Source organism: Larimichthys crocea, chromosome XII (genome assembly GCF_000972845.2).
Source record: "Larimichthys crocea isolate SSNF chromosome XII, L_crocea_2.0, whole genome shotgun sequence".
Lineage (NCBI taxonomy): Eukaryota > Metazoa > Chordata > Actinopteri > Sciaenidae > Larimichthys > Larimichthys crocea.
Window position 1 is genome coordinate 8,399,181 of NC_040022.1, and position 70,390 is coordinate 8,469,570.

The 70,390-nt window shown below is 39.1% G+C and overlaps 4 protein-coding genes across 5 annotated transcripts in view; 3 read left to right on the forward strand and 1 right to left on the reverse strand.

Annotated features, from left to right (window-relative positions):
• Positions 1-19,420: 19,420 nt before the first annotated feature.
• psmg3 (proteasome (prosome, macropain) assembly chaperone 3) lies at positions 19,421-22,240 on the forward strand. The gene is made up of 3 exons (XM_010730565.3): positions 19,421-19,589; positions 20,360-20,588; positions 21,651-22,240. Exons 2-3 carry the CDS (start codon positions 20,370-20,372, stop codon positions 21,801-21,803), a joined length of 372 nt encoding a protein of 123 aa, XP_010728867.1. The 5' UTR covers positions 19,421-19,589; positions 20,360-20,369; the 3' UTR covers positions 21,804-22,240.
• An 850-nt stretch (positions 22,241-23,090) lies between these two features.
• tmem184a (transmembrane protein 184a) lies at positions 23,091-40,396 on the forward strand. Its single transcript, XM_010730564.3, has 9 exons — positions 23,091-23,489; positions 23,645-23,857; positions 28,284-28,449; positions 29,321-29,411; positions 31,680-31,755; positions 35,105-35,196; positions 36,559-36,728; positions 36,819-37,016; positions 38,810-40,396. The coding sequence occupies exons 2-9, from the start codon at positions 23,645-23,647 to the stop codon at positions 39,037-39,039; spliced, it is 1,236 nt and encodes a 411-aa protein (XP_010728866.2). The 5' UTR covers positions 23,091-23,489; the 3' UTR covers positions 39,040-40,396.
• mafk (v-maf avian musculoaponeurotic fibrosarcoma oncogene homolog K) lies at positions 40,388-52,444 on the reverse strand. Its single transcript, XM_010730563.3, has 3 exons — positions 52,001-52,444; positions 45,576-45,654; positions 40,388-45,488 (listed from the first exon to the last, which is right to left on the reverse strand). Exons 2-3 carry the CDS (start codon positions 45,618-45,620, stop codon positions 45,051-45,053), a joined length of 483 nt encoding a protein of 160 aa, XP_010728865.1. The 5' UTR covers positions 45,621-45,654; positions 52,001-52,444; the 3' UTR covers positions 40,388-45,050.
• A 4,172-nt stretch (positions 52,445-56,616) lies between these two features.
• The window catches only part of ints1 (integrator complex subunit 1), a 16,617-nt gene continuing 2,843 nt past the window's right edge, over positions 56,617-70,390 (forward strand). Inside the window, exons 1-41 of one of the 2 annotated variants that reach the window (XM_019261935.2) lie at positions 56,617-56,768; positions 57,926-58,055; positions 58,139-58,429; positions 58,509-58,705; positions 58,910-59,047; positions 59,129-59,288; positions 59,395-59,500; positions 59,668-59,854; positions 59,986-60,131; positions 60,228-60,369; positions 60,481-60,657; positions 60,747-60,855; positions 60,936-61,056; positions 61,159-61,236; positions 61,320-61,477; positions 61,764-61,860; positions 61,946-62,037; positions 62,136-62,196; positions 62,284-62,481; positions 62,675-62,804; positions 63,064-63,243; positions 63,421-63,570; positions 63,663-63,842; positions 63,946-64,059; positions 64,162-64,329; positions 64,489-64,600; positions 64,685-64,843; positions 64,933-65,079; positions 65,163-65,261; positions 65,448-65,572; positions 65,664-65,918; positions 66,004-66,163; positions 66,257-66,388; positions 66,659-66,827; positions 67,323-67,446; positions 67,553-67,668; positions 67,762-67,849; positions 67,998-68,248; positions 69,582-69,711; positions 70,150-70,283; positions 70,374-70,390. The exon at positions 70,374-70,390 is cut by the window's right edge and continues 176 nt beyond it. In XM_019261935.2, coding sequence (XP_019117480.1) covers positions 58,001-58,055; positions 58,139-58,429; positions 58,509-58,705; positions 58,910-59,047; positions 59,129-59,288; positions 59,395-59,500; positions 59,668-59,854; positions 59,986-60,131; positions 60,228-60,369; positions 60,481-60,657; positions 60,747-60,855; positions 60,936-61,056; positions 61,159-61,236; positions 61,320-61,477; positions 61,764-61,860; positions 61,946-62,037; positions 62,136-62,196; positions 62,284-62,481; positions 62,675-62,804; positions 63,064-63,243; positions 63,421-63,570; positions 63,663-63,842; positions 63,946-64,059; positions 64,162-64,329; positions 64,489-64,600; positions 64,685-64,843; positions 64,933-65,079; positions 65,163-65,261; positions 65,448-65,572; positions 65,664-65,918; positions 66,004-66,163; positions 66,257-66,388; positions 66,659-66,827; positions 67,323-67,446; positions 67,553-67,668; positions 67,762-67,849; positions 67,998-68,248; positions 69,582-69,711; positions 70,150-70,283; positions 70,374-70,390 — 5,653 coding nt within the window. In that variant the 5' untranslated portion in view covers positions 56,617-56,768; positions 57,926-58,000. The remainder of the gene's footprint in view (positions 56,769-57,925; positions 58,056-58,138; positions 58,430-58,508; positions 58,706-58,909; positions 59,048-59,128; positions 59,289-59,394; positions 59,501-59,667; positions 59,855-59,985; positions 60,132-60,227; positions 60,370-60,480; positions 60,658-60,746; positions 60,856-60,935; positions 61,057-61,158; positions 61,237-61,319; positions 61,478-61,763; positions 61,861-61,945; positions 62,038-62,135; positions 62,197-62,283; positions 62,482-62,674; positions 62,805-63,063; positions 63,244-63,420; positions 63,571-63,662; positions 63,843-63,945; positions 64,060-64,161; positions 64,330-64,488; positions 64,601-64,684; positions 64,844-64,932; positions 65,080-65,162; positions 65,262-65,447; positions 65,573-65,663; positions 65,919-66,003; positions 66,164-66,256; positions 66,389-66,658; positions 66,828-67,322; positions 67,447-67,552; positions 67,669-67,761; positions 67,850-67,997; positions 68,249-69,581; positions 69,712-70,149; positions 70,284-70,373) is intronic. The other variant, XM_010730562.3, reaches the window with a different exon arrangement.

Consider the following 70,390-nt stretch of genomic DNA (forward strand, 5'->3'; position numbering starts at 1 on the left):
ATCTTCTTTTTAGTTGTTTTTTATTAGTTTTTTGTTCCACAGTGGGAAAGACTGGAGACTGCAAACACAGACAAGTCTCTGTCTGTGTTTACATGAAAGTCACTGCTGTGTTTTCTGCTACTGTGAAACAATGCTGATAATAAGCCCAAAATAAAACTCTGCACTTGCTATTCTCTAACTGTCATACTATGATCAAACTCGGGATCTTGTATTGATTCAGTCAACCAATTCTTTGACAATCACATTGTCCATAAAAAGTGGTTTTGACGTCCTGTAACACGCGTTACTAAATGTGTAGAAATAACTAAGAAGAACCAATACAGAGCTAGAATAGGAGATAAAGCATACAGCATGAAATGAGCCATAAACATTTAAACCTCTTTATGTCATACCAATAAAGATGTACTGTATAATATGTATTGTGAGCACCAGTGTTGTGGTACTCGAGATGGTGAGACCGGTCTCAGGACCATTTTTTGAACGTCAGTCTCATCTTTGAATCGACTGCATTTTTACTCGGTCTTATCTCGGTCTCCAGAGGACTGGATTTCCACCACAACTGTGGGGATATCACCAGTGTTATACAATATATTTTTCACTTAATAATGTCTAGTTTGTCTCACCACAGTTTCATAATTAACTAAAAATACTTTAACACACACATAAAGTTGTTCCACAGTCTGTAAAACTAAAGAGGACATGAGAGTTCAGGTTGAGGTTTTACCACAAAACCACAAGCCAACATCTGCAAAGTTTTTCCAATAAAAATTATACTTGGTATTCTATGAAGCAGGTCATTAAAAAAGAAATTGCACAAATAACTTGACTCTTGACATGCACTGCTAGACAGTGACTGCCAGCCAAACCTCCTTTAACTGAATTTGACTTCCTAAACATCAAAGTGGATCTCTCCAAAAGAGTCCAAAGGAAAACAGAGAGCAGTCTGTAAATGCTTGACTTGTCTAAACTCTGTCTCTGGTCTTGGTCTTGGTACCTGCCTTGGTCTTGGTCTTGACTTGGTCTCAACCCCTCAAAGTCTTGGTCTTGATACACTATTGGTCTTGATTTGGCCTCGGTTTAGCTGGTCTTGACAACAACATTGGTGAGCACATTTTGTAAACATGTAAATGTCTAACAAATATTACTGAATATTAATTATTTTGTACCAAATGAACACAGTAACCAACAGAACACTGGAGTGAGAGGCATTTTTATTAGCCTTTCCATGTGATATTATACCATAAATGTCACTGCAGTAACCCAAATGACAAACACATTCTTTTCACCTCTTTCAAACAGAAATAATTGTGCAATTTATAAATGTACTAAATGTAATTTTTGTACATCAGCCCACAGTGTACAATTCACTGTTCAGAAACACAACAGAAACACGCAGTACGTAGTCTATCTTAGAAGAATGTTTAGACTGTGACAGTAATTTAGCTGCCCTGTTTTAGCTGAAGAGAGTTAATTTAGTATATGCACGCCACAAATTAACAAAGCCCACATGTGTGGGATGCATTTCTCTACAGTAGCACAATGTTTCTTTAGACTTTCATTGATCGAATGGATATCTTGACAACTTAATGTGCCTCCAGTAATTCTCTTAAATTGTCTTTTTGGAATATAGCCCAAAACTGAAGCCCAGTAATGTCTGAACTACATTAAAACTGGGCTTTAACCCTTTGGCGCTGTTTCAGGTTATGCAATAGCTAATCATTCTGAGTGCTTAAGAGTTTATTAGGATGCTTCCATGGTTAAAAATAACATGACAGGGCCACATTGATGTGCACAGCTGATGCACTGTACCAGCAATTCTTGCCTTTTTATATGGTTATTAATCTTTGGGCCCATCATGGATGTGAGCTCTTAATACGAAATCTGGTTAATAACACACTCATCATGTTAGGACATCATACAGCAGCTAAATAGTACTTCCTCTAGATTAAATCCTTTTTATACAGGAGGTAATATAATAAAGCTTGCATTCATTGAAAGCTATATTCAGAGATAAGTCAGACAATGTAGCAAAGTTTGAGAGAAAATTTCAAAGCGACAGCACTTTGGTCAATTGACATTTTCTACTGGAAAACTGTATGAGTTAAGGAAAGACAGGTGAAAATCATTTTAATTTAGACCAAGTCAAGATCCTATCAGACTTTGAGGAACAGCAGCACTGTGCAGAAAGAGACAGTATGAGGAACAGGTTCTATTACTTCTGTATATTGTAGACAGCAAATCAATTACAGTGAGAAGGAAACTGCAGTATTGTGCTGCAGTGTAGCTACCTTTTACGTAATGCGCCTTTGTAATTGCATACATATATATACACACACTTGGCTTTCACATATTTTTCATGACCAACAGTGATGCACTGTTTTTTTTTTCCTCTGTTCCAGCAGGGCAGAGTGTGCCCCATAGTACATAATTTATACTCTATATAATCTAAGAATATACTCCACTCACCTCACATACACAGGAATCACATAGACAAAGCACAGTGAGTGAAATAAATGTTCAAATGTACATTTTTTTTTTTTGTAGAGCAATGAGATTAAGCAATTCATCCATTCAACCATTTTCATCACTTTATAGCAGACCTCTGCACTTTAAACATTTTCCTTAATCATATTTACAACGTGCATTTTTTTTCTTTCTGGTTCTTTGCATCAACCAAATTGTTGAATCCAGTCAGAAAAGTCGACTGCTTCCACATATCTGGTGGGAACATTCTCAGGTAAAAAATATTATTTATAAACACACAGTGTTTCAAGGCAGAGAGGGCAAACAATTTGTGAACTGAGTTGGTTCACATTTTGCTTTGAAAGTTGTTTGGAAGGGACTTTTTTGTACACACACTGTATATCAGCCAGTATATTCAACCCACCAGGTTGCCTTTCTGAAGAAAACAAGGAAAGCCAGCTGAACTGTTAGTGTGGTGTATTCATGCTGTTTGTGTATGTGTGCGTCTTTCTGTTTTAGCCTTTGTTTTTGCTTGCCACAACTAAACTATGGTGCTTGTATTGCTCAGTGCAAGTGTCTGAAGGAGTCGGAAAGTAATATGATAACATAATTTCATAAATCATAACTATTATATGCTTCCTGAATTTATAAATAACACCAAAATGTCATATTATTTTGTTGCCATTTCTGTATTCCCCTACTCTTTAAAATCAAATGTCAGTTTATGCTCAGATAGAAACAAACATTTCTGCAAGAAATTCATTCTGTGGCAAAGGTTTGATCTTCTCCTCATTTGTTTACTTTCATGATGCTGAATTACATAAATGATGTTTAGAAATATTTACAATGAACTAAACTGGAATTGATCCTACTGTGTTTCTGATCAACAGTGCAACTAATTAAAGTTTAATAAGACTTATTAGCTCTTACCATGAATCTGAGACGGCTGAAACACTGAGCAATGAGCAAACATGCACATTTTCACTGCAATTTGAGGTTAGTTTGTGTTCATTGACCTCAAATGGGTAAAGGTTAAAGTGAATGACATAGTTATTATATGAAACTTAATAAAAGGCAATTCAAGTTTCCATTAGAAGGTCATTTTGCTTTTTTAGTTTTTTGTGTTTTCTGGTAGTGAAGCACTCAAACCTCCGTTCTTTGTGTTACAGTTTGTATCATTAGTAAAAAAAATGAAGACTATTTGTTACTGTACCTCTTTAAGAAACATTGATTTATATCCATTTTACTGCTCTGTTACTGCAAACACTGCTCTGATTCCTCTTGAGACATTATATTTAAGATCAAATACTGCACAGAGATATGTGACTTCAGCTTGGAGGTCGGATGGATGACAACTACACAGACTTTGCCCACGCTAGTCTGATATCTTGAAACATAAAGAGTACTTTCAAGTCCAACACCATAGCAACACTTCTGCTTCTGCTTACCTGTTCTACCCACACATGACTCAGACCCTCTAATCCACAACAGTAATCCTTCCTGTGATGTTAATATGAAAACACTTCATGATGCTATGAAACTGTCGAAATAGCTTGTAATGTGGAAAACAAAATGGATACAAACGAGAAAGATGCAATTCGTGGTAGTGATTTTTCTATTTAATGTTCAACTTAACTGAAATTGACTTAACATGCTAGAACCAATAAGCTCTCTTGTGATAGTAAATCAACCTGCAGATCTGAAAGTAGCTGAAAACAGACCAAATGATTGTGGATACATTTAGACGTAATATGCTGTTTAATACAAACTGAAGAATCATTCACCTTTCAGGAGACAAGAGATGAAAATGGAGAAAACATCATACATCACTGATTGATAATGACAAGAAACTGTTAGCTAACTGTTTATTTATGCATGGTTTGAGCCTTGAAATCATCCCAATGCAAACAGATTTCATCAGGTGGTAGATAGCAAAGGTTAATATGCATTGCAAAATAAACAACTGAAATAAGAATGATAATAATTACAATAAGCCTGCTTGTTGATCTCCCTCAAGGCCATGCTAACTCCTGTGGTTTGAGACATGGATTATTCATAACTATGGTTCCAACATTAGAAATCTCTAATTAATTGTTGAAGAGCTCTGGGGCTTGAACTCACTTTGAGCTGGAGCAAAGTTAACATTTCTCTACAGCTTCCTGGGGATGAAGTGATGTAAAAACGAGTTACAGAAATTGTTGGCATTTGCCTTTGGTGACTCTCAAGCCATTTTGTTGAAGGTATTCAGAAGAGACTTTTAATAGGTAATGTTCTCTGTATACAGCTGTTATGGTAATGTTGAACACTGGCTTTATTGCAATGGGAACTGTCAGCCCTTTCGAGACATAGAAAATTGATTATCTTGATTTATATTTATTAATTATTGCCTCAGTAGCTGCACATGGCATATGACGCTCAAGCAAAAGTTTAATCACGACAGTCAAGACTGTTCTCTTGCATGCTTAGACCTATAGATTGTATTTATAGTAGATTATAGTATATCTCTATTTCATCCTGTCATCCAGTCCTGTCACGCTAATTTCCTCGCTGTAATCATCTGAGGATTGTCAATGCGGATATCAGCTGATCTAATCAGCTGGTCTCATCTATCCAATAGCTTAGCCACATACCTTCATCATTAGCCTCAATCAAATTGCTGCTTCATTTTAAAAAATGATTCTCTCTGTTTGCACTTAGTATGATTTTATAATTTCATTAGCTTCATCAGCCCATCAGTCTCAGCAGTCAACAGCCTCCACCACCACCAGTGTCTGGACTCCATGGGGGGATTTATCTCACAGCTGCTCAGGGCAGACGCCCCTCAATCACAAATCTCCCTGTAGAGTCTAAGAGCCAAAGACTTTCTGTCAAGACTTATCAGATATCATCCATCATAGAATAAACATTCTTTACTTCATTTACTTGTCTCTCCTGATTGAAAAACAGTTCAGTTAGGGTGTGGTTAAGGCACGCAACCAGAAATCTGTTGAGCCAGTGATAAGATTGTTGTGACAGGTTAAAGAGGCCAACATTAATTGTTAGTCTGTATGTAACAAACACAAAACTTGGTCTCCAGACTCAGAAATAAAGCTCCTAGGAAACTGGGGTGAGGAATTTTACTTTTTTACAATTCAGATCCGGTAACTTCATCTGCATTGTTCATCAGTCTAACCAGCTAAAACACAGCACAGATGTTTCAAAGACCTGTCAAAATATCAGCTTTGTTGTAGCTCTTTTATGTTTCTGGCTCACTCCACAAGCTAACTTCACAGATATAACATATGACAGCAACAGGTAACTGTTCAAAAAACGTGAAATACATACAATATCATCTGCCATGTCATTTAAAAAAAAAAAAGGATAAAAATTCACTCAGGTTTACTCACAAATGTAAGATAAAGTTGATGGTCCAAGTGAACAAAAAGACGAAATCATGTGTCCCTTAATGTAGACTAGAAAGGCGCTATATAAGTACAGTCCATTTACCATTTACCATTTAATGTGGTACTTGAGTGTTATGTTTTAATATCAAATATTGACCACATGTGAAAGATTTTCAAAGTTCGAAATTACATTTGTGCCAGTTACAATGTGCAACGTACATTTCTGGTGGATTACTTTCCAGGGTTGTGTAATCCTGTGTCAGGAGTATCATAAATTGTTTTCACAAACTTGACTTCCTCTGGTCGTATTCCTTGTCTCAGCAGTAGCACTTTAAGACAACTCCCTTTGCGTTGAAAGCAGGACTGCTTTCGGTCTCGACTGCACAGTTGGTAAACTGGTTAACTGTGTTTTGTAAAATCAAACTGAGTTGGCGTTTTGGTTTGCTTGCAGATTTGTGTTTGAGGCTTAACCATCCAATAACTGCTCATCTCACTGAAGGTCTTATCTGGATCCAATACAATAATCAAATACTGTGTAATTTACACAAGCTTTATCTCAGTTTCCGGCTGAGGTACGTGCTCTTCATGAAGAGTCTGAAGTTTTTATTCATCAGTTCCTGTTATGTGGAAAAAAATTTACATGATAACATTATGGGTCTGATTGCTTTTTTTTTTTTTTTTGACTCCTTCATGGTTTGAGGACTGTTGGTTGAAATTATTTTAAACCACTATTGCCTAAGGTGGAATCTTAACCCATTCTCTTTAAGTTTATTTTATATACTGTGGCAGCCTTCATTTGAATAATTTAATAACAAAAATGCCTTTCAGAGGAAAGTAAATTAGAATGTGAGAAAGATACTACCAAGGGGCAGATAAGAACAGCCAAAGTCAAACACAATGTTCCTGTTCAGTGAGCATATTAAACTGGCAGATTTTTGCTCTGTGTGCCTCACGAGCTTTGGACACTGTACGCTCAAAGAAACACATCTGTGACATTTGAAGGTTTGCTGGGAGTCCTTTCCAAACAAATCACAAACTAAAGCAAACACCACAGTGACCCCGCAGAAGAACACACCTCCCTAACCTCATCAACCACATACCCTCTCCCTCTGTGCAACTGCAAAGCTACACACACACACACACACACACACGCACACACACACACACACACACACACACACACACACACACACACACACAGTGTTCCATTGATGCACTGATGCCTTTGTGACTGATGACAGGCAGTGTACTCCCACTCTGAATTGCTCCAGCTCATGTTGTTAATTTAGCGGAGCACTAAAGGAGAATTAAAAATCAGACTGGTCGGAAGCTTGGTTTGCTGAGTAACACAAAATCACAGTATCCTTTAAGATATCTTGAATGTAGGTTAGTGCTTATTCATGAAGTCAGAAATGTGCCAAGGCCTTGGCTGTTGTAAAATGTAACTGTATGTTGTTAACTGTTGCACATGAAATCTTGAGCATTTTAGATGAAAATTAAAAGAGGCATTTGGTAATTGTTGATCTTGGAGTGTTAAAGAAGAGTGTGGACTATCTCTGAGTTCCAGATGGCAGGGATACGAGGCGGAACACCAGAAAATTGTTTTATCTTGTGAAAAAATGACTTGAAACCTGCAGTGCATAGTTACCAAAACAAAAATCAGTATTGGTATTATACATTTTCATCAAGCCATGTCAGTTTATGTATACGGGCCAGAGACAGGTTTTCCCTAACCAAAGTGCCTTTTTTTGCTACACCTCGGGATGTGAACTCTGGAGTCCAGTGTGATTGATATGTGTTCATCTGTTAAATAAAACTTTGTTTTTAGCTACCTTTACTGAACTCCCCTTTGCCCCAGACCATCATGGGTTAAATGTCACCACTGCAGCAGACAGAATCCATGGGCAAGCCCAGAGTTTATAGCTGACATGTCTGTAATAATAGCAGGACAGCGAGGGCTGAAGGTGTAGATGTGTTTAGACAGCAGCGATCACAACTGAAACTAGAAGAGTTCACTCAGCAGAGTGTAGATCTCCGACAGGTAACAGATGGTGAAGCACTGCGATGACACCACAAGATACAACCAGTGAAGATTTGCAGTTTTGAATAAAGCTTTTTATTATAGTGTGAGTATTCTCGTGTGTAATGTTTTAATAAAGTTTTTTGTATGCATAAAGTTTTTTGTCCTGCACGACGTCCACTACATATATTATTACTGTCATTATTACTACCATATCTGTTACTGTAATCATTTTTATCATTCATTGTGATTCACTGTCATTTTGTCAGTTATTGTAATTGTACAATATGTTTGTGTTGATTTGTCCTGTACACGTGACATCTATTGCACGTCTGTCCGTCCTGGGAGAGGGATCCCTCCTCTGTGGCTCTTCCTGAGGTTTCTTCCACATTTTTTCCCTGTTAAAGGTTTTTTGTGGGCAAGTTTTTCCTCACTCGAACCGAGGGTCTAAGGACAGAGGGTGTCACTCCCTGTACAGATTGTAAAGCCCTCTGAGGCAAATGTACTTTGTGACTTTGGGCTATACAAATAAAATTGATTTGAAAATTGATTTGATATAGTATAGCATCTTATTTTTAAGACGCATAGAATAGTGTAATGGCGTTGTAAGTAAAGAGTATAAACATGAAAAGCAAACAAATGTCCAAACCCTCTTATATTTAACATTGTTATTTATCTATAACATTTTAGAACATTTGTCTCAAATATAAGGAACAACCAGTCAGCTTTATGACAATATGATGGCTAGGGTAATCTTTTTAGAAACTCACAAAAGCTGAAATTGTGGCTATTCAGAAGATTAATATTTGGGCATAGAGCTGAGTGTCATATTCAGTTTCTCACTTTTATAACAAACCAAACTTCTTTCCTCTTTCTTTTCTATCAGCCATTGATCACTTGTTGCTCCTGATCATTTAAGAGGAGTGAGGATTCAGCAGTCGGTATAAAGCAGGGCAGGCAATAAAAAAGCTTCAAAACTTTAGGATCACTGCTACAATGAGAAGTCCTTGAGCATACAGTCATTTAGTAATATGCAAGACAGAATCACATGCAAACACACACTTGACCTGACATGACCTGTCAGAGATACTTTTATCATTACAGTATGTACACAACAATTGCAAAGAAGCAGTTGCTGGCAATGTCAGGACAGTATGATGTCAGGATTGTCTATACAGAAACATAATAGCAAAATTAAGTATATACCACCTTGTTCTCCATTGGATATTCATTCCAATAGCCATATATTTTGCATTATACAAGCTGCATCTTTAATCTGCACCAGGTCTTCAGTTGATTAAATATGACAATATGAATGTTAAAATATGTAATCAAATCATTTGCAACACTGCGGCCTTCAGTGAACTCTGTAAAACGAGTGTGCCAGAAAGAGATGTAGTCCTCATTCACAAGCCTCGGGAATGAATGAGAAGAGATATTCATCTTTGCAACTGAATGTGAATCATTTATAACACCTCTCCCCATCAAGGACTTATTCCAATTTATTATTCTAAAGCAAAAACAATCAACTCCAGACACAACTATTTATCTGTCAAGCACAAAAACAGCTTTAAGGTTTCTTCACTCATATTCATAAATGTCACATTATAAACTTGCAATCACCAGTGAAGTTGAACCTTGATATTATAATCACAAAATAATTTCATCACCCTCCTATTTTTCCCTGAGGAGGTAAAACAAATAATTCATTTACAACTGGAAAACACCCAGACTAGATTAATGTAACACCATCAAAGTTCTCGTCTTGTCAGAGCCCTTCATCAGCCCTCCGGTGTGGCAGACACAAAACATATTGTTGTAAAAAAGGCCGGTAATGGGATGGAAAGACCATTTGCTACTGTTTTCCATTTTTCTCTGTGACCTTTTCTCAGGTGTGTGCAATGCATCTGGGTGCCTCCTGCTGTTCTAAATAATGCCAAGGCAGAATCTCAGACCTGCCACCATACCTGCACTCAGTCTTCACAAAATGCCACCCACTCATCAAACACGGGGACCCAGATTGATGAATGAATTTAAGGCGGTCCGCCTACAAAAGACATTGCCGTGTCACTGTAAAATATTGTGCTCATTATGTCTCATGAAGAACAATGCCCATATGGACTCATGTATTTAACTGAACAACAAACTGAGTACCAGTCAAATGTGAGATTAATTTTGCGACTGAAATTTACAATGGTGCGCAAAATATAAAAGACTTAATAAAGGCTGGTATTTCAAAATGGGAATCTTCATTTCACATTAGCATAAATGTCATATCTTGAAGAAGTAAGCCCATTTCAGTTCATTTTTCTTTTTGCATGTTTTCACACAAGTCCTGACACTATTCTCAGTGTGTGTGAGCAGCCACCACACTGGTGATAAATCATGCAAAATGACACACAGCAGCGCTGAAACACCAACTACAACCACGAAAAATGGAAACCAGCTCTGTGCTAAAATGAAGAATGCTTGTTGAGTTTGCTTGTTGATTACGTATTTATAATTTCCCTCACTCAGCTAAAGATTGATTCATCATGTTTTTCATCTTTAAGAATATTAGATGAAGACCTGCAGCGACCCAAACTTTATGAACCTGCTGCTACGAATCTTTTTTTTTTGAGATCTGTGATTAAAAGGTTCCTTTGTCTGCTGACAAAACTTCCCTCAGTTGCTCTCCCATCGTACACAAAGACAGGCAACAGACAACAGAGCTCGCTGTGACAAGCCTCCTCGCAGGCAGCAATCCTGATAGACGACTGAAAAACTGTGCAGTGCCATGCAAAGGCTGATCTGTACAGGAAAATTAAAATCACCCATTCTCGCAGAAGCAACGTGTGTTGTTTTATTCATTGATGTGAATCGCCTCTCAAGAGCAACGCATGGGTGAGAACTCTCAGCTCTCTAAAATATGCATATATGTATGTATTTTGATCCAACATGAAATACCACCCTTCCCCCGCCTGCATGTGTGAGATCTTACAAGCTGCAGAATTATGTACTTCATTAACCTGCATAATTCTGATTTTCATTGTGTTGTTGTTGTTGCTGTTTGTGGGATGTTAAGTGAATGAATTACAGCCAAATATACTTAGCATCAGAACAGAAAGTTTCACAATAGTCCTCATTTCCTGTCTCTTTAGGGATTTGTCTCAGCATTTAACACCTTTGTGCTGCTGCGTACTGACCTGCTTTGTATCCACCCGGTGTTTCAGTATTGAAATCAAAGCGCACACTTCTTTAATTGTTCAGATCAAGTATTTTTTACCAAAGCAATTACAAGTAAGTTAACCTTTTGGTATGTCTGTCTTTGCTTAAATGCAGACCGATTAGGACAATGAAACAGTCACAGCCAAATCAACAGCAACAACAAAAATAGAAGAGTTTGTTTTTTAATACCTATACCTAAGAGGAGTTTAAGAAAGCAGCATGAATATGAGACTATTCTGAATAAAAAGATAAAAAGTTGTTTTTCGACTGTCCCTGCTTCAGGCATTTAAACAGAAAAAAATAGTGATAAAGGTACAGCATGTTCTGAAATGTGCAAATCACCTCCATCGAAGGTGACAAAATCACCAAAACTTTCTAGCAAGTTTTCTTTTCTCCAATGTGTGTCCACAGATTGTTAAAGAGGTATTATGCGTAGCAACATACAGAGCATACATCCATATATTAAAGTTATTTATTTGGCATTAACGCTGAATAAATAGTGTTCCAGTCTGGCCCTCCTTCTTGAAAGTTTGCTGCTGGTACTGAATCTCCCTTTACTGCCAATATAGGGTCCAAATGCCCAGATGAGAAATTAGAGGTCATAAAAGAATCACCATAAAATCACCTCAAAACGCTTTAAAAGCTTTCAGCAGTGTACACAGATCAATGTCAAAGTCCCACTGAAATATCTCTAGCACAAAACGTCGGTAGTAACGATCACATTTTGATCCGTTTTGGCATCAAAGAGAATAGTAAGTCATACGGAGTCCATTGTAAAAGCCAAAGAGATATCTTTAGTCTTAGCTTGCAGCGAGACAAAATTTTTAATCAACCGCCACATACGACAGACTTGCTTTAGTCTTTGTGTCCTTCTCCTACGGGCTGCTGGAAATCATCCTGGAAAATTAAGAAAATGTAGTCACTTTAGTTGAGTGGATAAAAAAGTAAAGCAGTTAAACAGAAAATTATTTCCTGCTAATCTACAACTAAAGACTGATCATATCTAATGATGAAAACGTATTAGTGGGTGTAATTTCCTTTAACACGAACAACTCCAGTTAGAATATTAATGGACATCTAATGAGTGAAATAACCTTTTATTTCTAAGTATTTAAAATCAACCTCTTACTGTTTTTCTACTACTGACTTTTGGTCCGCCCTGATGCAAGTTGTGGACAATTTTTATACACATTCTCACAAGCTGAGTTTGTTTTTTAAACCATAGACGCAATATGGAATATGTACTTTATTGTGTGCCTGCTGCTTTCCAGGAGCCCTCAAGTGTCCTACTGTCAATGGTGTTTGAAGGTGTGGGGTGAATTCTCCATGGGGCTACTCAGTGAGTAGTAGAAAACTAATGGATGTGATTTGAGTCCAGATCCTGAGGCATCAAGAAAAAAACCTACTCCTCATTTGTGAAAATACATGGGATGTACTTTTTATAGTTTCTCCTCTGCAATTATTCTGTTGTCCTCCAGAATGAGTAAAGTATACTTCATTATTTCAGCTGTGATGACTGAAGTGCATTTTTGACATACAATTATACCTTGAATTTCACTTCATGGCACAATTTTCATTCAAGAACAGTCCTGAAATGTAAAATATGTTTTCATGTGCATTTAATAATTAAATTAGGAATTATATTGCTGCACATCATGCTGCTGAATATCAATATTAATTGTCTGGAATATTTAATTTCTCAACTCGACTGCTATGAATGCCTTCTGGCCATTCTGATCTAATGAGGTGCTGCATCACAGACCAGGCAGATAATCAGTGGCACAAATTAACAAAGTTATTTGAATTAATCAGGTGTGACGTTCGTGAGAAAATTTAAACAACACTAAAGGGTACGCTCCTTATGTTTCATTTCATTTATGTCCATGTCAATAGGCAGTAGAAACTGATTACCGTTAAACTCAACCAAATATGCACAACTATTTAGACTGTGTCTGTGAAACCCATCAATATGTCCTGACTTCGATGACATTAATTCCAGCTTCTATTAACTATTATATTCTGCGCAGCAGACATGCATGGACATAAGTTAAGACCTAATGAAGGTCATTAGTAATGATTAATGGTCAGAAATACAAGATTGAGGATCAAATACTGCTGCTTAATGTGTAAAAATGTGAAGCTTTTACTATCTTAAGTACCCCTGAGATGAGAGCAATTTGTTTAAAGCAAGTCCTCTGTGCTGCTAATTATTCAAATACTCTTGCTCAAAAAGTGGCAATTGGGTCTTTCCACTCTAAATATAAAAACATCAGCAAAATCTCGCAGAGGAGACTAACAAGGGAGTGTAACACACAAACGAGGACAAGCAAGTATAAAACCAGTGCTGACCTGAATACTGAGGAATCTGAAGGTGCTGAAGGGTTACCAGTTATATAACACCTCGCAACTTGCAACAAGGTTTCATTTTCAGCATGATGAAAATATTAATAGTGCACAGTTCCCACCTCCACCCATGTCTATGGATATGTTCTACCCTTCCTTTGACTATGAATATTTCACAAGTTGATAAACACAAACAGTTCTCACTCATATGTTAACTGCAGTGATGTGTAGACCTTCATTTAAATAAAGAATGTTTACACTGATATGATATGATGTAGTAACAATAAATGTAGCAGCGGCCTCATTTTTTATTTTAAACCGTCAACATTTTTAGTGCATTATTTAATGACATTTGTAATATACTCGTAGGAAACTACACACTATTTCAACCATATTGTAACATTTCATTTAGCAGGTCTAATTGTTTCCGACAGTAATAATCTATGTAACTGTTCATTCATATGATGTACTTTGGTACTGATTATACATCAAGACTCTCTTAGGCAGTAGACACGTAAAAATAAAACACATTTTGAACACAAGTTTTTGGTTTTTGGCTTTTGGCTTTGGTTTTAAATAGATTTTTGTTAAATTGCTTATAAATTCTTTACATTTTCTGATTCTTTCTTAAATATCCAGTTGGTTTATGTGTAGGTTTTATATGTATTGCATGCAATGGGGCCATTATGGGGCCAGTAAGAGGTCTATTTATGCAGAATAAAAATCTGATCCTGATAAAAATGTATATTAGTCACAAACTCTCCAGCATGTTTGATAACACATATTGCTGTGAGTTAGAAACTTTCAGCTGAAAGTTATGTTATCTGACAGACAACTTATTGAGATCATAGTTGGAATATAAGATTACCTCAGTACCTTTTTTTTTCTTCCAACGTATTAACTTTATTACACCTTGAAGTATTAATGACTGCCTCAGCTTTGGGGGAAGCTTTTACAAGCTGGCTACTGCCCACTACCACTTATAAAAGTAGAGTAGAGAGGATGTTAATGTCATCTATAATAAAGGTATGAAACGAACTACGAACTAGCATTTGCCTCAAAATGTTTGACTCTAACATTCTCAAATTCAAAGTTGTATACTACAGAGGGATTTGAAGCCATTTTCCATTGGTTTCTTAGGTCACCTCTACTTTTGTGTTACATGATTTGAGAAGCATGGATTAATTTAACAAAGCATTCAAACATTAGGCCAAAAACTGATGATGAAGACTGAAGATGTTCAAGTCACAATGTAATGTGTGCATTTCTGGTACACTGTGAAGAGCTGAGATGAGACAAGGTGGGAGGTGTCTTTGCCATCTCTTTGATTTCTGTTTTTCTCTCCAAAATACTTGGATCTGCCTCCTGTCAGTCACAACCCATTCAAGCCAACAGACAAACTACAGAAACATGCTGCCTCTTTCTTCTTTGAAACCTCTTTCATGACACATTACACTGGAATAAAAAAGCTTTGTCACATGCTTTTAGAGCTTGAGAATCTGAATGAAACATCTTGCATTGCTCAGTACTTGCTTGTTTTAATGTCCCCAAAGGTTGAGAGTATGGAAATAAATGGAAAGTAGATGAGAGAATGGTTGGGCAGATTATTTTGTTGCATATTTAGAAAGTTAAGTAATTGTTGTCAATTATTAATTCCAATCCCCCTGAATCATTGTTTAAACATTAAATCAAACTAAAGCCAGAATCATAGTAATTGGTAATTGAGATGATAAATCACAGTCTGTTAAGGTTTTCTAAGAAATTCCCTGAACATGTTGGTTTTTCCCTTTTGGTTTGTCTTTGCCTGTATTTTAGAAACACTTAATGGAAACTAGCCCTAGTGGTTAATCCTATGTGGCATGAGTGCTACTTTCAAATGTCATGGTAAAGTCTCTTTTGAGCTCGATCTGTAATACAGCACAGCACTCTAGTGGCCACAAGGGTAATAATTGTCTATGTGTGTGTGTATGTGTGTGAGTGCGAGAATTTGTGACTAATGGAATATACTGAGGCATGAAGGTGCCTTTTTGCCCCCCACCCACCTCTACGAGCCTCTCTGATTTTACAAAGCAGATGTGAGGAAAATGCTTCCACTTTGACTGATATATTGAAATAACTGATAAACTAATACTGAGATAGTTATTATTCAAAAAGCGTAAGGAGAGAAAATGAGCCTGCATCATATGTATTCAGTCTATACCAAAGAGATTTGATGAGACAAACACAGCAATGCAGCAGCTTTGAATGTGAAGATGAAATGCAGGGTGGTGATGGGCAGGAACTGCCTCATCCAGCAAGTAAGATATTTTCATCTGGAATAACATTTTGACACAGTGAGACAGACAGAGAGAGACAGAGAAATGCTTGGGTAGTCATACAGATAGTGATGTGAGCTGTGTTTGTAAAATTGAGAACCCTTAAACACCATCAACTTTTTTGGAATTGTGTCAGTCAAACGTATTTTTCTCTGTGTGACGCCTCAACTTTGGGAATACAACTACTGTTTCTATCATTTTTATTGCCAAAGATCATGAAACAACTACTCTCAAGGATATTTTCTAAGACAGTTTAGAAGTAGATAGAAATCTGACATGTCAAAGTGTCATCCAAAGTGCTGAGTAGAAGCTATTTACACAAAACAACTCAAATCAAACGCCCTCCTAGAGATTTGGATATCAAGGCACTCTGATGTATGTGCATGTGCTATAGCTGCAAGGCTTTATTATTAACATGTGAATTGATTTAGAAAAGGTTTGAATAGCAAATAGGAATGGAAATAAGGAAGAGTCCAAATTAAGCCTCTGATCTGAAAAACATCCATATAATTATTCTTATACATTACGGTGTTCACATGAATCACATTATAATGAATTAAACTACTCCTCATTTTTCCTGGAAACAGCTCAAGGACCCTTGAACCCCGAAACAGACTGTAACCATTAGTGTGAGTCTACTGTAATTCATTATGCAAAGCAGGCCACGGTAATTCCGAAAGAAATATTACATTGAATGAGTAATATGAAAGAATAACTCATTACAATGTTTCTGTGGTGATTTCTATTATAACAACTATCCATGTCCCACTGGATAAACCAGGTATGCACTATTTTCTTAGATCCTGTAGAGCACATAGAGACATTCATGAATTTGACAATGTTCAACCAAATGCAATGATATGGGAGATTTTAGCAACGAAACAGTATACAACATGTTATAAACAATTTGTAGTCTGCGTGTTCATGGCAAAGCTGATATTAATTGAATTAAAAAGGGCCATGAGGACATTTGATTTGGACTGATATGAACTACAACTTATTGCCTTGCTGTCGCCTTATTTCAAAAACTGCGAGTTGACAGGAACATTTTCAAAAATCTGAAAATTCACCTTTGAAACACAACCAGTTAGGGTGTGACCTTTAATTAAAGAGAAGAGTGTGAAAAGATTTATCCAACGGAGCATTCCAACAGAGGTGTCATCTTACTGTGTAAAGAATGGCAGGCCTAAACAAAAACAAGTTTTTGTGAATGTGAAAATAAATCCCCTGTTAGCCATGAACCTGACCAGAAATATTCTCAAGATATCTGAAAGATGACAGATGGTGATGAAATTATCTGAGGCTGCTTTTTATAATCAGTCTCAGCTTTCATATCCTCAATATTGATTTTTATATTAAACTGGGAAATAGTTTTGAATGAAGTTTTGTTCTGTGTTTTCAAAGACTTCCCCATCACTCCTGTAGCTGACTGATGACTCTACCTTGTAGAGTTATACCATCACAGACTCTGTGATGTACACTGCCTTATAAGCAGTGCTGAAATATTGTGTATTGATATTTGCATTACGGGTTTGCTTAGATCAAAATGATCAGTCAAGGACACAGATGGTCAGCCAGGAAGTATAGGGTGCGGTCCAACCAATTTCATACCTACTGCTGCCTACTCAGAGTGCATAACAATTCCGCTGAGCCGGCTCTATTTGACATTGTGGATGTGTCATGTTCATAGGGATGGCTCCTTTTGGATCCGCCTGATGCAGCACTCACAGACTTCAGTAGAGCCTCACATCCACCTGAAAAAAAAAAAAATGTCATGCAAGCACTTTTGCTAACAGTGAAAATTCCTCAACTGCTTGCCTCTCCTAGCTGTAAAAGCAGATGTGACTGCTGCAGTTGGCCAATGTGTTGCCAAACTGGAAAAGTCCTACTATATTGTCCATAGCCTACATATAGCATATGAATGCAGCTCCAATATCAGGTCAATACCATTGCCGGGCCCTGAAAACAGTTTTTGAATTGGTTTTAATCTAATATTTAAACTTCATTTCATTTGCCAATAATAAAAGTCTTTGCACTGCCAGATACAAGCAGTCAAGAAAAATGTATCCTGTCAGCTCTATCTGCTGGTTTTCCCTCATAGTGCCATGCACATTTTACATTCCTCCCAGGATTTATATTATACAAGATAGCCTGGAGTATAAAGTGCCACTATTTAATCAAACTCTCTACTAAAGGTAAAAAAAAAAAAAATAAAATAGAATAGTAATAAAAAGTAAGACTTTATCTGCTGCTAAAATTAAAGCTCCATTTACAGTTAATTAAAAAGTTCTTGCTTCTGTGGTTTCTTGCTTTGGGAGAGTTGTTTCTGTTACTTAATATTGATTGAAATGTACCAGGGCAGAGAATCAGCTTATTTTCAAATTTACAGTAATTCACTATTGATAATACTTCAAAGCTCAGTTCAATCATCCTCACTTCATCACAGTCATTTCGGGGGAAATGACAATGCAGGTTAAGTGTAATCTTGCATTGCGAACAATGTAACCTTGAATATTATTTATGAGAAAAATAAAGAGAAGCACAGCATGCACTTTTATCTGTTAATCTTTAAGTCTCTGGTAAACAGAAGATTCAACTGCTAATTTTTTTTATGACTGTGCATTTTTTGGAGAACCTGAAGAGAGTTTATGTGATGACAATGTCAAGGGCAAAAAAATATTTTAAGATAATGCCAGGTGCAAAATCTACCTTAAAGCCCACAGACCCTTATGAAATTTTGTTCTGAGACACTCTGCTACACGTTCCCCATAGATTCATTTTGTTCTGGACACAACTTTATGCAGGACTTAGATTGTCATGAACATATAAATTAACAAGAGGATTGTAGAAGACCAGCAAATATCAAGTGGACAAAATCCATCTAATCGTGTATTTGGATTTATTGAAATCAATGTACTATGTAGAGCCACTGTGAGCAAACAGATGGTACAAATGGATGCTCCACATCACAAACGCATGAATCTATAAATAACAACTGCCAAATCATTTACCAAATCTGAAAAATAAATCAGTCCAAAACAGATCAGATTCAACATTATTCACTAACACAGTAATGGGGCCAAAAAGAAAGGTATTCTAATTAAGCCGACACATTATGGGGTGCCGTTTGTAAAGTTTGTCCAAACGTGTTTGTTATTCTAGATAGTTGTTATCATGATAATTCATGTCCAAGAGTCAATTTCCCCGGATAAGATGGGTTTTATTCGTTATTTGCCACTATAAACACGCTCTTACCTCCTCGAGCTTTTATTTTGGTACTTCCGGTTGTCGGCATTTGAATTTGGATATTAGCTAAATATTTAGTTTCACCCGAAACATTTAGATTCAACATTTATATTTATATTTACCATTTAGATTTATATTTAACATTTGGATTTATATTTAACATTTGGATTTAAATATTTAAAATATCTCTAAGTTCACAAATATTGTTCTAAATGTGCAAAAACGTGACTCTCAAAAATTCAAACCAGTCTTTTAAACATTCTTTGAAGCTAAATGTGACAGAATGTTGCTGTTATTTTCAGCGCGAGCCGCTTTACAAACGGCACTCAATAACACATAAACCCAAATAAATGTCTTGTTTCAGGTTTTAACAAGGAAACAGTGATTCAATTAAATTAATTAAACTGTTTTTGTAAATTGAGCCGAAAAACTAAGGCGTGACGTCAGCCTTCAACGTCATCACGCAAACGTAGCTGCGCGGTGACGCGCTCCCAAACGACGCACGTTTGTTTTCGGTGGAGGCTGAATGACAGCGCGCTGCTGAAGTTACTGAAAGTGAAGCGTCTCCGTACAGAAGAAGGTTTTACACTGTTGCACAGACGGAGAAACGGGGTGAGGACTTTTCTGTTTTCAGGCTGAAACGTCGCTCATTGTGATGTCAGCCGTGAAGCTCACAGCTGCAGCTGACCGTAGCTGTGTAGCTTAGCGCTTAGCCTCCTGCATGTTACTTCCCTGTAGCCGAGCATCGCCTCTCTGCAGCTTTTGTTTCACTCAGCTGCAAAGCAACAAAATAACCAGCCTTTAAAACTCTCTACAGCTGGTGGGATGTGGATTGTAGTAAAGGACGCAACCCTCAAACACTGTATGTCGTTTGCTTTCGTTTATTAGCCGCTAACAATGTGCTGTGTCAGAGTACAACCTGTGAAGATTTCCAATATTTCTGCGTATGAGTATAAAATATAAAGCTTTGTAATTACATTAACTTCTGAAGGACGTAACAGAGCAGTCTCTTCAATATAAAAGATGAATGACAGCAGTATTTGTAGTGTTAAATGTATTCATCATTATATAACAAACCTTCACCAGTTAACTTATATTTATACTGCACAGAGAAAATGAATATATCTGTAGTGTTACATATCTGATCATTTGAACTGGAATGATTAGTCGGTTAATCAATTAGTTGTTTGACACATTATTTGGCAACTGATCCCTGTGCTCAGTCAGCCCCTGGGAAATTCAATAGGTATTTAGTTTTTTACTATTTTCTGAAATGTTATAGCCAACTTTATGGATCAGATATCTCTTTAAATATGAATGTGATTGTACATGTGTGAAATAAGTCCTATAAATAATGTTCACGTTTCCTTTTTCTTCCCCAGGATCAACAAAATGTCTTCTGCTGAGCCCATCATCAGATCGAAACAGACAGAGAAAGAAGTCAACGGGATTCCTACGCAGGTCGTCTGTACAGAGTTCAGCAATTACATATTTGTAGTTCTCACTCAGTACGGCAAAATCGGAACACTGATATCTGTCACACCTGACTCCAGATCCAATGATATCAGCACCCCGACATTATCCACCAAAGTCCTGCTGGGCAAAGACGAGGTACACTGGATGAAATTGTTTCAATGTAAAGTACTGTGAGTGGTTCACAAGACATCAGTTCATTTCATGCTGTGAAAGGGCAGATGAGATTGGGGAGGAGAAAACCTATTTGAGCATTGCATTAGCATTTCATTTTCCCCACTGGCATACAGTGCTAGACATGGCTGGAGCAGCCCATCCGGGTACTTTGCCCCTACATTGTGTCAGTCCCTCTAATTTAACTGGCAGTAAATGCACATTCTGTGGTATTTGTCAATTTGATAGCATAAAATTAGAAGCCTGTATTGCTTTTTCAGCTATTAGGAGCCCATATCCTATGGCCAGGGAGCCAGGGAAATAATTATGTTATGACATTATATAGGGAAATAAAAGAAATGGGAGGTTGATAGGTGTCCTTCCTTTCAGCCTGTTTCTATTAAAGTGGATTGACAGCTATCAATTAATTTATGCTGTCATTAAGACATTGCACTTTGCTGATTTGGTCCACTGTGATATTATTATAAACGAATAAGCTGCATGGCTGTCTCCATGTTGATAGCTGACTTTCCTTTGTGCTGTTTACAAGGTTCATTATTAAAAAATAGATGAGCTCTTGTTTCCCCCAAAAGGGGACGTAGTCGTTTTGAAGACAGGAAAGTAAAAGAAATTGATGGTATTTATGTTTACTTGTGTAGCTGACAAGACATACTTTTAGTCATTTTCAAAGGACAATACTTGCATTTTCTTTTACAGTGTGTGGTTTTAGAGTTGGAGAGGGATGCAGTCTTACAGCACCATTACACAGACTGAATAAATGACTGTGATTGAATACTATTATGAAATGTAACTAAGCATTATGTCCACAGCTGAGTCATCATCTGCAAAGGCTTACATTGGGAGATCTTGACAGAAATAAATTACTTTTTTCATGATATCTGTGGAATATGGCCCAATCAATAATGCAATAATGCTGATTGGCAGTAAAGGCAAGTCACCACGTGTGATGGCAACAGCAGACCTTGACATGTTACATCGCAGCATTTCTGTAATAATCTAACAGCTGATTTGTGTTTCTGTTTTCAGCCACTGACACATGTCTGTGCCAAGAACCTGGCAATGTTTGTGTCGCAAGAAGCCAGCAACAGGCCTGTCTTACTGGGACTGGCACTCAAGGATTCCTCCGTAGATGCAATAAAACAAATGAAAGAGATCATCAAAAGTTGTCAAGTCTGGTAGGAAGTCAACAAAATGGACATGAAGCCTTAAAGCTTGATCATGCACAGGCTGTCTGGATGCCCACGTCACCTTTTTCTTCTGGATCTTTTCAAACAAAACCCAGAGGCTTCTGCTCCAAGACAGAAATGTATCAGTCCAATTTCATTTACACTGAAACTTTTTGATTTGTTGATAGGAAGGGATGTCTTCTGGAAAATATATTTTACGCTCGATCTGGTTGTAAACAATAATTTTCTGCAAAGCAGTGTGCTCCCCAAAACTGAAGACTTTGATGAATAAGATGGAGCTTGCAAAATGATATAGCTCCGCTCTGTTTTTGTTTTGTATAACTTTATATTATGTAATACTTTTGTATTTTATAATGCAAATATTCTAAATTGTTTCATAAAGAGAATTTAGAAATAAAACTGGTACGGTTTAAAATGCGTCTTCTTCTGTTTTTGAAACAAATCCAACTCAATTATCTCAGCCCCAGTGAGGTTAGCCTAGGGTTAGCACTGTATAAATATTTTAAGCATCACAAATATTCTCATCAATCTGGAAAATTGGTTTAGGCTTTTTCTAATCTTTTTATTCTGCTTGTGTTTACAATCAATTATTGCTGTTAAAATTCCAAAAAATGCAGTTAGGCGTCATTTAGAGACCTCTTCAACACATTTCAGTGTGATGCATTTTGTGCATTTTCTGTGACAAAAAGATATTCAGCAGGTGTGGTGAATATTGCTTTATTTTTATATCATCAGTCTATAAAATGTAATCAAATGTTTGTAACATCAGGCTAAATGAATAAAAAAATATATATAAAAGTAAAAATATTAATTACAATATGCAGAATGGCCCAATTCAGACTAATATGTATGTTATATTGTTGGATTACAGGTATTGGTACATTAATGTATGCATCACTTTAATGTTGAAGCTGATAAAGGTGAGACTTATTAACATGCCTTTATGTGTTATTAGTAAACTACTAAGTAAAATAATTCCTTCTAAAATGGAATAGAAGTATAAAATATATCATAAAATACAAATACTTAAGTACAGTACAAGTACCACTAAATTGTACATAAGTATTTGAGTAAATGGACTTAATTACTTTCAAGCACTGACTTGATTCTTGCACTGACTTTGTGTTCTTTCTGAGTCTATGGTTGGTTATATTGGACTGAATTAGCCTATAAATGTAAACAAACAGAAACATTAGACATGCAACGTTTTAAGGTTACTCCTGCTGTGACGTCACAGCGTGAAGGCAACGTGATGACGTGTACGCAGCGGTCGACACGTGACCTGTTCACCTGTGCCCAACCTGTTTATCTCTGTTGCTCTTCTCCGGCGCGTCGCTCAAGGATATATCCAAACCTCCGTCGTTTATAGTGAATGTTTGACTTTTAACTGGTTTCACGGAGTAAAGATTTCAGTCTTCAGGCGCTGTTTGTGTTTGTTTTTTTGATTCAGGTTTTTGAGTTTTTACTCACCGACTGCGTGGACTTCGACCTCGGTCAGCTACCTGTCTCAAACAAGGAAGTCCACAGTGTGCTGAGCCCTTTGTGACGGGCCATTTATAAATGGTAGTAAATGAGCTCGGTTGGGTATTCTGACAGGTGGTTTGATTCTCGATGTTGATCCTATAACTTTGACCTGTGGATACCTGAACGGGACAAAGCTGATTCCTCCCGGCACAAGGTGAGCTGTTTGTTGAACTGGTCATTTCAACTTTACTATAGTGTATTTTATAATTATGCATTGGTATAATAATAAAAATCTAGATTATTTACCAACTAGGCCGCATCAAATCCGCAGCCCTACACTGACTTGTTGTGCTCTCTGTCTGTTTTTAGATGAATATTTCTTTCCAGGACGTGGATTCATCAGCCGAAAATAATTCTATTGTTCACCTGGATGCACCAATCCTCCCTGACAAGTCCAATATGACCATTATTCGAACAAGTAACGGGTCGATCATACAGGACCAGATGTTTTTAAACACCCTGGCTGCACAGGCCCTCTCAGGGATATTTGTCTTCTCCGCCTTGCTGATAACATGCCACCAGGTAAGTGTGTGTCATTTCACTAAATACCCATGCTTGAAGAAACTTAAATCACTGCAGCATTGCTCAACCTGTAATGTGGTTGGAGAATGACAGATTGCACCTCCGTTGCCAGAAAAGGGAAACAAGCTCTTATATCTATAAAGCATTATTACTTTACAATACTCACAGCCTACTTATCTAGTCATAAAGCATTCCTTTTTTTTCCAGTCAGGTATTATTCTTCCTACTTTATGCTTGCACTGTCCCACTGCATCATGGGAAACATTTTGCTTACCTTATAATTTATGGTGCCTATCAAATTTAAAATCTATGAAAGTCTTTTAGCTGATTAAAGAACAATGCAAACACGACGGAGCTCTTTCTATGTGGGAGGAAATAATGATCAGAAAGAATCAATGACTCCACAAAGCCCACCTTTACCCAGAAAACATTTCATTGCTCCTATAAATGAGTGTTTTCTCTTGTGTGAGAGAGGTGCCCACTGTGCGCAGATGATAGCTTATCATTATGGTTTTATCATTTGCAGACAATGCAGAAGGGTGCAGTGTATTATCAACAGGGAAATCAGTTGATATTGAGATTTACAGCATTATAAAGGACGAGGGTGTTGTTGTCTTGTTTGCAGTTTTAATGTTGTGCCGCTGTAATAGTTCCCAGATTTAGTTGATTGAATATGTATATCTATCCAGCAGACCCAGGCTTGACGTCATATGCCTGTATCATGTAAACACGCATATGGTCATAACTGTATCTGTTATGTGGTGTAATTAATCAAAGAGTTGTTATTATTTGGGTAGCTTGCTATGCTTTTTTACCGTCCTTACAAAGCATCAACATGTTACATCATGTGATCCAATCCTTGTTCAGGGATTTGTGACTCAATATCCAGCAAATTGGTTTCTATCTTTTTTAATATAGTGCTTGTTTGGCCAAACACTTGCCAGCAAGACATTTTAATTGAACAAATAAATAGCAAGCTCACTACAGGGAGAATGGAGCAGGTTTGCTGGCATCCCTTCTGTCACACAGGGAGAATAAAATGGTCTGCAGGACCAGTGTTGCAATGCTGGCGGTGTTTCATCTGACTTGACTCCAGAGGATTGCTATAGACTGTTAAACTCACATTCTGAATACTAAGCACAGATAGACAATGACCTCAGATCCTCTTTGCTGTAAAGTCGCCAATGCTTTTCCAGCTGGTAATCACTGGAGTGTGGCTCATTTTTCTTGGTGGGCTTATTGGTCCCTTTGCAACTTGAAGCATTTGGGATTAAGAGCAGCAGACACTTATCGTAAGCTGTATGGCTGCGTCATGCCTGGCACATGTCCGTCTCATTTTGTCACAATTTGTACAATCTTTTCTGTTTTAGGTTTTTTATATATATATATATATATATATATAGATTATATATATAGATAATATATATATAGATATATATATATATGATTATAAAATATGTGTGTGTGTGTGTGTGTGTTTCAAAATTGTGGGCAGAAGTTGCAGAAACTGTTTTTCTTTCTACTTCTGTTCAGCATACATCTATGGATTACTGTTATGTCAGCATTATGGAGTCGGGCAGGACATAGGTTTTTCTGGCTTTTCAGGCAAATGGAGGACATCAGTCTCCAGTCGGCTTCCCTTCACATGTAGAGATGGCCAAATGAATCACACCCCCACCCTCACAGTAATCAGGCTTTAATGTGCAGCCTCTAATGGGCATTTAATCAAGCTGAATGCGTCAAGCAGAGTGAGACTCTGAATGTTGAGCTTGCTCCTACATATGGAGGTTTTTTAAAAAGTAAAAATGTTCAGACCAAAAGTACAAAATAATGAGCTTCAGTCATTAGAAAAATGACATGTTCACTTTTCAGAATAGTTTAATCGCTTGAGTCATTTTTCAAGCAAAGATTTATATGTTGTTTTTTTTTTGTTTTTTTGTCCTGTCTGATTGTACACTGAATATTTTTTGGGTCTGGGGCAAAGCAATTTGTCTACATCATCTTCAGTTTCAGGAAATTATAGTCAACACATTTCACTAATTTTTGATATTTTATTGACAAATGATGATGAAATTGCCTGCAAAGGTAACTAGAATGAATTGATAATGACAATTTACTGCTGTTTGTGGTTATGATTTCAAAATAGGAGAAGTTTTAAATTAATAAGAGTTATGACTTCTCATATCTCACAGCACATTAAAATACAAGGGTGATTGAATACAATATTCAATTGCTGCATTTTGTTGCAAAGAGGATCCATTTTTTACAAAACCTGAAGGTATTCACTTCACAGCTGCACAAGACAAAGAAAAGCAAGAAATCATCACATTAGAGAAACTTGAGCCCAACAAGGTTAGTTCATTGGTTCAGGTTGGTCATCAATTAACAATGGTATTTTTTTTTCTGCTATCAGACTAATCAGTGATGATTGAATCGGCTCATTTTTCGATATATGATGAGGCAACACATGGTCGTGATGCTTTGTTTGTTTTCTTTCTCTTTAGAGAGATATTAGTCAGCAGTGGGTTGAGCTTAGTGTGATTACTTGGAATGCCCCCTCGCACTCAATTAGTTGACTAATGGGTCATAAGCATCTTGGTCGACTCATCTTTTAAATGGTCTTTTTATGAAGAATGAGTCATCATTCCCACGTCTGTTGCATCACAATATTATTCCCTAAAATGCTCTTCATTCGAAAAGCACTTTCTGCACGACTGCAGTCGTCTGCGGAGGGACAATAATATCAGAGAAACAATGTGACTGATGTTCCTATTAAAGATAGAGTCGGTGATGTCTTTCAGGCTTTCAAACGTTTTTGTTATATTTTGTTCTTCTTTAACATTTTGGCAGCAGTCAGTAAATCAAAAGCTTTGGGGGGAAAAGACAAACATTAGGGAAGGGCTGTTGCAGGACTGTAATTATTCCAGACAATTTATTTATTTGGCCTGAATGGCCGACCTTCCTGCTTACTCCTCCTGTGCACTCATTACACATAAAAACGTGCCTTGAGGGAGTGGTTTTGGAGCGAGGCCTGAAGGAAGGAGTGGGATTTTTTTTTTCAGGTTGGGTACTTTCAAAATCGAGCCGTCTCTTGCTAGTCTCTCTTTAAATCTGCTATTAGTTCAGTTGAAGAGCTTACGGCAGTTTCCCCACAGCTTTATGTTGCAAGAGCTTTGTTTTTGATTTGTTAACACTGGTGTGACTGCCCAACCTAGCATTACCTGAGATTTAACTGTACTCAGACAGACTACTTACACAGTTGAAAACATATCTTACTTTATTGACAGATCATACGGTGTAGTATTTGCTTGAGATCAGATGGATAACCCAATCCTTAATTCAGCCTCAGTACAGTAGCAAGTTGTATATTTCAGTATGGACTAATTCATCACTGGAATGTGGCTCATGTGTGTAACAACGGCTACATCAGGTAATAGTTCTCTCTTATCTAAAAACTTTGCCTTGTCTGAAAAACTAGGTCACTGAGAAGATTGATAACTAGATCGTCTGTCATATGCTGCTGTGCATATTCCAATACATGTTGTCAGCTGCACTACATTTCATTCATGGAGGCCATGTGGTGGTTTAAAGTTAAGACCTTTTTATCAGCTCAGTAAAAGAACTTTGTATTGTGTATTTACTCATCTTGTAGTCCACTTTTGTATGTAATGTTAAGCTGTACAGTTTTAAGCTGAAATGATTTGGAAGGTCTTTAAACTGGCTGATCTCTCTTTATTCTCAACCATGCTGCTGTATTTCACAGTGGCAGATCTTTACAGAGACAGAGCAGATGACGTAGCAAGATAAAATGTAGCTATAAATAATGTCATCCCCGTAAAGAATTTATCTGATTGTTTTCTGTTTTCGGTTGACTGACATATCATGTTGATCACACCCATGTGGGTTATATCTTGTCACTGTCAAAGCTTTAGGAAAACTGCAAACTTATTTGTTACAGGTATTTTTTGCCTTCTCTCACCAAGGTGTCTGATGAACTTGAATCACAAGGTCTTTGTATAACAAAGTTACTGTCATATTATTTTATTTCTGGTATATTTGTGAAGCGTCTTACATTTGATAATTAATTATCACAAATATAACAAATAGTTGTATAGTGAAAAATAAAAAAGTAGATGAAACAATAATGTAGCCCCAGTCAAGTTATTTCACTTCTGAAAACCTTTGTTTTGTTACATATTTTAGTGAAAGCAGGGTACATTTCCCAAGGCAGTGCAGCCTACATGTTGGCTACAGTATAAACAGTAATTTATTTTAATTTCATACATCATGAGCAGGAATTAAGCTTCCTAGTTATTTAATTTGGTAGTCTATTCTGTGTTTCTCCAACAATGCTTGCCAAGATATGGGAATTTGCATTTTCTTGTTAACTAATGTTTTTCATGCTTTGTTATTCTCTTCATTGTAGATCTATACACACCTTCGGTCCTACACTGTTCCCAATGAGCAGCGCTACATCATCCGCATCCTTTTTATCGTGCCAGTGTATGCATTTGATTCTTGGCTCAGCCTGCTCTTCATCAGCAATGACCAGTACTATGTCTACTTTGACTCTGTTCGAGACTGCTATGAAGGTAAGTGCTGGATAACATCTTTTCAGCCACGGAGAGCCCTGCTCTTATATTTTAGATGGTTGCCAGGAAAGGGAAGACGAGTAACTGCCCAAACTAGTTTTTCACAGTCATTGTTGTCATGTTAGAAGACCTCATTATTTGAGGTGTTGCATTTCTAGGAGGGGTAATTTTAGGAGGATATTTGTTTCTTTTTGTGCACTTGTTAATGGTGTTCCCAAAGAAAGGGCAACAGCTTTAAACTTATAAAATGAATGTGTAATTCTGCGTTCAAATATTATACAAACCCTGTTCTGTCCATTGGAGTTTAATTGCCTTTATATAACTGTAATTATGTATTGAAGTTTTAAGACCAAAGCACTTCACCAATGGCAAAGGTGAACCATATGCAAAATGGATTACAAGTAATTTGAGAAAGGGAAAAGTAGGAAATACATTATTCAGGAGATTAGTTTTCAGTTTGCAGGCCAATTTTGTGGCTGATTGATAGTGCAGCGCATCAGAAAGCAGGGAGACTGGAATACCACCAGCGGCTATGGCTAAAACATAATGAACCTTCTCTTGACTGGACACCATCTGCATTAGCTTCATTTAATCCCTCCTTAAATAGCAACAAAGGATTAGGAAGGGATTTCCAAGACACAGAACCCTTGGAAGCTTCTTAATGTAAGGAGTGAAACATTTATTGTTCCAAAATGTAGGACTAATTATTTTTTATCATGTGGACGTTCTCTCCTCTAAAATGATTTGACCTTTTTTTTTTTTTAATAAACTTTATAATTAAGTGATGAAAAATTATTCTACAGTTAAGTCATGCCATGAAAATATGTATGGTACATTGTTTAAAGAAGTAACTCTTCTCTTTGTTTTACAGCATTTGTCATTTACAATTTCCTGAGTCTGTCCTTTGAGTATCTGGGAGGAGAGAGTGCAATCATGTCAGAGATTCGAGGGAAGCCTATACAGTGAGTGCTCTCATTCCAGTTCTCCATTCAGCTGTGGCATTTTTTTTTTTGCTTTTCAAATAATAAGAGAACAGCTGACAGAAGTAATAAATACATGTTTCATTTACATCATGTAAATCGACTGGGCATGTTTACAATCATAAATATGTGTATGTGCATCTTGCTGCCCTTAGCGTTTAGTTTGAACGTCACGGTGAAAGAGCAGGCAATAAATATCTGTGTTTGTTAATCTGTGACAGTTATCCTTTATCTGAGAGCCTTTGACCAGCCTTAGATAGGTGAGGCTTAATGGCTGACTCAGCCAGAGAGAAGCAGCTCATGATGGCATTGCTTAACACCAGTCTTCACTTCAAAAACCACTGCACTGCCATGCTGTCACGCGTCCTTTAGGTTTTCCATAGACATCCGGCGTTTCCTTTCTGAAACCAGTGACAGCTCTACTTTTCCAGCGAATAAATTTAAATCACCATAAAGCATTTCACGCAAAGCATGGTCTTTATTGATGTAAGAGCATAACTCACACTGTTAAAGTATGTCCCATTTATCTGTCGTGCTGCTGATTTAATGTAAGTTTATGTGTATGTGTCATTACCATGCTCGCAGTTCGTGTTAGCATGTTAGAAACATGATCGCAGCATTATAGTAGCACATCAATGCTACTCCCATTATAATTATTCTTGCACATCAGTATTGGATTATGTTTAATATGTCATCTTTCCATAAGATTAGAAGTGCTTGAATAAAACACCTCAGATGTGCACAGGTTCTGTGGGAAGCAAGGCAGAGAATACTATTATGTTCACTCTTAAGGTAGATCCTGATTTGTTTCTCAAATTCAATTTGACTGAATATCTATGCTCTTATTTGCAAGTGATTAGGATACATCTGTGTCTGCTGACCGGCGACATATCTGTGTTGGTTTAAAAAGAGAGATAAGGTACATCAAAACAATTGTTTCAAAATGTTATTGTACTTTTTGTGATGATTAGGAGTATGAAAAATACCTCAAGTCCTCTGAACAACATCTAAGGGTTATGAGAATATGCTCAGCTGCATTGGAATGACTGTGAGCTGTTGTTTAGGATGAGGTTGGGTTTAGTCCCAATCTTTCTCTCTGCTGCCTTCAGGCAAAGTCTGACTTTCTCACCAATTCTTTTCCAAACTCCTCCAAACACCACCGACTTAGAGTAGTAATACAATAAACAGAGAACGGATCCAAAAATGTAATTACATACTGAAACCAGAACTTCTTCTTCAAAAAAGTCTAGTCTTCCCTCTTTTGTCCAGCTCCTCAGCTCCCACTTTGTTGTTGGCGTGTTAGCGTGGCAAAGACGACGTAAGCCCAAGAAGCCTTTAAATACACTGTCTCACATGACACTTTGACCTACTATACATGTTACATATATTGTTCTATAGACACGGTAAATCACAGCTATACTTGTTTTGCACTAATGCCTCAAATCCCAGTATTTCCAATTACAAATATGATGTAAGCAGCTTGGCTTTCAGTTGACATGATTGGCTTTTGCATAGCTCTAAATTATTCCCAATTGGGACTTGGTCATGTAGGAAGCTTTGCATAAACAATATAGTCTCTGACTTTTGTCAGTTGTCAGTGCCAATTTTTGATTACTTGTAACCCTATTCATTTGTTTTTGTGTGTGTGTGTGTTTTGTTTTGTTTTGGTTTTATAGTTTTGTTTCCACATGTGAATGAATGAATATTAGAGAAACCTTTTAATACATTGGAGGCAAAATATAACAAATTTCAGTACTAATGCAGTATTATCAGCTAATATTGCCAACAATTATTTTCATTATCGATTAGTCTGCCGATTTTTTTCTTGATTAACTGATTAGTTGTATTTTCTATGTCAGAAAAATAATGAAAATGCCCATCATAGTTTCTCAGAGCTCAATGCTAAAATCTTCAGATGTCATTTGTTCAACCAACAGTCTGAAACCCAAAGATATTCAGTTTATAGCAACCCTTACTGACAGTGAGGAAAGAGCAGATGTTGTTATAATTCATTTTCTGTTGTTTGATTTCACAAATCAATTAATCATCTAATAGTCATTAGCTCTAATGTCAACGAAAACTTAACATGCACGCAAGCTACAGTAGTGTTTATTTTATGGCTGTGGGATTACATCATACATGTATTTACTTGTCGCTCAATGCATGTATTTGTCTATTGTGTATCATGTACTGTATATCATGTAGATGATATATGATGTTGAATAACTAATTTCTTGCTGTCTGTCATAGGTCAAGTTGTCTGTATGGTACCTGCTGCCTTGTCGGAATGAGCTACTCCATCGGCTTTTTAAGATTCTGCAAACAGGTGAGCTTAAATCATCCCCTTATCTCTGCTCTAGAGATTCTCCTTTGGGCCACAGAAATAAACGTGCACATGTTGAAAATAAGAATACATCAAATTGTCAAAAAAAAAAAAAAGCCAAAACAAATTACCATTCTGCCCAGATCTCCAGACTGCTTTAAAATGACAGCTGTTATAATTGGCTGTGTGCTTTTCAGTGGATAACATCCACTAGTTTAAAAAAAGGAAAACAAAAGCAATTGAGGCTAGGTGAAAGCTGCTTGATAATAAACACAGAGAGATGATATGAGCTGTCAGCGCAGAACTCTTTCCCAGTGTCTTGGGATGCCACACAAGCTCCCTATCTAACACTGATGGAAATTGGAACTGAGAGTTATGTCTTCAAAACAGAATACATGGTGAAATTAGTTTTTGTTTTTTTTAATAAACTGCAAGTGATAAACACTCAATGTGCTTTTAAAAGGGAACGTTTACACGTTCTCTCTGGTGGTATACAATAGGTTAAAGGAATCCTACTTAAAGGATATTTCTTTTGCTGGAGGACAATTTAAGATCAGCACTATGGATTTTAAAAAGTGAGTTAGTCAGTTGAGTGCAGTGAAACCTGGAGGAAGGGCTCAGATTTCTGCTTTTAAAATAGGTCTTCTTCATTAACATTTATTCAACAGAAAATTTCAAAAATCAATATATCGAACACGAGTGATTTAAATTCTGTTTTGCAGAGCAGCTCCCTCGAAGCGAGTGACTACCTGGATACAAAATAATGATGAGCCATTGTTGCACATATTAATGTATTCAAACTGGATTACTGAAGAACTCAATTATATTGAGCACATAATGTTGTGACTTGGAGACTGTGTTAGCCTTTGAGAGAAAACTCAAGCCAAATACTGAAACTTTAAACATTAAAATTCTTCGCACATTTTTGGGCAAGTGTCCGTGTGTAATTAGAAGAGAGGTTAACAAATGAATCATTGATATAGCAAAACAGCCTAGAGTTATGGTTGTTCTTGGAGATAAGGTTGGAGGATAAGCTGCTCCTGCATCCTAAACTGACATTCTGGTCTTAAGCCCTTTATCATATTGTAGGACACTTTAGGGCCTTTTTTTTCCTGAAACTGGGCACAAGAATACTCCTGTGGACCCCGGTAGCAGCTGTTGAACTGGTGAGGGACATAGGAGAAACAAATAATGAGATAAATAAAATGCAATTGCATATGGCTGTGACTAACTCAATTTTGCAGTTTTGGTGGCATAGACTTGGCGCTACAGCTTTAGTATACAACCTTATTAATATACATACATTATTCCATAAATATAGTATACCGTTGTACATACAATAAGGTTATTATTAGGAGGAGACAGAATCACTCCTCATCTAGAGAGGAAAAAAAAGCACTCCTCCACGAATCACCATGAAGTCCTAAAACACAAATATACCACACATGATTAATTTAAGATAACATGAAAAATGCTGTCAAAATCCACACGTTACAGTAGCTTTATTTGTAACCGTAATTAGACAACAACTATACTAACTTATCCTACTATAAAATAATAAAATAATATTTTTTGCACATGTTTAACTACCGTCTGGCAAATGTGCATTGTAACTGTGCTACAGCTGGCTTTGCACCAGCATTATAATAAGATGCTTCACACGTCTGGCTTTCTTACATTCTTTCACTACATAAATGCATGGTGATAGTTTAGTTTTGTTTCTCTCAAAGAGAAGAGTAGTGGGAAGAATACACAAGCAGTTGAAAAAAATTATGCTGAGCACAAGTTTTTCTATTTTTTTTTATTTTTTAGAAAGGCCTCTGAGAGTTTACTTGCAGAAATTAAAGATGCAAAAGTGGGCAGCAGCACAGAGGCTCGGAGGAGAGTGTAATACATAGATTGCATAATAAACTGTTAGCAGTTCAGCTCAGGAGAAATTAAAAAAAATCACTTCTGTCATTACTCGTCACCACTGAACTACAGCAATGAAGAAGTGCAAATTATAATGGAGGGGAAATCATTTCCAGCTGTGAATTCTCTATGAAACATGATTTAGTATTGTAATAGAAAACCCTGGCAGGTTGCTAACAAAAGATGGGAAAAGTCAAATGTGGTGAAGATAGCAGATGTGCATATTATCCTACATTCACACAACCCTTTGATACAGCAGTATGCAATAGAGATGTTATTCAAGCCTTTTTAGTATTCAAGTATGTAGAATTAACATATCTCTTATCCTACATTTGTTGAGTGCAGTGTACACTGACACTGGCATGTGGCTTAGTATTTAAGTTTCCTAATAGGTCTGTTTAGAGTCTGTGGTTGGCTCCTTATCCACAAGCATTATGAGCATGCGTTTTGAATATTAAGCATAGCAGGTAGTCTCATGCAAAATTCTTCAACAAGCTGACTCAGGGTAAGGAAAGGCTGTCAGTACTAAAAGCTTTTAAAAAATCATCAATATAAATAAATGATTATTGATGTTATTTTGTTAAGCACACACCAACTCAAGCCATTAAAAAAAAATAAAAAAAAATCCTCCCTCTGTCTAATCAAGTTGGACACTCCTGGTCTGTTGCTTTCAAGTGCTGCAGCAGTGATGGAAGTTTAGATCAGCCTGTGTCAAATTGGTTGGTTCAGGCTTCAATACACAACACAGAGGACACCTGTCCTCCAGACTTATATTGCATGCAGGTCTACATCCCCCTGCATCCTCTGTTCTCCCATTCAATCCCTATCCACATCAGCATTAGGACATTGCCATCAGTATCAGTTTACTTTGTAGGACTGAAGGAAAGTCGGCTTTATCTTGATTGATTTTAAGTATTTTGATGAAAGCAATAGTTTGACATTTAGGAAATAGACTTTTTTTCAGTAGTTGGATTGAGGCGATTGAGATGAGTCTTATATCTGTCTGTTTCCAAAGTAACTGCTCACATGATAAAGAAAGAAACATGAAGTGTAAAAAGGACAAAAGAGATATGTAAGTAGGCAGACTTCTAGTCTGTGTGATAACCTAAACAGACAGATACTGTATGAGAAATCTTCTCATCTAACTCGCCGTCAGAACGGTAACAAGCATATTTCCCAAAATGTTTAACTATTCCTTTAAATCACAACTCGCTCCAAAGACAAGACAGATGTCAAAAGGTGAGAAATGGCCACTGGTTAGGTGAAAGTGATTCAGACACATGGACACCTGCTTGCCAGTGAGCATTTACATATCGTTTGCATCTAATGAAATGTACAAACAGATTCTGACGTCCTTCCTCCTCCCTCAGCCTCCTCCTCCTCTTCCATGGTGTCCTTGCTTGTTTGGGTGTCTCACTCTGAATTGTAATGTGTTCTCCAGGCGACTCTCCAGTTCTGCGTTGTCAAACCCATCATGGCAGTCATCACAATCATCCTGCAGGCCTTTGGCAAATATCACGATGGAGATTTTAAGTGAGCAGTACCACTCTTTCCATTTCATTCTTTATGTATCTCATGCTTCCATATCATTGCCAGCAGCCTTGGTTTTGCTGTTTATATGCGCATGGAAACAATTTGCAAATGGAGATAATTATATCACCTCTTCACAGTTGACACGATTTAGAATTAAAAGGTTTAATTTCAAGCAGAAAGTACTGGGTTCAAACTTTCCTGTGAGTGTGTGCAGGTATGGCTCTATGTTGTCACGATCCTAGCCGTAATCACAGCCCCTTGAGTATTGCTGGTATTGCAAACAATACTTGAGAGTTTTGTGAAATATGAACCAAAGAAATGATATCACTTGATATTAAGTTTTCCTAAAAGTAAGTGTAGTAAGTGTTCTGAAATGAAGACCCTTAATTCTTATTGTATGTTACCCTCAGTGAAGCACAGTGTTATTAGATGCATTGTTTCATTTCATACTTTTACTTTGGACGTCATGTAATACAAAGACGGGGATAAATTGCAGACTGACAAATTTAATTTCAGTGTATTTTCAGTCGTACCAGGCGGGGCCAATAAGGGTCTCAACAGAATATGGAGAGGGTATTACATTCAATAAAATTGTCTCTTCAAAAGCTATAAAATCTGCAGCCCATAAACTCTGTCTGAATTATTTTCAGATGCTCTTCTCCGCCTCTCAGTTCAGCGTCTCTTTCTGAAGATTCAGCTGTGACAACACTTGTTTCTAAACTATTCAGAAAAAGCACAGAGTTCAACAAGGGCTTAAGGCAGAGGTTTCCTATCAAGCTTCAAATCATTATCCTCTTACTGCCACGCTAAAAGATAGACGCGATAAATTCTTCCTGCTTATTTCTCCATATACTTCAACAGCAAAATTAGCAGGCAGTAATAACTTTTATTCATGTCTTTCTTAAAGCTGTGTAGCAAGACCATGATGATCCACAGATTGTTTACTCATACGCTTTCAGCCAACCATGCACTCTATACTGCATGGGAGTAATTAGTGTAGTCACAGCTGAGTCCTCAGGGAGGCTCTCCAGAATGCAGAGGTTAGAAAGGCAGGCTGACAATGAAATATAGACAAATCTGCCTGTTTATTGGATGCATCCTGAAATAAAAAGGCTGAGTACAAACGGGCTTTATTAACTGCTTCAAATAAGAGGACAAAAAGTCTGTATTTCCAGCTGCAAAATGGCTGGCTTTTCATTCAGCCCAATGGATTTAAAACAAGAGCAAATTAAAGAACCGGCATTGTGCGTAGCTGCACACGGGCATGTCATATGATCACAAATGGAAAAATGTCATAGAGTTTTACTTTTAACCAGATATATTCTGTAACTATGGTGCTTTTCCTGCTCTCTTTCTTTGCAGTATAAATGGAGGATACCTATATATCACAATCATCTACAACTTCTCAGTCAGCCTGGCTCTCTATGCTCTATTCCTCTTCTTCTTCGCAACAAGTGACTTGCTCAGGCCGTACGAACCAGTGCTCAAATTCCTCACAATCAAATCAGTTATCTTCCTATCCTTCTGGCAAGGTAAGTCCACCCCTCTTCTCCTTTTTTTTATGGATCACTGTCAATACACAGAAGTATAAATTGCTAATGAAAAAATTGCTGCTTTTGTAGGAATGGTCCTCGCCATCCTGGAGCGCTGCGGCGTCATACCCAACGCGCTCTTCATCGAGGGGCACGAGGTCGGCGCCGGCACGGTGGCAGCCGGCTGGCAGAACTTTATCATTTGCATTGAAATGTTCTTTGCTGCTATTGCCCTACGATATGCCTTCACCTGCACCGTCTACCAGGAGAAAAAAAATGAAGTGCCGGGTAAGAGCTGTAGTCCGTATATAGGCAAAAGCTGTTGAACTGATCATTACCTCATGCCCTCTTCTTGCAAATATGTCGACATGTTCCGAGGTTAATTGCCCTCCTCCCCCACAGAATAAGGAGTGACACAAGCTTGAAAGTGTTAGCAGTAACAGTAATTGCATCCCTCCATGCATTTTGCAGCCATTTAGCCAGAGTCAGACTGACACTTGAAGTTAGATTTCACATTCAGTCATTCAGTTTTAACTGATACACAAGCTGGAATGTCTACATATTTATAATTTTGTGCTTATATTAAATCCAGTGCTGTTGTTATCAGTGTATGTGTCAGGCAGGCGGGGAGTCAGCAGGTGCTTTCATCAGCCTAAAGGCGCACATTATTACTCGTAGCCCAGAGGACAGTTGACAGTAAAGCAATGTGGAAGAAGATGAAGAGGAATTCAGAGCGACAGTACAGTAACTAGCGGGGAGTGAGCGACACCCCTTTGACGTCAATGCTGCTTGCAAGTAAATTGCAAATGGAAGTCATGGGAAAAGCCTTCAGCAGAGATATCAATCATTTTGCCGTTTTTTTTTTTTCCTGCTACAGGAAACCCCTCTGTCACTATTGAACTGCTTAACATGCAGAAGTACTGGATTAGATGATGAAAACTTTCTGTATCAGCTTGATATGACCATTTATTTTTAAGATAATGGGATGAAATGATTGGTTTTCATCCTCAGCCAATTTTCCCTGTTCATATCCGTTTATTTCTCTCGTCGTCTAGTGAAAGTATAATAATAATGTTGCTTCAGCCCTCCTATAACTGAACTTTTTGGCACTAAAGCTGTCACTGTAGTTCTGCTGCTGCACCCTCACCCGCAGGTTATTGGGAGGTTGCCACATCTCTGGTTCGTCATTCCTCTGCTTCAGCCCTGTGGAGCAGGCAGGCAGGCAGGCTATAAGAAGAAACTCATCAGACCATGGCTAACTGTCCCCAACCCCACCTTGCCCTTCTCTTTGCCACCTCTATAAGTCGATCCAGACAGCACTGTCAGTGACCCTGAAACAGAAAGCTGCGGATGTCTGCCGACTTTTCTTTTTTTTGGCCGTGGACCTTTTTAGTTCTGGTGTAAATTCAACCTGGCTCACAGCTGGGTGCTAAGGGAGCAATCAGTTGAGACTGTGGCTGTGACTGAATTCTGCTCAATCCATTTATAAACTGCAGCCAAAAAAAGCCACGATGAAATGAATAAATCATGTCTGTTTAGCGAACGGCTCAATATTACTGCTATCGTGTCTCACACTGGATAGTTAATAGTAGCACTGATACAAGTAGGCAATTAATCGATAGACACAATTAATTTCATAAGTAATTTATCCAGCATGCAAACCCTTTTGTACATCTGTCTGCTGCATTTCTGTTTTCATATGGTATAATTAAATATCTTTGGGCTTCTTTGGACTGTTTGTTGGATAAAACACCTAGTACCTGGGGCTTCGGGATCTTGTTCTGGGCATTTTTCACGATTGTTTGACTATGAACTTAATCAATGAAATAAAAAAAATAATAGTTTTATACAATTAAGTAAAGTGTTTAAATCAGCATTATGCCAGGACATAAAACTTATAACCACTTTTTTTGGTAGTATTGTTATTAAAAATGTTTTTTACATAATATTCTTAATTTCCTTTTTCAATTCGCACTCTTATTTGTATTGAGATGATCGGATCAGATAAACAGCGACAAATCAGGGTTTCACATATGCATTACTGTCCAGTCATTCATCTTCCAATGTCCTTGTTCCTACAGAGAACATCCCTCCTATGCAGAGCATCTCCAGTGGTCTAAAGGAGACCATAAATCCAGGAGACATGGTACAAGATGCCATCCACAACTTTTCCCCGGCCTACCAACAGTACACTCAGCAGTCCACACAGGAGGTCGTCCAGCCCAGCACGAACGGAAAAGTGGTCACAGGCAACAAGAGCTCCCGCAAGTCTGATAAAATCATGCTGATTACCTCTGATGATGAGTTCTAGGCATTTTTCCAGCAAGATCCAGGTGTTTGTATCCTTGCCACCCCCTATCCTTGACCCCCTGTGGAAACAGCTGCATTGCATATCGAGCAGAGCTGGATTGAATCCAGGTGTTTAATTTTCATTATCCCAGTATTTAAGATGGACCGCTTGCTTGTGTCCTGTTTTAATGAATAATTTAAGCACCAAGAGGAGGATGAAATTAATTAGAGATTCTAGAATTGATAGCTCAATGACCAGAGAGCTGATCTGCCCACATCTCTGCAGTAACAATCACAGGAAACAGCGTCACCTGCACTTTATCAGAGAAGTCTGGAGCTGTGCATTTCCTGTGAAGCTTCTGGTTGTTTAGCAGTGTCTCTGATCCTGATTCTGTTTTTGTCATTATGTCAGTGCTCGGTCTCTGGCCGTCTGAAGTGTGTTCCCTCTGACTCTGCCGGTTATAAAGACGGTATGATTAATATGACTCCAGGTGGGAAATAGGGAAGCCAGCAAAGGCCTGGAATGACACTTCATGGACCGTCTGCCACATCTGCTTGTATGAAGTATTTGCTGAGCATTCCTCTGCATGGTTTCCTGACAAATGGAAATATTCAAACGGACACATTCGTTTTGGAGCAGGCACTTCAAACTGCACACTCTAGCACTTCGCAATTCTTTGTATCTACCATAGCATGGACAAATTGGATAAACCTGTCTCCTACAAAGTGGGAGTTGTATTATTCTCATTAATTTTCCCAGCATGCTAAAGAGTGGAATTCATTGCAACTATCCAGCCGTTCAACAGATGCTAACAATCAGTCTATTTGCAGGTTCTGCACTATTGTAAATGATTTTGGGAGAACCTTTTTATGTTTGATGTGTTCTCACTATTCATGCTATAATTCCATGTTATGAAATATGTACAGGATTTGATTGGTGTAAATTGTGGTTGTTAATATGTACTATGTTTAGATTATGTACTGGGAAGATCTTAACATATTTAATGTGTGTAGTTCAGGCGTAGTCAGACAAAACTAACATCTGTGTGGGGAAACAAGTAAGGCAAACACAGCTGTGTGATTTTAAGAGACTTGGTAGTTTCTTCTCCAATTTTTTTTTATTAGAAATATTAGTTTCTGTGTTTGTCACATGGGAGACATATACAGTAGCTTTCAAAATGCATTAGTTATTTGAGACCCGTTTTGTATATCAGGTCATACATTGTTTTAATTTTGATACATTCTTGTGCCAATGATAGCTGTCTTTCTGGGAAAGCAGAAATGAATTTACAGTTGGGTACAAAACAATATTTGAAAATAAACTAGTGTGTTTCAGTCCTGTGTGGCACTCGTGCAAAATTAAACAATTGTTTTTGCTTGTGTAACTTGCATTTATTGAACTGAGTACATGTGCACTTGTCAATGAGGAAAAAGCTTTATTTGAAAGTACAAAAACAGACACAGCAGACCTATTTATAGGAATAATTTACCATACTTTCAATCAGAGCAGAAACAAATACAGATTTTATTTGTACATGAGGGTAGTTCATTGGGAAAACATGTAAATAAATGAATGTAAAATAAAAAATAATTTAGGTGTCTTTTTCATAAAATTACACAATTCAATGAAATAAATATAAAATATATGAGCAGAGTAATGACAAATTGTGAAGGGTACATAATCAGTTTACGCTGCCTTTTTACTGTCCTTGTTTACAGTCGCATTAAGCCTCAACATGTTACCACAAGACTAGAACAAAGAAATTAATTTATCTCTAAAGTACAAACTTAACATAGAAACCTCTGCTGTTAGACTAACATTTATTGTATTTCTACTTCCTACTTATGGAGCCTTCCTGAATTTATAGTCCAAACCTCGTTAATCTAAAATACTAAAACTGACTTTCCACATGGCTAAAATTAAATACTGTAGCTTGTAGGACTGGCAAAGCTTGTGTGTGAAAGCTTATTTAATCAAAAACATGTTTCCAGGAAGAGATTTTAATTACCTTGGATACCTAGTCAAGATATAAGAGCAACCTCATTTCTATACATACATTTGCATTGTTATTGTTCATATAAAAATGTGAAATGACTACTAATATCTTAAACAGTTCCATTACAGCTCCTTGGTATACCAAGCTTCAGTCACATCAACTGTGGGAAGAAAGAAGACTATTGAGACGGAGTTCATCTATGATAGGTAATGTTTATGCCTCTTTTCACATATAAACGTGTTTATGTTTGTGTATAACGCTCCCTAAAATTATTTGAAAAACAGCTTTTATTTGAACAGAGAGGTGAGCTGTTAAAAATATAAATATATTTCTGTCAAATATTTACTTTTGGTAGGTTAGCCAAAGAGCAAAGTGTTTGAGAGCATTATTAGACCTCTGCTTGGTCGCACTGGATGTAGGAGTTACAACAAAGTATTCACCTGGAGAAAGGTTTGTCTTTTATTATGGCCCGATACGGAAACATATACATTAACAATTTTTGTTGTCATTTTTAAACAGTGCTGCCAAAAAGCATCCACCTCGTATCCAAATACAGTAATAAGTGCTAAAAAATTAAACAATGCCACATCTTTACAGCATTTTGTTTTCAAAGTGACCACAAGAGGTCACTGTAATGTTTGTCAGAAAAAGCTTCAAATAGTACTGTCTTGTAAAATAATGAGCTGAAATTACTCATGTAAACATGTAATAGGTATGTGTATATTCCTATGTGTCAATCTTGAGTCAGGCTTAACGCAGACCTTAAACATAAGAGGTCTGGGTGGACAGTGTTTAGCAGCTTTGAAATTATTTTCTGGTAAGATTTCTTAGCAGTTACAAAAGCATTACCATCATCGTCATTTAAAACTGTCAACTAAATCAATTGATATCTTTAGAAAAAGATATCAGGTCAACCTTCATGCCCAAAACAACTGACTATGTTCACATGTAGGTTAATTCTCCCAAGTAAGGGCATATTTTCTCTTTTTCTAAATGAAATATTCTTTAACTAATCGAGCCCAAAATGCCCAACTGGAAATATTTAGTCAATATTAGGCAGTTTTTTAGTCTGATCACATCAGACCAATGTGCTCTTGTGCTGAATTATGAATTGTTTTTAACATTTAGGATAACTGATTTCTCTGCTAAAGTAACTGTTTGGCATACATCTCCAACCAAATGATCCAGATATTATGTGGAATTTGTTATGTATTTCCTTTTGCATGGATGGTTTGACTTTCAATCTCTTACATAATTAGATTTGACTTGTTGTCACACTCAAAATGGATTTATGAGTTATGAATTTAAACATGACAGATGCACATGTGCTGGTTACCAACAGCGTGAGTAGTCCTGTAGTCACAATGTCACTTTCCCTGTTTTGAAATTAAAAATGTAATTCTTGACCGTCACAGATAATTAGCTGTAGCCTGTATGTAACTCAAGTCACGGTCTGTCCAATTTGTGAATTAGACAAATAGTAAATGTGCTGAGAAGAACTATTCGTGGGGTATAAATACTCACATAGAAGACTTAAGTTATGAGAATAGTTTTCTCATTGTAAATGTGAATACAACTTTTTCAGAAAAAGGTCAGCATCAACATAATTAGACTTCAAAGAATGATTACATAATCACACCACTCCCAGGATAGTAAAAGACATAAATATAGAAAAATATGTAATATATATATATATATTTTTTTTTAGATACTGTATATGCATATAAAACTAAGTATCAGAAAGAGAACATAGGACGTATCAACATAGAAATCAAGTGAAAATACAAAATGAGAGTAAGAACACAGCAATGCCCCTGCTTTAAAATCACAGCAGGTTGTACAGCAGCAAAGTTCCCCATACTGTTCTTTGCAGCTATGGAACAGGGGAAGAACAGTCATGTCCTCTTAGCCAAGAGAAAATCCTGACATGAACAATCTCTAGTGACTTCACTCCAAATTAGGAATGGATCCTTGGTAAGAACGGCTTGATTTCAAGTGAATTTCATATTTAAATATCTCAAAAAAGGCACAACAGAAACAAGGTGTTTACTGCATTTAGTTGTCATGACACCACTGTTTCTAGAGATGGGCGTCAGGAGTTCTCTTGCAGAAGAGTGTGTCAAAAGCAAAGTAAATAGCTACTGTTTCAGAGTTACCAACACCAGCAGCAGCACTTCTCGTGACCCAGCAGTAGGAATGATTTCTGTTTGGACGGAGTACTCAATGTAAAGTGACAAATGGAGGCAGTGGGAGCTTTGTTATTTCGGTAATCTGTAATATACAGTTGAATTGTATTTTGCTTGTAAGGACCTCTCTCATTATCACTATATCCAATATGGATTACCTACCAAAGAGTGGCATATATAAGAAAGAGGCATCACATCACCAAATCAGTGCTGTGGCATACATATCAGAGAGTATACCATCCTTAGTTACATTAGGCTTGACCTTGCAGTAGGTGGTCACACCACATTTAATCTTCATGCAATAAAGCCCCAGTAACCTCAGAAATGCAATAACAGTTTCTGTCATCTTCTCTAATTCTAGAAATCACCTGCTCTGTGAAATATTTTCTTTTATACTGTGTCTTATCAATTTCCTTTTTAAGTGCTATATAATGACAGGCACATGTCAAATCTTCTGCATCCAAACAAATCTGGCCCAAAATGCTCTTTAATCGCTTTCCAATTTTAGTCTTCCCAAATGTACCTATTTAATTAAATAGCCTTTCTGATCTGTGGAATACAAGTATTCACCTCCTTTTTGCTTTTCAGAATATTCAAAGCATAAAGTGTCAGTAATATCTCTAGTCAAAGGGCCACAAAGATACAAACAGAATAAATTACAGCACTTGTCCAACATCTTCCAATGTCTTCAACAACATGGCTAACCTTACAGAACATTTTTCAGCTCCTCTGGCAAATTCTATCATTTCTCAGCCAAAAGGCTAGAACATGTCAAGCGTTCAATGGATGAGTTGCCAATGGGAGAAAAAAAAAAAGGCACACATTGCCATGTAATAATTTATATTAGGGGAGGGTTGGTGTAGTCCAGTAAAGGCTTGCATACAAATTCCGGCCTAATGGCTGAGTTTCAAACTTTTCAAACACAAAAATGAAAAATGTTCAACTTCAAAACCGCCATATTACACCACCATCAGCACATGTATGGAAGCCTTTACAGCAGGGTACTAACTGCTGTCCTCTAGTATTACTTCCCAAATACTAAATAAGCCACTTGTCATGACTGACCAACCGAGTAAAACTTTGCATAACCGAAACAGACATATAAACAACTGCACATCACGGGTAGAGCCCTTTAGCAAAGCATTGGTCAAACTGCATAATGCAGTGCTCTCCAAACGGGCCATAGAGAGCCATGTGTTGGCAGGTTTTTTCTTTCATCCAAACACTGCAACAGGTGTTTTTACTGCTTAGCAGCATCTAAAAGAGGAGGAGGAACTAATCAATGAAAACATCTGTTGTTGTGTTTGGCTAGCACTTAAAGGCAACTGGTTGGAGACCACTGGTAACCTCAAAGGTGGAACAATAAATCTTCTTTGTGTTAAACTGCATGTAAGTATAAGATAATAATTTATATAGATCACTCACTGATCCTTTTAAGGCAACATCTACGTAAATAAAATGTGATTTGGCATAGGCTTTACAAATAGCTTTACTGTCACATATGTTCTATTAAATCTCTGTCCTAGGCCAGTGCTGCCACAGTAAGGCATGTCAGATACTTTTTCCACACTGGAGTAATCAGTCAGGGAGGAAGGGTCACGGAGGTCCAATACCCTGTCGGTGCTGGGGGTCAGGGAGGGAGCTTTGCACAGTGCACAGACAATGTAGATTGTGTAAAAGAGACAGAAGGAGGGGTCTTGAATGCAGCATAACATCACATAGAGCTTGCCACCCCTTTTCATCCTTCAGTCTTACTACTGAGCATCCTCTCAGTACAGGATGAGTGGGTTCAGGCTGGGTCAGAACCGGGAAGGACCAGGCAAGAGAAGGAGAGCCCAGTCCTGTCACCACTAGGAGGGAGCTGAGAATGGGGTTGGGCTGGAGTTGTTGTGGTTGGCTGACTTGACGATGGTGATGACGCTGGTGGTGGCCACCTTGCCCGGCGAGAGAGGCCCACGGGTCACAGTCCGGGCAAAACATTGCAGGGCCTCATACTTGGCTCGCAGGGCATCTAGCTCCAGCCTCATGCTGGCATTCTCACGTGCCAGCTTGTCCACCTCCTGCTGCAGCTCTATCTTTTGTCTCTCCAGCTCCTCCTTCTGGGTAACACGTTTGATGCGGCAGCTGGCGGCGTATCCCCGGTTTTTCAGGGTTCGTCTGCGCTGCTTCAACCTCACAACGTCCTCCTTGGTCAGCCCACGCAGGTGCTGGTTGAGCTCCCGCACGGACATTGCCACCAACTCATCATCACTGAGCGCCGGGGCATTCTCACCAGCCTCCCTCTTGACCTGCAGGACATGAACACAGAGGATGAAGAACAGCACCATGTCTGGATACAAGCCCAGTAAAACACTTCTCACTGTTCTCACACTTACCTTTAAAGCTTTGCTCGTCTTGAAATGAGTCGTCATTCCCTGCATGCAGACGACTGTCCAAAATCTCACAGAAGACACACTGTGAAGTGAAAAGAAAAAAATAAATATTTGTTTACTAATTTATTAAGTATTATCACTGGGGGGAAATAGAAAAAAGGTACATTTATTCAAGTAGTCTACTTAAGTACGAATTTATAGATACTTGCACTATCACTATACTACTTTATACTTCTACTCCACTACATTCACAACACCTATTTTGACAGCTTTAACTACTAGTTACTTAAAGATTTTACATAAAAGTAACATAAATAAACAGCTTTTAATATATTGTGAATTAGTGAACAAGATAAAGGTTTACAATTTAGTTTAATGTAGTAGCTGCTTACATCTTTAAGCATCACTTAATGCAATAATAATAATAATAATAATAATAATAATAATAATAATAATACTTTTGCTGCATAATTAGTACTTTTATTTGTTGATATTTTAAATACAAGAATACTTTGAATTGGAATTTGAGCACAGTAGTACTGAAGTATTTTCAAATTTCTAGTATTTGATACTTTTAATTTCATAACAGATCTGAATACTTTGGCTACTAGTGGATAGCTTTGTGTATTGTAAATACAGAGTGTGACATAATAGACACTCTGTCCCGTAAATTTACTTTAAAGACACCAAAACAACATGCCAATGTTACATCATTTGTCAATATTTGCATTTACATGTTAGAGACACAGATGTCAGCAGAGGGCAGCATGACACTATTAAACACCGACACTGGCACACACCTATATTCACTTCTAGATGGGAGGGTCATGACAATGTAGTTCATTAGCCCAAGCAACTACTGATCCTCTGAGAGACCTACAAAGACCTTTGCATTTAGGCGTTCTGTTCTCTGCTTTCTTTTCTTTCTTTCTTCCTCTGTGCTCATTACAGGGGGAGCACATGCTTTCCAGACTGCTGCCATGGCCAAAAAAAGCGAGAGCGCTGAGCTGTGATCCTGTGAGAGGCACACATCCCCCAAGGCTCCATTTCAGGACCTGCAAACCAGCCTGACTACGAGTGCACTGTTCCATGCTCGACTGCTACCATGGAAACGCCCTGCAAATGGGCGTGGGAGTGTGAGTCACATGGTCACCAAAAGGGTAAACAAGTCTCATTCATAACCACAACACGGCCTATACATAGTACAAATCAGAAACACTAACTTGTCCTGATATCTTAAAGGCACCCTGTGTATAAATGTGTCTACTTTACTTCCTTGAAGTCCTGCTTCATGTATATTGTTTATTCTCCTAATCTGATGTCTCTGGGTCTACAGGGACACAGTCGGTCCACTCTGCCTCCTCATCAGACACTAAAACAGACCATCACATCAGCATAACATTTACAGTTATGCTGAACTTTACAGGGCAGTAGATACGCATGTGGAAAATTCCTGGAGATAGAGTGTCACAGAGAAATAGTTTCCTTTATAGTCACTGATGTATTTTTGCTGTGAGACAATGTAGTCTATCGATTTAGAGCTGTGTCTCGCTGGTTGGGTCCTCTTACACTGGGCTTTCCTGGGCTGCTCTATGCCCTTATTTAACTCTGGCAGATATATTTAGCTCATAGTGCTGACACAAATTTCTGCCAACTAAACAATTTAAGTGAGCATGCGATAAGTGATACCTCAGTTAAGAGGGCAAATATTCTCTGCAGCTTTCATGGAAGAAACATTTGGGTGTGGCTGTTCTTTTTGCAATGTTTAGCACATATAGCTATATTGTTAATATAAGACTTTGCAAGTGCTGATTTACGGTTGCTGACTGCAAGAAATAACACAGTCAACATGCAAAACAACCTTGTTACTCTCTGTTTTTGATGGGACCTGAACATTAGTCATTGCTTTTATAATAACCACTTCACAGTCTCCAGAATATTTTTGTCACAAGCAGATGAACCTCAAAGAATCCTGACTTGGAAAATAAACAAATGAAAAATACATGTACCAACCAAACAGCTAAGCCACAAACAAAATAGAGCCTATTTCGAGATTTAAGGAACAGCTGCTGCTCTCTCTAAGGTCCTTCATTCATTTGAAAAAAAAAAAAAAGAAAGAAAAAGAAACACAGCAGAGAATTGCATAATTGAGATTTCAGAAGCATTAAACAAAATACAACATTCCTCGACAGCAAGTTGGCCTAAACAGCCTAAATTAAGTGGAATTGCGTCAGAGGGGGTCCCTGGGTATATTCCTTGCAAAGATCATGGAAAAGTGGTGTGGGGCCTCCCTCTCTTCATACAAGAGGCCTCCAGCTTGAACCAAGAGGCCAGGTTGTTTCCCTTAAATTCTTTAGGCATGTGCTTATGTTTTTGCAACTTGCAGAGATACAAGGTCTGATCAAAATGACAAAGTTCCCTTTGAGCAAAAACAGCAATTATATCACACAGCCAAATCCACTCTTTTTGCCACACAGACGGCATATTTCACAACAAATCATGGCTACACTCAAGAAAACAACTCATATTAGATTTTTCATGACAGTAAGAAAAGGACTCTGGGGAAATACCTCAAAGAAAAGCCACAGATGGCGGGGTAAAGAACAAAAACCACATTCCTGAGTGAACACACATGTGCCAACCCTCACATGCACAACACACAGGCGAGTCTTCACTGGAGAGGGAACATTCAGTCTGAATATGTCCTGCGATGCACTGAGCTATGGGGGTGGAGTTCAGACAATCCCACTTGTAAAACAACGGCTGCAAAATTCACAAAATGTCTGGAATTCAAAAGTGTCTCACATCTTTCACTTGCCCAAACAAATCAAAGGCAGCCTGTGTGCACACGTGTGGAAATCCACTACCTTCTTTAGTGCCACACGTTGTAAACAATAAGGTCTGACTTTCATTTTACTTTCCAAACCTTCTCATACAACAGATATCCATTCCTCAAGATGATCCTCTAAAGACTGAGAAACAAAAAAAAAATGTACTATTTACTCAGCAACAATGCAGTAATGCAGATTAGATTAGAACCAGCTAACTAACTGTCTATTACAAATGGCGTGCACACGTTTCAGGGCTGTAGTTGTTTCTTTAAGCCAGTGTCTTATTTGATGTGGTTAACTACTTTGTTCTTTGGGCGCACACATGGCTTTGAAGATGAGCTGAGACTATTTTTGAGAATGCCTAAAAAACAGGGAACTGGGAAAAGACTCATTTTTACATGGGCAGAGTAAAACAGCTCTAATGCTATAGCTCGATAATAAATCTATATTTGAGACAAAGTCAGTTAAATAAACATATGTGTCATTTGTTCACTGATGCCAAATGTTTATGTTTTTAAAGTCAGGCATCTGGTCAAGTTCAAGGCTGCACTTGGGTTTCAGCAGGTAACTGTGGGGCCCAGCCTTCTCCTAAAATAAACAGCATATCAAAGACTTATGCGCTCATGCTCAAGTGATAAATGCAGAGTTGGCTTGTCTGGACACTTTGTTTTTCTTCGCTTTTTGTTTCAGTTTGAGGGTGGAAAAAAGCATACTTGTTGCTGCCCTTGACAGCCTGATCCACTCCTCTGAGAAAGCTCTTGCTTTTCTTGCATTTTTCTCAGGGAGGTGTGGAGAGATTTCTCTACAGACTGGTGCGCGCAGCACTCTGCTCTTTCTCCAGCGCAGCACATTTGGTGGGATATTATGTGAAGGAAATGGAGAGCATAGCTGAGCGGTGAGTCATGCTGTTTACTGGTAAAAGCGACGACCAGCGGCAGGGAATCACACCCTCCCAATCTGACGTTTCCTGGAAAATCCCGTTGTTTCACGGGGAGGAAGGAAAAGTACAGAAAACCTTGGAAATGGTTGGCATGACCACCGGAACATTTGTGCGGAAAAGGAGGAGAACTTGACGAATATCTGAGCAAAGATCCAAATCTGAATTCTAAGAAATGTCAAGAATGCAGGACATACCTATCCCATTTTTATCTACCTGGAAACCAAAGATTTCAAATATGAAGATAAATATTAATATTCTGTTTCCCACAAAAACATAAATTACATATCTCCCATTTTCAAACAAGATACAAACAAAGCACTCTTTTGTTGAAAATACTGTTCCCAATAATCCAGATTTCAGTGCTTCTCCTTCATAAACTGTGGCGCTGGCACAAGGCCAGACACACATGACACCAAATTCTGAATTCTGTGGAGTTTTTAAAGTATTTGTTAGTGTTTGTTGTGAATGTGCAATGTGAGTCACTGTGGAATCAGGAAGTTAGCAAGGACAACGAATCAGCAAATTACGCCCCACTGAGAACCAACAAGGAATTCCCAATAACACAATCCTACAAAATAAATAAATGAGTAAACTATGCCACACCTCTGCCCATAATGGGCTGAAAGCAGCTGGTTAATATTCAGTCATTCTGACAGAAAGAGCAGGAACAGGCAGGATGCAAATCACTGTGGGTGGCAGAGTGAGCAGTTTCAGACAGTCTATAACTGTCAGGGAGTCATTTTCACACACTCATCTGTTATTGTCCATATACACTCTGTTTGGCATGTTCAGCTGTGGATAACATCACTGTCTCCCAAAGTCAATAATCAAAATTCGACATCTTTTTTCCAGTAAGGGGAGCAAAACACATCGAACGTGAGTCATCGCATCACCAAAACCACAGCTATTTTACTTTCACAATACTCCACCACAAAAACATTTTACATTCTGTGTCGCTTTCATCCATCACCACGGAGTAGCAAAGGAGAAATCGAACCTATCTGGTGACAATTAAACTCTATCCTGTGATTTCTGGGGAATTTCTCCTGATGTGCCTTGTCACTGTCACAGGCTACAGTGGTGGCAAAATGAGTCAGCCTATACTAAATACTTCTCCATCCAGGGAAGACATCATTACTTTGGTGACTGAACCACATGTTAACCTCATGACAGAGGAGTGCAGGCGCTCCCACTGCCTCTCTGAAAGCAGCAGACACTGTGCACCCACTACCAGAAACAACAGTGAATCAGAAAACCCTTCCTGGCACAAATATATGACCACTGAAGTGAAACAAGACAACAAGTATTTTCCATATATTAATCAGAACAGCTTTAAAAAGGTCACATCATGTCCAAGTTACTCAATAAATGACTAAGGACAAACTCAAATGAGGACACAAAACAGTCAAACAGTCTTATTTCTCAGGTCAAACTCTGTTCTTCTTATTATGTTATTATCAAAAAGATCTATTGTACTTTCAGGACACAGTTTCCTTATCGTTACTCAATGAGTCAGAAAGACATGAGCAGAGCAGAAATGATAACTAATCATAAAAGATAAGATAACGCCGTTTCTTCTTATTCCAGGCTGATTTATGGTTTGTGGAAATATGCGCTCCTCCTGCTGTTTAGTGACTGTTTGTTTCTCCTGTGTAGACCAGTCAGCCCCGGTGGTCCAACTTCACGTCGTGCCCTTTGTCCCACATGTCTAAAATGCAGACCACGTGTTATTTCCAATGTCAAAAGTAGGCTGGTATTTTTTTGCGTTATCGCAACCTTTAATAAATCGCGTTGAACCCAACAAGAGGACCAGAATTAAAGAGGATGTGAAAAAAAAAGTTTACATGAATAAGCTTAAACGTCACTCTGTTTTTTTCACTTCCATTTTCCCTAAAAAGTTCGTTCGAGTGAACAGAAAGTGAGCTATAAATAAACAAACAAAAATCACTGTTTGTGTCTCATAATAAGTCATAATAAAAATATGTGGCGCTCGGGTATAAATATGAGGACGTTTTGTGTTGGAACAGTGACTTAAACTATATTAAGCAGCATTATAACTCTTACATTAACTTTTATCTACGTCGGCAAAATAGTGTGTGATTTCTATTCATAATAATATTTCTGTTTGTTCGCATTTTCTGTGCGCTTTTGTCAAATATATTACCCTTTTTATTTCTTTTGATGGAATACACTAGAAGATATCACTCTCTCATAATTCATTAAAACATATACCTAATAAAACAAACAAAAAAGAAAATAAAGAAGGTTATTCCAAATATTTAATTTTTTATTTTTAACTATTTCTGCCTAATTTCACCCCACTTCCTAATGACGACCATACCGAGCTCTGTGCCACTTTTTATTTTTTTTGGGGGGGTGGTGGGGGGTGCATTGTGTTATGTTACTCCAACACAACACGTGTCCACGCGACTGAAACAATCCACAAAGTCAACATCAACTTTCAGAACCGGGATCAAAAAAAAACTCATAGTAACATGACGGCCGTGCGAGACCATCATAATAAAGCCAGTCTGTGCGCGCCAACGTGTGCCACCATGACAAGTTGATACATTTAAAAAGGAATGTCAAAACATATTTGTGAAAGAAAAAAAAAGAAGAAAAAAAAAAAGAAAAAACATACAAAAACACAAGCTCACCTCTGTGGACGCGGATATATATGTGGACCGGAATGCGTAAAACTTGTTGGAGTAGTTTTCCAATCCAGGCGACCAAGTAACTTGACCCAGTTGGTGTAAAGCGTCCAGCAGACGGGCAGCGGTGTATCCTCGTACTAAATTAACTACAAAACAACAACAATGTACCAACATTCCACGCTCTGCTTCCGCAAGCACTCACGTCACCGACTCCTCGTGACCGCCCCCTCCATTCATGAAAATAACTTTCTGCTGACGTCAGTCTGGGAAGGGGGGCACGGGGGGAGGCCATAAATAGAAGATAGATACTGCTGGCGGCCGCTTCTGCTTACTTTACAAAACTAACCTGTAAAAAGTCAGCTCATGATGCCAATATCAGCCAAGATTACTCAGGGAAAAACACACTTCAAGTTGTAAAAGGGAGTCCTGAACGCGTTGCTCACTCAGTCTACTTGACCACCACCCCACTCTCCTCCTTTAAAGCACAATCTTTTATAGTCCAGTCTCCACTACAAGGCTTTCAAAAAAAAATGTGCATTAACTGAGAGAAAACAGCGACCTCCTCCTTCCATCTGACTTGGGAGCAGCAGTAGCATTCCATTCCTGAGGAAAGTATGTGGTGTAGTAGCCCAGCAGTCACAGGATTTCTCTTAGTTTAACTGCACTGCTGCCAGTCACGTCACAGGTTATTCTGGGCAATTAAGTACTGAATGTAAATATGTTAAGTCAGTAGCCTTTTAAGGGCTGTGCTCTTATGGGTTTCCCTGTTCATTTATCTGATATGTGAAGGCTTGAGCTTTGAGGTTGCTTCAGACAATGGTGCCTGTTAAAAACAGCGTGTTTACACTACTGTGGGCACCACAGTTCAAACAAGGATTTTTTTTTAAAAAAGCAGCAAAATGCACTTTCCCATTCTTTTTTTTTCTGCTGACTGAAACAAACATGGCTCCGAGCAGATTTTTATAGACAACAGTTGTGTCCTGTGAAATAACCACCAAGTCTGTTGCAGGATGTACTGTCTGGTAAACATAAACCACTTTACATCATGGCTTAGATGAGTAATAATTTTTGTATGTGGAATTTGAAAAAAAAAAAAAAAATGTTAAACACATTTACAAAACAAGTCTGGATCCCAAATGTCAGCATCCTCACACTAAACGCATGCGTGGGAAAGGTAAACATCTGGAGCCCTGTGTGGTAGGAATGAAGAAATCACATGTGAAACGTTCTTTTTTTTTTCCATGATGTTTGATGATGCTATGTTTAACCACTGAAAAGAAAAAAGGTAACAAAGACACACAAATAAAAAGGCGCACACACATTGTGTTGGATGCATGATGCAATTTTGACCTTTAGATAAAGTGTGACTAATAGATGATGAATACATAAGTGTCTGTGACTGTTCAGGCCAAAAGATAAAAAATGAAAAACTTACTGTAGAAAGGTCTCTCTATTGTCTGGAGACTTTACTTTGACAGCTTTTTTCAAAGCTTTGACACTAGAAAAAAAACTCTGAATAGTGAGTGGAGTTCTCGCCTATACAAATCACAAAGACCTGCTTCCAGCGAAACTGACTAAACTCTGAAGAATTCATCTTCTTCTTTTTACGGCTTTGTGCCAGCCAGGCGCAGATTTAGGATCTTGTCATGGTTTATGGCTAGTGACTCATATCAAGCTCTTCCTCTGAGTCCCACGTGGAGTCCATTTCTTACAAGAGACGGTGGACCTGACTCTTTCATCTGCACTGGAGCATGTTTCAACTAAAAAGCAAATAAACTTCATCTGATGAGAAAGCAGCTTTGTGTTTTGGTTGGCTTGTGTCACCATCATGTTGACCACAAGCAACAACACACCATTTCCTCTGTGTAACCTTCCTGTAATGAGTTAAACACAATAATCATTTGGTGAGCCAGTTCTCATCTGCTTCTGTATTTCCTTGGAAAAACGAAACAGCTTTACCAAGAAAGGATGTAAAGAGATCGATTAGGATTAAAAGTGAAAGTTCACTCAGTTCTTTAGCAAATATCACACTTTCTGAAACAGCCCATAAATTATGACACATTGTTGTGTATTAAGCCCAGCAGTTTATCAAGTAGTTACAAGTAGCTCTACCTTTACTAACTGTAGTATTAGTGACAATGTATGGCTCATTGTAATCCAGTAAAATAAAACAGATATTTTCCCATATTAAATGATATTCAATAAAAGTGAGATGTAATGGGATACGGTGCAGAAAATATAGAATAGAAACAAACTGGTGTATTGTCTGTATGTTGTCTGTTTCTTGTAGAATCTGCCACTTGTTTACAAAGACAACAGACAATGTGGTGAGACAAAGTCTCTGCAGGGCCACTATTGATATTCTACATCAGTCAGACATCCAGCTGCTCAGTCAGTGCCATACCAGCCAATTACTGTCCATCTGGTAATAGTGTCCAGATGACCTGAAATACACCCATTGTGTCTAACAAAACAAAAACAGCAGACCATGTGCAGCAGACTTGTCGGGGTTTTTTCGTCAAATCGACATTCTGGGGAGTCTATGTTCTTACAGGCCGTTTGGATTACAGGAACTAACACTGCGTCACTAATCTTGCTTCTTTCTGACTCAGACTGTTGAACTTAGAAATCTGATCTGGCACAAAGAGGCCCCCAGTTGTAAGGGGATCACTTTTTTCTTCCACATGCTCCAAATTATTAGTGAGTAAAAGGCTGATATTGATCACGGGTAGTAATAGCATTACATCAAGTCAAGTACATCAAACTCCACATTGTTCAGGAATATCTAATGGAGAATGCCTGACACATTAGACAGCCGCCTCTGGCACAGTTTGGGCTGTATGTAATCTCTGAAGAAAAAGAATTGTTTTTGCAGATTTGTAGACTTCCCATATGACACAAGATTTAATTTGGAACATTGACTGGACATTCCACTGACTTCACCAAAATGTGTTTCATATGAAAACACTTTACGTAACCAGCTGGCAGGTTGGAGCTGCATGGAAACGAACATGGTGAAGTTACAGTAGTAGTGGTGGCAGCAGCTGGAGCAGGCCATGGTGGACTGTTTACAGCCTGAGAGTCACCACAGTTCTTTACGATTCTCATACAGCTTCACCACACTGAAACTTATTGGATTACCCACATGAAAGTTTGGGATTTTGTAAAGAGCAAGCAAGAATAGTGCAGCTTGTAAAAAATGTAGTTGAGAGTTACCAATTTCTATGCTTGATAGCGTTGCAGTGCTTAGCAATGTTTAAGGAATGAACAAATCACTGTGCTGACCATGGGTAGGACTAAATATGGACATTATTATGGGTGGCAAAGCTCTGATGCTCTGACTTTGTTTGCCTCGAGGCATGGACATTATAAAAGAGTTGAAAATGATGAGAAATTACCTTTTGTAATTCATCAGAAAACCTTAATGTGTGACTCACTATCATGAACTTTCCCTATGACTTAAGAGTGAAACAAAACTGCGCCTTGAGTTCCTTATGATCTGATGATGTATTCTGTGGCTACTTTGTGGTCAAATGGCATTTCATTTTTTGTTTTGTTTTCTGTATTTAAATCTGGAGTTATGATAAAGTGGCTCTTATTTTGTCTTTGTGGCTCTTTTTTCAGGTATGTGGTCATTGACAAAGTCTTTTCTTTTATCAAAGCTATCACCTTTTAGACTGAAGTCTTGCTTTATGTTTTTATTAATATTCATGCACTTACACATATGTCAGTGTGTTCTGGTAAGACCAATAGCTCCCACCCTGTACACTGATGTAATTGTACTCTTTTAATGCAGTAGTGTGGAGACTGCTGCCACCTTGTGTTAAATCTGTGGTGTTTAAAGCATGTATAACGTCTTCTTTTTCAAAACAATCCAGTGGACTAGTTTTGAAAAAATAAATTTAAAAATTTTGATATTTTTGTCAAAACTAGCCTTTAATTTTCTCTTTTTTTTGTATTTTTACTTTGTACAAAAGGAAAACAGATAATGATCAATCCTTAAGTCTAATTATATATGGAAGTAAGCTATTTCATGAAGCAACACATGCTGGTTTTTCTATCTGACATAATGAGTTCTTTCTTTTCTTGAGCAGCTATTCTCTTTTTTTTATCATTATCAGGTTAGTTGATGAGATTATCCCACCAATTTAATTCAAAATAAAGCTCCTAAATAAAAAAAAACAATTTTCTTTCCCTTTATAATTTTATTTAAGTGAAGGCAACTTGCAGTAGCACTAAATCCAGAAACTAATCAGAAAAATACATGAAACTAGCGACGAGGATACACCTTTCCCACGCACTGACTGTACTACATGTCGTTTTGAAAGTTTTACTTTGAAAGTGTTTGCCGGAAGTTATACTACGATATTGTGTCTAACTACACTGCCCTCTGGTGGCCACGGTTCATAATTACACTTGAGTTTATTGCTCTCTGATACAAAAGACATACACATTTTTACACCCTCCAATGCGAATAGTTTATTATTCTATCACTACTGACTATTACCTCCACCTCAATGCTGCTGTGTCACCGTGAGTAACTCCACCTGGACGTCTCTGGCGTCAAGTTAGACATAACCGCATAGTGACAGTTCCGGCAGGACGGCCGCTGGCCGGTAGGTGGCAGTATCCGAGCAACACAACAGAGACGAAGAAGAAGAAGCCGTCACGGCTCAGACTGTCCTTTAGCTTTGAGTCGGCAAACGATAATTTTGTTGTTGAAGCGTCGTTCAGACTAAACTCGATCACTTTTATGACACCGAATAAATACGTGAGTCCCTTTTAATTAAAAGTTTTTGATTTAAAGCTCATTTAACGCGTCGATCCACTGTCGGTGCTACGATTTATGCCGCTAGGCTAACTGATGTGGCTAGCATCCACATACGTAGCTTTGTTATTATTATTATTTATTTATTTATTTATTTATTTATTTATTTATTTATTTAAATGTGAATAACAAAACACAGGCGGTCAGCTGAGGCTGGACACGGCCTCTTTGCTGCCTCTGCTCTGTAACACTGTGTTGTTATTCTGCCAGGTGTTTACTTACTGATGTTAGCTGCAACATAGCACACGCTGTGTGTTTTATTAGATTAAATTAAATCAGATTATTATACTTTATTCATCCCACCACGGGGAAATGTACTTGTTACAGCAGCAGAGGAAAGTGTAGCATACACTACAGAGTTAGAAAAAAAAAAGTAGAAAAGGCAAAAAAACAAAACAAACAAACACAATAAACAGACAGAAATATCTATAACCTTCACAATAAACACGAAAAACAATCAACCTTCAAACAGACAAGTACTGAGGATAAAAGTGCATGATATATAAAAAGAGTATTGTAATGTAAAGTGACCATAGTGTAAGAAATATTGCAAAGAAAGTGACCATGATACAAATAATAACTGCAAGGTATAAATGAAATAAAATAGAAAAACAAATTCAATGAGACATGAACAGGAGACGACAACATGATCAGGTGTTGTAAAGTCTCCTTCTTACAGCGTGGGTGTATCAGTCTGCTGCTGAAGGAGCTGCTCAGAGACCCCACAGTGTCATGTAGAGGGTGAGAGGTGTCCATGATGGATGTCAGCTTAGCCAACATCCTCCTCTCCCTCACATCCTCTGTGGAGTCCAGAGGACAGTCCAGGACAGAGCTCGCTCTTCTAATCAGTATATTGAGTCTGCTCCTGTCCCTGTCCGTGCTGCCCCCTCTCCAGCAGACCACAGCATGAAAGAGGCCACCACAGAGTCATAGAAAGTCCTGAGGAGAGCCCTGCAGACTCAATGAATGATCTCAGTCTCCTCAGCAGGTGGAGACGACTCTGGCCCTTCTTGTAAAGTGTGTGGGTGTTATCAGTCCAGTCCAGTGTATTGTTTATGTGTGTTTATCTTGTGTGTCTCCCTGTTCTTCTTCACACACAGACCACTTTCAGCTCGGCAATGTCCCTGGCTTAACCTGCTGTGAGTTTGGTTTTTGACTCATGCCTGTTGGTCAAAATGAATCGTCCAAAGCCTACAACTCTCAGGCGCCCCAGTGCTGCAAAACCATCAGGTATACTGTGAGCCCCCAAACACGTCACCTTAATGTTTTTTTTTGTTCATCAGCAAGCTTACTGCAGCATCTGCTCCCCACAGGTCACCCACCGCCAGGAGATTTCATCGCCCTCGGATCAAAGAGTCAGGGTGGAGAGCCCAAAGCCCCCGCTGTCCTCCTGAAGCCGGCATCCACAGGTTTACCAGCTGACCGCAAGAGAGAGACCTCCTCCGCTCTGCCCTCCTCGTCGGGTCTGTCCAGCCTCGCCAAGCGGCCCAAACTATCCACCACCCCTCCAGTGAGTGCTCTGGGACGACTCGCAGATGTTGCGGCTGTGGACAAGAGGGCAATATCCCCCTCCATAAAGGAGCCATCGGTGGTTCCTATTGAAGGTAAGTCTTTTTTTTTTTTCTTCAAAAGTTAAAGTAGCTACAGATTTGTGCTCTATATACATGTTTTGTTTGTTTGTAGTGTCACCGGCAGTTCTGCTGGATGAGATTGAAGCTGCGGAGTCTGAAGGAAATGACGATCGCATCGAGGGGCTCCTGTGCGGAGCAGTGAAACAACTCAAGCTGAACCGAGCCAAGCCCGACATAACGCTGTACCTCAGTCTCATGTTCCTGGCCAAAATCAAGCCCAACGTTTTTGCTACTGAAGGAATTATCGAGGTAAGATTTCTAATATCAGAGAAGCTGCGACGTGATATGTAGAGATACGTGATGCCTTGGGAACTATTTTCTATACAACAGTATAAGTATCTGAAAAATTGGGTAAAAAACATTTTTGATTTTGAGACGTTGTTAACTTTGCAAAGAAATCTCCCACAAAATGAAGCTCACATATAGAATTTGACTGGAGTCCTTCCTTCCCAGGCCTTGTGCAGTCTCCTGCGTCGGGATGCCTCGATCAACTTTAAAGCAAAAGGGAACAGCCTCGTGTCTGTTCTGGCTTGCAATCTGCTGATGGCAGCCTACGAGGAGGACGAAAACTGGCCAGAGATCTTTGTCAAAGTGAGAAACTCCCAAACACTCAGTTCACTGATGTATTTTAGCCATGTAGGAACTCTTTGTCAATATAAAATGTGTTTTCAGGTGTACATCGAGGACTCTCTGGGGGAAAGAATCTGGGTGGACAGTTCTCACTGCAAGAATTTCGTCGACAACATCCAGACTGCTTTTGGCACAAAGATGCCCCCTAAGAGTATGCTGCTGCAGGCTGACACGGGGCGCACCGGTGGAGATCTCAGTGCAGGTAGTTACACTGAGAAAACACACAGGCTTGTTGGTGTTAGGGTTGCTGCTGCAGGAAAACAAATGCTGATTGGTTGGTACTGCATTTTCTAACGTTTTATTTTTAGGCAGCAGCCCTCATCCCTCAACCCCTGACGAGGACGACAGCCAGACTGAATTGCTGATAGCTGAGGAGAAACTCAGCCCTGAGGATGATGGGCAGGTCATGCCGAGGTATGAGATGTGAGGGATGCTACACAGTCCAACAGGCAGCACTTGAAATTGAAAGATTTGTGTTTTAGATAAACTGCAGGTACATTTTTTTTTAATGTTTTATAAATTGATTCTTACTGAATTCCTGCACCGCTTTGTCTTTTGTCTCACGCCGCGGCGTGCTGTAGGTATGACGAACTGGCAGAGAGCGTGGAGGACTATGTGCTGGACGTCCTCAGGGATCAGTTGAACCGCAGGCAGCCGATGGACAACGTTTCCCGAAACCTGCTGCGTCTGCTCACGGCTACGTGTGGCTACAAAGAGGCACGGCTCATGGCTGTGCAGAGGCTGGAGATGTGGCTCCAGAACCCAAAGGTGAGAGACAAAAACGCATGTTAGGCTCAATATCTCAGTGGACGATATCTTTCTATACGTAGCTTATGAATGTGGATGTTGATTACCATGAGTAGCGTTAACTCCCTTTCTTTGTTTTTGTGTGTGCACAGTTGACTCGACCAGCTCAAGACCTCCTCATGTCTTTGTGTATGAACTGCAACTCCCACGGAGCGGACGACATGGAGGTGATCTCCAACCTGATCAAGATCCGACTCAAACCCAAAGTCCTCCTCAACCACTACATGTTGTGTGTCAGGTGTGTGGCACCTCGTGTCGCTCTTAACTTTTATTTTTTCTTTTGCTAACGCGCAGTGACTTAGACTGACTGACTGCTTTGTCACTGATTCTCCAGGGAGCTGCTCAATGCCCACAGAGACAACCTTGGCACCACGGTGAAGCTGGTGATCTTCAACGAGCTGTCCAATGCCAGGAATCCCAACAACATGCAAGTCCTCCACACAGTGCTGCAGCACAGCCCAGAGCAGGCTCCAAAGGTGAAACTACAGACCTTAGACTTGTTAGATTGAATATAATATCAGTTATCTGCATCTTTGTTTTTTTATTCTCTCCATATAAACATCCTCCCCGTCTTTCTGTGTCTGCAGTTCTTGGCGATGGTGTTCCAGGATCTGCTAACCAATAAGGACGATTACCTCCGTGCCTCTCGAGCTTTGCTGAGAGAAATCATCAAACAGACCAAGCATGAGATTAACTTCCAGTCCTTCTGCTTTGGGTTAATGCAGGAGAGGAAGGAGGCCAGCTATGTTGACATGGAGTTCAAAGTAAGTATAAAAATCCCTCAGTCATCTCAGCTTTCATCTTCTCGTGTTTACACTCCACTTTGAACCGTTCGTCCTTGTCTCTCCCGCAGGAGCGCTTCGTTATCCAGGTGACAGATTTGCTCACTGTCTCCATGATGTTGGGCATCACCGCTCAGGTCAAAGAAGCCGGCATTGCCTGGGACAAAGGAGAGAAGAAGAGTGAGTGTCTGATGGTGTGTCTATTAACCATAATGCGCACAAATGAGTCCTTTTTTAAGCATGCGTCTGGTTTGTTTCAGATCTGGAGGTACTGAGGTCGTTTCAGAATCAGATAGCTTCCATCCAGAGAGATGCCGTGTGGTGGCTTCACACCGTGGTTCCTACCATCAGCAAAGTTGGCGCAAAAGACTACGTTCACTGGTCGGTGACTGCATGTATCTGATGTGTTAATTGTTCAGACTGCTCAAACTAATAGTGTTTTCAGCGCCTTTATGAATTAACTCTTTTTTTTTTTGTCCGCAGCCTTCACAAAGTGCTTTTCACAGAGCAACCAGAGACGTATTACAAGTGGGACAACTGGCCTCCAGAGAGTGACAGAAAGTGAGTTGTCCATTCTTCAAAATGGATCATGTTGTTTTCAGACCTTACTAAGCTTTTATTTTTTTAATTTTTCCATTTCTCAGTTTCTTCCTTCGCCTCTGCTCCGAGGTGCCTCTGTTGGAGGACACGCTGATGCGCATTCTCGTCATCGGGCTGTCACGTGATTTGCCTCTGGGCCCGGCTGATGCCATGGAGCTTGCAGATCACCTGGTTAAGAGGGCTGCTGGAGTTCAGTCTGATGGTGTGTGTGTGTGTGTTAGGCTGTAACTGTTTATAATCGCAGTTAAACATGTGTATATTACTCTCTGGTGGAATATTTGGACATTTGGTAAACACGAGTTCAATGAGCAGCCCGACTTAAGTCTTTCAAGGGGAAACGGCTTATTCACATCTTTTGTTAGCATGGTAGGAAAATCTGAGCAAAGGGAACATTGCTTTCTTTGTAACTATTTGAATACCTCTTGACAGGATTGTTGGCAGTGGCTGTTTGAATGCCCAAAGCTGACTGGCTGATTCTTTTTAAACAGATCTGGAGGTCCTGAAAGTGGAAAGGATCCAACTCATTGATGCAGTGCTCAATCTGTGTACATACCACCATCCAGAGAACATTCAGCTGCCTGCAGGGTACTTGGCTTAACTAGCTTTAAAAACATTTTCAGGTCATACAGTTCATCAGTCTAAAATAACTAAATGACTCTTAATGTTTAAGGTACCAACCGCCAAATTTGGCGATATCCACACTGTACTGGAAGGCGTGGCTGCTGCTGCTCGTGGTCGCTGCGTTTAATCCTCAGAAAATAGGTACAGGACTCAGTTTTCTATGTTGCGTACATACATATACTGTAAGCCTTAAAATATTATCTATTATAATATATTGTCTGACATCTTTTTAATATTAGGTTTGGCTGCCTGGGATGGCTATCCTACACTGAAAATGCTCATGGAGATGGTTATGACAAAGTAGGTGAAGGCTATCATTTCGAATAAAATAGTTTCAAGATGAAAATACTGGACTGAACTAACACGCGTCTCTCCGTGCTGCCACAGTAACTACACCTTCCCTCCATGCACCGTTGCGGATGAGGACACAAAGACGGAGATGATCAACAGGGAGCTGCAGATCTCCCAGAGAGAGAAACAAGAGATCTTGGCTTTCGAGAGCCACTTGGCAGCAGCCTCCACAAAACAGACCATCACAGAGAGCAACAGCTTGCTTTTGTCTCAGCTTACCAGTCTGGATCCTCAGTAAGAATGACCTCATGCACCAAGTCACTTGTTGATTGATTGCATTCGCAAAGGAAATGCCTCAGTCACGAGATGGAAAGGTTACTCAAATTGGACCTTGGCAGGAGTCAACATTTGAATTTTTTTCAACTTTGGATTGAAAGTGTTTGTACACCTGTGTGAGTGTGGACTCATCGTTATTGTTTTTGTTCAGGGGTCCTCCTCGTCGTCCTCCTCCTCAGGTCCAGGAGCAGGTAAAAAGCCTCAATCAGTCTCTGCGTCTCGGACATCTCCTCTGCCGCAGCCGCAACCCAGATTTCCTCCTCAACATCATCCAGAGACAGGTAAATGCCCCCGAAACTGCCCAAAATGTACCGTGACATCATTCTATTTACAAAATGAATTATGTCTGCCACTGCTCAGAGACTTTCTCAGGCTTTCTCTCTGACCCACTAAAACCTGACGGCAGTGTTAGCTTCAACGTAGATTTATTGGCGGAAAAACATTGATCATAAACATAAATGAAGCCTGACATATTATTCTTCGCCTTTATCTTCAGTGTGTGTGTGTGTGTGTAACTAGTGAATTTTCAATCCTTCACAGGCTTCCTCTCAGTCCATGCCGTGGTTGGCTGATTTGGTCCAATCCAGCGAGGGGTCCTTGGATGTGCTGCCAGTGCAATGTCTGTGTGAATTCCTTCTGCATGATGCTGCAGACGACAGTCTGCCAGTAGAGGATGACGAAGAGGGAGAGAGCAAAGAGCAGAAAGCCAAGAAGAGACAAGTATGTTGATTATTACACCATCCCTCACTGTTGGCTGTTTGACATTGGATTTTTTTTCTTGTCTTTGGTCTCAAATTAAAAATGCTAAATGTCTGCAACTGCATATTTATATTCACTTGCAGCTTGGTTTTACTGACTTATGACTAATCTAAAATGATTTTCTGACCTTCCTATTAGAGGCAACAAAAGCAAAGGCAGCTTCTTGGGCGGCTTCAGGATCTTTTGTTAGGTCCTAAAGCTGACGAACAGACAACATGCGAAGTGCTGGACTACTTTCTGCGTCGTCTCAGCTCTTCTCAGGTGGCATCGAGAGTCCTAGCCATGAAGGTACCTTTTTATAGGAAGCTGAAAACATCATCTCACTGATAGCACTGTGTGACTGATTCAAAAGACATTTACGTTACATATTTGTGTTGTAGGGTTTGTCATTGGTGCTGAGTGAGGGAGGCTTGAAAGATGGAGAGGAGCGCGACCAGCCCATGGAAGAAGACTCTAGGGATGCTGAGCTGTTGCCAGGGTACCAGTGGCTGCTGCAAGACCTCCCAAAGCTCCCCTTGTTTGACAGCGTCCGAGGCATGACGTCCACTGCTCTGCAGCAGGTCAGTGCCTGACTTAACAGTGAACTGTGAAACTGGAAATAAATAATATTGATGAGTAGTTTGGAATCTGAAGGTTGTATCTTGTCTGTCTGCTCCATTGAAGGCTATTCACATGGAGACAGATCCACAGACGATCAGTGCCTACCTCATCTACCTCTCCCAGCATGCACCAGTGGAGGAGCAGGCTTCTCATAATGACCTGGCCCTGGTAATCACGGCGAGTTGCTTAAATTACATTTCCTTTACATTTTCTTTAAGCTTTTTTTTATTTAGTGTGTAGGCGTGCTAAATAAATCTTGTCCTCGATCATCCTCTACAGGACGTCGCCAGGCTGATCGTGGAGCGCTCCACCATCATGAACAGCCTGTTCTCCAGACATTCCTGCAGGCCCGAGTCTGACGCCGTGCTCAGCGCTTTCCTCACCATCTTCTCGACATACATCAAGAGGATGAGGAAGACCAAAGAGGGAGAGGATCTTTACAGCTGGGTGAGCAAGTTCGCTGCTTGGATCTCCAACTGAAATTTCATCTGCAATTTCATATTAATTCAGAAATTTGATTTGATGATCAGAAGTTTGATGTCTGTCTGTAGACTTTTTGAGAAATTTGCCTGATGAAACTTTGTTTTTGTTTTTGTTTCTTTGCAGTCAGAATCTCAGGACCAGGTGTTTCTGCGTTGGACCACTGGAGAGACTGCTACAATGCACATTCTTGTAGTCCATGCTATGGTTATCCTGCTGACTCTGGGGCCTCCCAAAGGTAGTCCTGTTCACTTCACAGTTCAAGGTTTGCAATGTTAAACTGGCTGTAGGAACGTGTTTAACAATTGTGTGTTCTTTACAGGAGAGAGCGACTTCTACGCTCTTTTGGACATTTGGTTTCCCGACAAGAAACCTCTGCCCACTGCTTTCCTAGTTGACACCTCAGAAGAAGCCCTCCTGCTGCCTGATTGGTTGAAACTGAGGATGATCCGATCAGAGGTTTCTCGATTGGTTGATGCAGGTAGAACCTGTCAAAGTACAGAAAAATGTAACTGTGTTACTCACCTGTGTACTTTTTATTTAATGCAACAATATGTGTGTTTCTCCTAGCTTTGCAAGACCTGGAGCCTCAGCAGCTGCTCCTGTTTGTACAGTCCTTTGGCATCCCAGTATCCAGCATGAGTAAACTGCTGCAGTACCTGGACCAGGCTGTCTCCCATGATCCACAGACGCTGGAACAGAACATCATGGACAAGCGTAAGAGTTCAGATCGCCTACATTTGAATTAGTTTTAAAACATTTTTTAGGGTTTGTCTAATTTTATATTTAACCTACAATAGACTACATGGCCCATCTTGTTGAAGTGCAGCATGAGCGAGGCGCCACTGGGGGGCACACTTTCCATTCATTACTGAGCTCCTCTCTTCCTCCAGACAGAGGTGAGTTGTCCTCCAGATGATTGTTTCTATGCAATTTCAGGCAATTTTAAAACATTAACATATTAAATATTTGAATTACTTACATTTATACTCACATGTAAACTTTTGTTAAGTGTGTGCCATAAAATCTGCTAGAAAATATAGAAAAATATCCCAAACGAGTCCTGACTACATCCGTCCTGACAGATTCTGCTGACACAAGTAAGGTCAAAGTTACCATGGAAACGCCCCACAGCTCTGTGAAGATGAGAGCAGCCAGTCAGCTTCCTGCAGTCGGGCCTGACGATGATCTCACTGGCATGTTGCTTCAGGTGGGATTTATGTTTTAGTTTTTTTTGGGTAACATGAGGTTAAAACGTAATTCTTTTTTTAACTAAACGTCAATTGTTGCTGCTTTCCCAGATATTCCCCTTAAAGGTGGATCCTCGCTGGCACGGCCCCCCTCCCAGCCAGCTCTCTCTGGCCTTACAGCAGGCCCTGGCTAAAGAGCTGATGCGGGCCAAGCAAGGCCAGATTCAGCAGGGTGGGTTGGCATTTCGCCTTCTGCAGGCCATTGCAGCCCTGCTTACCTCTGCTCACGCAGGACCCATTGTCATGTCAATGCACCGCAGCCATGCCCTCTCCTGCCCTCTCATGCGCCAACTTCACCTCTACCAAGTACGGCCTGCTAATAATAATCCTATTTGAATTCATGATACATTCGAATATTAGTTTTTCTTATTTTTCTGTCTGTTTTTCCCAGCGTCTCGTGTCCCAGGACATTGGTTTCTCCTCTTTATTCCTCAAAGTCATCGTTGAGATGTTAATCTGGTTAGACAACCCAACCGTGGAGGCAGGTCCACTGAAGACTCTGCTCAAATCCTTCGCTGGTCAGAACTCTCACAAACACAGGCACAGTGATGGTGAGCACCTCAACTCTTCAGTTGCCATCTTTTTAAACGTTCGACTTATTCATTTCATATAAACGGTGAGTGACAAGCGTCTCTGCCCTGCAGTGCGTACAGGTTTCATCCACCTGGCTGAGGCTTTGGCATATCACAGAGATACTGAGGCACCTCTGAGAGCCGTCATTGCAATGCTGAAAGCTGGAGACAGATGTAATGCAGAAGCAGAACTCATCGGAAAAGGTATTGACGGAGTCATCATGTGGATGTGATTTATTGTTTCAAACATTTGTCAAATAATTAGTTGATTTGATTGTATTAGTAGTATTTTTTTTGTTTCAAGTACAAGTTTCAAAGTTTTGACAAGCAATAAAATGGTTTGATGTTTTGTTAGTTTGCTGCCACTAAAGCTCAAAAGTTGCTCCTGTGTTTAACATTTAGTTTAGTTACATATGAATGCATAATAACAGTCCAAAAGCTATTACTAAGCATGTTGTTTTTACCACAATCCAGTGTTACAAGGCCTGATGGAGGTGAGGTCACCGTATTTGGAGGAGCTACTGTCCCTGTTGATGACAGTTGGTACACAGAACGGGACAGCTGGCCCCGTTGCCACGGTGATTTCCTTGCTGCTTCAGGAAAGCGAGGAGCGAGCTGTGAAAAAGGAAGCGGATTCTAACAAGTGAGGACCGCAATTCTGTTTCTCTCTCAAAGTCATGCAGGAAACGTTTTTATCTGACAGGACTAAATGACAAACACGGCTTTCTGTGACAAACACGGGCAAAGCAGCGCTCGCTGTCTGAGGCCTTGTACTCGCAAACCGCTGTTGGATTTGGTTCGGAAAGAATTAATTGGTTTTGCAGCTTCACATCGGCGCTTTAGATTCATCTTTTCTATGTTTGGTTCAAGCAACTCTGCTAGTAAGAGCAGGTACATACTCAAAGCTTGCTCATTGACACATGCAAGGTCTGGTCCAAAGAGTGTTAGCACATATTTGTGTTGGAATACTGTCAGTCTTTGTGGGAAAAATGTGAATTTGTTGGTTTTAATGAACCGGCACATTGGGCACACGAACACTGTGCATAATAGCTTTAGCTCTGTTGTACTGTGGATGTGTTGCACATTATTTAATAAGAACTGAATAGATGTTCGGTTTCTGTTCCGCCTTTGCCGGCAGCTCTGAGGTGACAAAGTCAGGACTGAGCTCTGGGCTACTGGTTGATTGGCTGGAGCATCTTGACCCCGAGGTCACTTCAGTGTGTCCAGACCTCCAACAGAAACTGCTGTTCGCCCTCAACAAGGTAAGATAAGCATTGCCTGCAGATAATGTACTTCTCTTGTCTTATCACACTCGAGTAAGTCTTGGCATTACTGATCCATCCTTTCCTACGGTTTCTCTTATTTCAGGCACGAGGAACTCCTGCCTACAGACCCTATCTTTTGGCTTTGCTTACACATCAGTCAAACTGGTCCACCCTCCTGCAGTGTATCAGCGCTCTTCTCAGCAAGCGCAGAGACTACAAGTACGCCATTTAAAATATATATTTTCTGGTTTTGACATTATTTCATTGAGGATAATGTTTCTTACAGTGAAAGATTGTTATTATGTTCTTCAGACTTGACCCATCATCAGCCCTGGATTTCTTGTGGGCGTGCAGCCACATACCACGAATCTGGCAAGGACGCGACCAGAAGATCCCTCAAGTAAGATCAAAAGCCCACACACACACACACACAGTCTCTAGTCAAAGTCACCCTAATTTGCATGTTTCTGATGAGGCTGAAGTCAGAGGGAGTTCGTTCTGCTGAAGCTGATCACTGGTGTACTTTTTTTTTCATTTTGTCTGCGCAGAAGAAAACCGAGAAGTTTGTGCTCCGTCTCTCGCCGGAAGAACTCATCAGCCTAGTGGACCTGATCTTGACGGAGTCGGAGCTCAACAGTCGCGACACACCACATGATGACAGAAGCAGCTTGGACCAGGCCTCCTGCTCCCTCATCCAGTCCAGGCTGCCCCTCCTTCACTCTTATTGCAGTGGAGATCTAGAAAACATCAAGAAAGTCTCAGAGTACCTCATCAACTGCACAAAGAAATGGGAGGACAGGTAAGGTGTACGGTGGTGATGTAGTACATTTACGTAACACTCATCTTCTGCTGCATTCCTCCGTGTTCAAAGACGCATGTGCTCATCACGTTTTAAGGTTCACCAAAGTGCTCAGCCCATCCATCCATCTGACACATTGTATTGTTGTTTCTAATTGGACCAAATATGGAAAGGCTTTTTCTTTTCTGTTATGGTGCGATAAACTTGGTGTAAATCGCACTAGATTTTACTTCTCGGTGCAGATGAACTTTTTAGACTTCCTCTGTCAGCCACAATGCCGTGGACCAGGGAAAACTCGATAATTAGGTCTATTGGTGTGAAATTAAAACCAGCAGAAGTCGTCTGTACTGTGATCTCTTTAAAAGCTCAGTGTATTATAATGAAGCCAAGAGGATTAAGGCTGAAGCTCTAAAACTTGCCTGTGTTGTGAATTCCTGCTCTGACTTAGCTGTCAGAGATCAGGGTGCAACTCTTTGTGGAGGCAAACCCTCCTTTCATGAATATGTCTTTGGTTATTAAACCACTTTAATGAGGAAACTTTGGCCAAGGTCAAGTGAAATTAGCTTCCGAATTACAGCATTTTTAAGTTCAGCTAAGCTGTCTGGTAAAATTGTTGCTAGAGAAAATATGGCAGGATAAAAGCGTGTTCAAAGTGAAAGGGTTTTGGCCTTGTGTTGAATAAACACTTGATTATATGTTGAGCATTCTTCATGTGAAACCTCACTGTCAGATAAGCTGGTGTTTATTCCAATTACACACCAACAACTGAACAACGAGTGGTCTCTTTACTACTGGGTCAAGGTCGCTCTGATTTACTTAATTCACAGCTGTAATAAACGCTTCAGTGCATCATTTTGGGCCTTACAAGAGCCTTAGAGGATTTCATGACATCACAGTGACTTGAAGGCAAACGGCTCAGAAATGACAGTTAATATGCTTAGTTTGTGTTAATGATTGTTGCTGGTGTATCAGCTCAGTTGAATGAGATGAGGCCAGTGCAGTTTTTCTGTGAAACTCTGAATGTTTGTTTGCTCTATAATGTCAGTGTCATAGAGTAAAGCTCACTTGAGTTGAAAAGCTCTGACAAACTTTCTATGGATGTACAAAATTGTTCAACCAGTCACTGTCAATTAAAAGGCTTCAAGCTACACAACTCGGCGACATCAGGGATTACAGTCTTAATTATTTTCTAAGCTTCTAACTTTACCACGGACAGCCGAACCGTCCTAAGCCAATAATAAAAAAATGTATTTTCCCTAAATTGAATGGCATATTCCTGTAGCTGGCGACTCGCCTCTCAACTATAGCATGCACCCCTTTTTCCATCTTTCAGTGCGATGAGTAAGCGGTGCCAGAACCTGCTGCTGCAGATCTATCTACACTTCCCTGAGGTCATCCAGCATGTCACCCTGCCTGAAGGCACCTTCAGCAGTGGGGGGGTTGCATACGGAAGCAGCTGCAAGGTAAAGATGTCTGTTGCCTGTTGATGTATAGTGATGTATGCATAATCAAAACAACTTTATTCATCCAACTGGAGGCAATTTGACAGAGCTGCCATGGCATGCTTAGACTAGAGGCTCTCCATATCGAGTAGTATCTGGTTAAAGTTAGTAAGAACACCAGATAAATAAATCTGGATATTACAGAGTAAAAACTGATTTTGTAACTGCTGAAAAAAGTCCAACAGTATAAGTAATATTAGCAGAAACACTGAGGTATTGCTGATCACAAGTCATGACCTACAGTCTTGGCTAAGCTCCATAAACTGCACACTCTACCGCACTACACACAGGAGCAACAACTCGAATAAAATGTTTTATTTAATAATAGTTTATCTGTATTCATGACTTACAACTATGAATTCACACACATTTTATGCTTCTTTAATGTATCCCTCTCAGCTCGACGTCCTGGTGCATCGCCTCGTCACACTGCTTGCTGATATAGGAGACTCGAAGTCTGTCGAGAGCCGCGTGTCTGATGCCAACCTTGCATGTAGGAAGATGGCTGTGTCGCACCCGGTCCTTTTGCTCAGGTGAAGAAATAAATGAAGTACAAGATTTCTTTTGTTGCCATAGGAGATGGTTCAACCTCCTGACTGTTTTGCCTCTTTCTTTTTTTTCAGACACCTGCCCATGGTTG

Excerpts from the sequence above, each read along its gene's own strand:
- mafk (XM_010730563.3), bottom strand. The coding sequence starts at position 45,620 with ATGCAGGGAATGACGACTCATTTCAAGACGAGCAAAGCTTTAAAG. Across the intron at positions 45,489-45,575 it reads AGACGAGCAAAGCTTTAAAG|GTCAAGAGGGAGGCTGGTGA; the intron begins GTAAGTGTGAGA and ends CATGTCCTGCAG.
- tmem184a (XM_010730564.3), top strand. The coding sequence starts at position 23,645 with ATGAATATTTCTTTCCAGGACGTGGATTCATCAGCCGAAAATAATTCT. Across the intron at positions 23,858-28,283 it reads TGCTGATAACATGCCACCAG|ATCTATACACACCTTCGGTC; the intron begins GTAAGTGTGTGT and ends TCTTCATTGTAG. Across the intron at positions 35,197-36,558 it reads TATCACGATGGAGATTTTAA|TATAAATGGAGGATACCTAT; the intron begins GTGAGCAGTACC and ends CTTTCTTTGCAG.
- psmg3 (XM_010730565.3), top strand. The coding sequence starts at position 20,370 with ATGTCTTCTGCTGAGCCCATCATCAGATCGAAACAGACAGAGAAAGAA. Across the intron at positions 20,589-21,650 it reads TCCTGCTGGGCAAAGACGAG|CCACTGACACATGTCTGTGC; the intron begins GTACACTGGATG and ends TTCTGTTTTCAG.